At 44.0% G+C, this 72,089-nt stretch overlaps 1 protein-coding gene and 1 pseudogene across 2 annotated transcripts; both read left to right on the top strand.

Annotated features, from left to right (window-relative positions):
• The first annotated feature begins 8,971 nt into the window (after nt 1-8,971).
• On the top strand, nt 8,972-9,861 carry LOC311182942 (small ribosomal subunit protein uS2-like; annotated as a pseudogene). The gene has a single exon. The product of its transcript is annotated as a small ribosomal subunit protein uS2-like (transcript).
• Nucleotides 9,862-17,551: 7,690 nt separating this feature from the next.
• IMPA2 (inositol monophosphatase 2) lies at nt 17,552-67,093 on the top strand (the record flags this gene model as incomplete). The annotated part of the gene is made up of 8 exons (XM_084251757.1): nt 17,552-17,647; nt 32,353-32,486; nt 39,623-39,727; nt 41,897-41,942; nt 43,870-43,978; nt 65,057-65,165; nt 65,881-66,032; nt 66,978-67,093. 8 exons carry the CDS (start codon nt 17,552-17,554, stop codon nt 67,091-67,093), a joined length of 867 nt encoding a protein of 288 aa, XP_084107883.1.
• Between the last annotated feature and the right edge of the window lie 4,996 nt (nt 67,094-72,089).

Raw genomic sequence — 72,089 nt, 5'->3', positions numbered from 1 at the left:
ATAGATATTAACTAAATTATTGTGATGATCGTTTTATGATATATCTGAAATTAATTGAAAACATGTTGATGCCCACTTCTGAGACATGACACAAAAATCAAAAAAAAAAAAAAGAAAAGAGTACCAGCCTCATTCTTTGTAATGCATCTGTGCCTCTTGGTTAAAGTACCTTTCAAATTATTATTAAACAGGCATTATTTTAGTCTCCAAAGACTCACCTGGCCAATCATAAACCCAAAGATGTCATCTGAATTCTTCCCCACTCCAGAAAAAGATATGAATGGAACTGCCTTGCTTCAGAAGAGAGCAGCATCCTGCTGTTGGACAGATGTGCTTTCCTGGGAGGAAATTTGAAACTATTTTGCTGTTTCTAACATTTTCCACAAAGAAAAACCATCTTTCCCAGATAAAATGTAAAAAAATTTTCAAATATATAAAAATACCTCCTATCTAGACCACCAGTATTTATCCATGTGTGTTATCATCTTATGCAGAGATGGACAGTAAAGTGTGCTGAGAACTATCCCAATGGATTTTATTACTAAAAGAGTTATGTTAGCTAAGAGTTTTCTATAGACTAGAACAATAACAAAAAGTTAAGCCCAGTCTGCTTCCCTTCCTCTAAACTCTCAATTTGTATTTTAATGTTTTATATGATTTCTTACAATTAGATTATCAGTGCCATAATTGGGCAAACACTTAAGACATATTGTCCTACTATGTGCCACCTGTAGTACTGGCTTTGGAGATACAATAATGCAAACATCCTTTTCCATCAAGCAGCTTAAGAATTTTAGTAGGGCAAAAGACAAGTCAACCAATAAATAAGAGGCGCTCTTGGTGTTTCCTAGTTACCTGGTTACCTGGGCAGGGAAAGTGGGGTATGGGGGAGCGGGGGGCAGAGCGCATCCATCAGTTCTACTTGAAAGGAGAAGGATTCACAGGGTGGGAAGATGGAAAGAGGGGACAATCTGGGTCATATTGTGAGAAACTGTGGCCACCCCACACACCCCATAAACAGTCTGGACTCCCCTGCTGCGGGTGAGACTAGACTGGTTATTAAGCTATTATCTCCCATCTAAGTGCCACTCTCTCCTGCTCTTTAGTTTGACACCTAGGCTAAGGCTGCACGAATGTGTTTCCACTTGACCATTGGCTCCCTGTTAAGATCTATCAGTGGGAGTGCTAGGAGGAGGACACTGGGAAGCTGGCGGTGAGACAGGTACCTGCTTGCCTACTGTTCTTATCAGCATCACTCTGGCAAACTTCCAGCTCTACTATCTGGTCTCAAAGGATCAAGTGGCCATTTTACTTGACTGACATGGCAGCAGTGACCATTGCCAGGATGGTGGAGCTGGGGTAGGGTTGGATGGGGAGTATTGCTCCTTCTCACCACACTGCAGTGCTTACAGAAAAAAATACAACAGCAATGCTTCTAGATGTTTTTGAACAAAGAATCAGGATCTAGGAGCATGGCTAGAGAAACAGGAAATTAGGAGTAATTGATTAGGGGGATATTGCAAATTAAAGTCTATGGCTTCCTATTGGTTTGAATATGCTGAGAAAGGCCACTCTGAAATATTAAATACGTTTTAATATGTATTTTTCTTAATATATTGCAACATAGTTAATGTTAATAAACAAACATGTGCCTGGACATGGGTTACCTGCTAAATGTACAGCTGAAGAACAATCTCTTAGTGCCCTGTAACTTTGTTCCCTGCATCACCTCTGTAGGCGATCACCCACCTCTACTTACAGCTTCCAACAACATACTTGTAGAAATTCTGCAGCCCATTCCAATTTTTAATAACACTGGCTGGGAGAGTTTCAAGATCTGGAACAATGTTCTCCTCACTGAGATCTTATACTGTTAGTCCTAGTTTTGTCCCAAAGATTTATGTAGATTAATTCTAGTTCAAGGGTAGATCCAGAGTTAGCAGAGGTAAACATTCAAGGCAGGGTGCTTGCTTTCAAGAAACAATAACAGTTATGAACATGAAATTAAATGAAGGCTTGGAAGAGGCCTAGAAGGTTCCATTCCATTAGAGCCATAGCAAATCCATCTCTGTTCTAGGCTCTCTTTCTGAGAATTCATTACATCACTTCATTTTCTACCACATTGAGAAGTCTTTCGTTTCCAAGATAAGTATTCTTAATTCACCCAGTTGTTTCTTTGGACATAGTCCCATGTATCAGTGACCCTGCTAACAAATTGTATGTGAACAGCACAATTGCCTCAGGGGAGGGAAAATGGGAGACAGGTGGCCAAGGAGAAAAGCAATTCAGTCAGTACATGCCCTTATAAAGTTTTTTATGCACTGTGTGAGTGGTTGCACATTGAAATTCCTTTAATTACATATTTAAGTCAATAACTTTTTAGAGCATGCCAAGGACTGAACAAGATACTCCATGGTAACCCGCCCAGCCAGACTACAACTGCCTTATAACCTACTTGGCACTAACTATCTGGGAATCATAAAGCCAGTGTGTTGATCCTACAACTTCTAGTAACTACTTCACATGGACAGTCACTATTTTACACCTTAATAGAGAAATTTATATACCCTCATTAAACTTTTCATTAGCAAACAATCTCCAAAAGTCCTTGAAGCTTTAGTCTATGATCTGCTGTGAATTACTTCTCTTGGGTTTTTCTTCTAGAAGCTAAAACATTCACTCTTTCATTCATTCAATTCTAAAATCTGTAAGTACCTACTAGATTTAAAAACAAAGAAAACCTAATAATTACATAATGTAACTAGAGCTGGAGTTGGCAAGAGTTGAGCTCCAGGAGTGGAAATTTACAGAATACTGAGTCATAGTGGAGAAAAGTATCTGCAAGGAGACCAGAAAAGGTGGTCTTGGCAGTGGCCCAGAAAGGCCTCTCCTGAGGCACCTCCCTCACTAAAGGAGCCCTGGGAGTGGAGCTGGGTAGACCAAGCCTGTGGAGCTGCCTAAGAGAATGACTGGGATGGTTTCTGAGTCTGACTGTAATTCCCTCCAGAAAACTACAGTGCACTGGTTTTATACCAAGTCTAACTTGAAGAGGGAGACCCTATCCACCATGAGGCCTGCCAGGTAAGCTTTGCAATTGCCTATGGGTAAGTATGAGGAATCACATGTAGAATTTTGGTCTGAAGCTAGACTCCTCAGACTAAAGTGAAAATATAATGTGATATCTCAGCCTCAGCATTATTAACATTTTGGGCCGATTATTCTTTGTTGGGGGGAGGGGTCCTGTGCATTGTGGGGGTGTTTAGCAATATCCCTGGTTTACTAGAGGTTAGTAGCACTCCCCACATTGTGACAAGGCAAAAATATTGTCAGACATCATGAATCTCCCTGGGGGGCAGAATCACCTTGGTTGAGAATATTGCAATAGAGGAAACTGATCCCTTGGCAACTTGAGTTGTTCAGAATTTTATTTGTACAATTGACTCTACTTCTGCCTCCTTTCCTGGCATTGTTTTAGGTATGTTTTCTCTGCCTGAGAAAACAGTTCTCTCCTTTTCTATTTTTTGCATGCTTACCTCCCCCTCACCTCCACTGTGAAGCTCTCCCAGACAATGCTCCACAGTTCCTAATAGTTGGCCCTATATTGGCCATACTTCAAGCATCCATTCACATGCTTATTGATGTCAGTGGATAGTAAGGTAGACAAAGGAGTCAGATAAGTGCAAAAATTATAGCACCTGAGACTGAAGTCCTAGAAACAAACAAAAGAGAATTCCAAGGAGAAGCAACTCTCAGAGAGAAATGCTACTGAGAACTCATGTAGAAAAAATATTTAAGTATCTCTGTGTGCAGCCTTCAGAAGGGCCCTGGTAACATTTGTGAACGTGGCTTAAGCAGCATGTTGGAAGGAAGCCACGTTGCAGGAGGCTGAAGATGACCAGGTGGATAGTAAAAATAGGATACTCTTTCAAGGAGATTCAGACAAAATGTGAAAGGTGTTGAACTAGAAGAGGTGTAAGATCAACAAGAGATGCTTAAGAAAAGGGAGACAACAGTATGTTTATTGGTGGAGCAAGAAGGAGGGAATAGTCAGAGGAGCTAGGCTAAGAAGGAAATATATTAGAGAAAGGAGATAATTTTGAAGTGAGGTCCAGAGATAGAACACGGGGGACATCAGGAGCACAAAAAGGAAAAAATCATTTTAGAGTTGAGGTCAGTCTCTTCCTTCAAAACAGGAGAAAAATAATTACAGTTTTGCATATAACGATAGTAGAGGCGGGGCAAGTCATCTTCTAGTGAAATAAAAGACCAATGTGGGAGCAGGGAATTTGAACCGTGCACATAGAAGGTTTGGAAAGGTCAGTGAAGGGGGGAGGAGGGATAAGACTGAACAGCACTCAAGTCAAGGAAATGGAAAGAAGTAGCCAACATTTAATGAGTCCCTACTATGTGCCAGGTCTTTAATGCATTATTTTATTTACTGCTTAAAACCACCCTATGAATTTGGAGAGAGGTCCACTTCACAGATGAGCAAATAAAGAGTAAATTAGGTAAAGGAACTCACCTGAGGTCCTACCAGTACTATCCCTGGAATTAGAACCCAGGTTGGTTTGACCATGTTCTTCCAATTCTCCACTACTGAAGGTTTTCAGGAGAGTTAAAGTAGCAGGAATAGGAATACAGAAAGAACAGGCTGTTCACACAGGGAGTGGAACAGTGGAGATGAATTGCAGAGGTGATCAAAAGACTGGCCATTGAAGGTAGGCTTGGGGAGGGACTAGAAGGGGGGATGGGCAGCAAAACACAAGGTTGTCAGGTGGTCAAGAACTGTAATCTAGCCCACCTGTGAATATGCAGGTGCTTCTTTTCACCAACACTATCTCTCTCTCTCTCTGTAGGGCAGCAGCTTCCTGCCTGCCGATGACCGGTCCCATGCCGGGACTTCTCTCCACTGACTTCCCTCAGCCGAGGCCGCTCTCCTCAGGGCTGCCTGCCTGCAACCATGCGGGCCTTTCTTAGCAAACTTGTCCCTTTTGGGACACCTCTTCCTGCCCGCTTGTGTCTATGCAAGTGTCTTTTACTGTCCTATCCCTTTTTTAATCAACCTGCTCTTTAAATATAAAAAACAACAGCTGTAATCTAGGCATGTGGTCTGCCATTCTTTTTAAAAATGTGCAAAATCTAGAAATACAGGAAAGGTTGAGGTGAAGTGAAATATTTCAAATCGGAAGACTGACTTTTTGAGAAATACAAATGACTTTGAGGTTAACACCATGAGGATAGTAAAGCGGCTGTCAGGGGCCTCTCAGGAGTTGGTATCCTGATACGATGACAGAAAAGCAAAGTGCAAGTGTGAAGGGATAAAAGTGAAACAGAGTCCCGGGGCACTATAACAGGGCTCTAGCAGGAGTTTGGGTGTCCAAGAACACAATTGCAACACCACTCATGTTGAGGGAACCACCACAATAGGGTTTATTTGACAAGCAGGGGAAACAAAGTTCTAAGGCCACAGGTGGCGGGCTGTCTCACCCCAAATACTGCCCATAGTGTCCAGAGGTTCTAAACATTCAATTCAAGAAGGTGCTGTTCTGTCTATGAGGACCTGGAGCTTGAGGCATGCTGGCAAGCAGTGGGCCACTCACCCCAGCTGGAGTTGTGCACAGGCAGGGTCACTAAATGATGCCATAGCAGCCACAGCAACAGTATGCAGGTTGGGATGGACACCCCTGGAAACTGGACCAGACAGCAACAGACACAGCAGCACCGGGAGGCAGTGCTGGAATATCAGGTACACCATGTCAACAATTCTCAAAAGTGACTTGGACACAAAGTGCCAGTTATCCATCAACAGGGCTGGGTAGCACTAGCTAGTAGGGCTGAGTACCACCAGTCACTAGGAGGTGAAGTTAGAAACAACATTGTAAAGGCAGGACAGGACACAGTGCAGGTTTTCTGATCCCATGCAGACTGGGTAAAGGAGGAGTCAGAGTCCTCAGTAGTTTTGCAGGTTTTTTTATTGGGGTTCACCAGGCATATGGCAGGCAGGGGTGCTGGGTAGGGGGCTGGGAGGCTGGCAGGCCTCCCAGCCCCCAGCAAGTCTTCACTTTATCTGAGCTCTCTGGAGTTCATTCTGCTGCTTCTCAGCTTCTCTTTCGGCTTCTGCTTCGGCTTCTATGCTGCTGCTGGCGTCCCCGTGACGCCGCCCTTAAAAGCACAGTCTTAGCCCAGGTGAATCCCATCTACCTATGCCCACACCCTATTCCAGGTGCCCGCCATCAGGCATGCGTTCAGGACAAGGATCCATCATCTATCCTGATGGCGGGAGGGCAGAAAAGCCTGACATTTTCTTTACCCTACAACCATGTTAACAGTTTTTTGTGACTTGTTGACCCACACCAATAACAAACAGCTCTTTGAGACACCAGGCCCAGGGCATTTAGTACTCCATTCAGGCAATGTGGGAGGCAGGGACAGAGGGCAGCAGCCCCAGCCTCTGAAAAGTTCTTTGGCTTCTCTTCTTTGGAGGCCAGAAACAGTCTCTTCTTTTTTCAGAGGCCAGGAACAGCTCCGTGAGAGCACATGTGCCTCCTAAGCTGGCGCCTGCCCTGTCTTATATCCTCTTTCAGGGTCCCCCCACCCACAAGTCTGATTGGACCATTTTCCAATCAGCTATTAGCTCACACCTGATTGGTCCGCTCCATAGTCCAGGCACCAAATCCATGGGTGTCTCTACTGCCTGCAGCTGGAAGTAGCCTGTAGTGTTACGACAGCGCAGAGCAGGATCTCTATGATCCAGGTAGACAGGTAAAGGAGAGTCTTGGAAGCCTCAGTGGCTTTTCAGGCTTTTATTGTGCTTTTTACAAGGCAGGGGAGGCTGGGGGAGTGGGGGGGGGGGAGTCTTCACTCTTGTGGTGTCTGCTTCTTCTTCTCCTTTGCTGCTCTGCTGGTTCTGCTCTTGTTCTGTTGCTCTCTTCTCTCTTCTTTGGTTGCTCTTTCTGCTGGTGTCCCCGTGATGCCACCTTTATAAGCCCAGTCTCAGCCCAGGTGTGCCCACCTATGCATGCCCACAACCTACTCCAAGTGTCCACCATCAGGTATGCATGTAGGACCACAGGGATCCATCATCAATGCTAATGGTGGGAGGCCGGAAAAGCCTGATAATTTTTCACTTACCCTACATAGCCATAGCACTGGAGCTTTCCTGTTAGGCCCAAGTTCCTCCCTGAAGCCCTGAATCAGGGCCTGCGTGCCCTGGGGCAGCATGGTGGGGGAATTCAGGGGAAATGAAGTGCCTCAGCCTCCCCCACCCCCACCCTCTCGCAGGAGCCTCTATGGCTGCCAACTGTGGTCTTGAATTCCTCCCGATGAGGAAGCACCCTTGGTGCCCTAGAGCCCTGGTTTTCTTTTAACCTACTATTCCTCACCACTACCAGTTCTCTTATTACTTCAATAAGTGCAAAGACAAAAGTCTGAAAATCTATCCTTATTACAGTGTATAAAATTTAGAAATGAGGAGACAGTAGGACATACCATAAATGCTCGAGGAAAAAACAAAACACTGAGAGGCGTCTCAATCCAGTAGATCCTCCTAATATGACTGAGTAGTTCAATGTAACAGTTGTAACAATGCTTATGGAAGTAAAAAAAAAAAAAAAAAGAAGAAGACATAAAACAGCGGGTGGCAGGAGAGGTCTGCAAGCCATGTGGGACCCTCCTCCGGTGGCCGGGGAGCAGCCAGGGATCAAACAGGCACTGCAGAGGCTGCGGGCAGCTTCTCAACCCAGCGCTCAACCGCTGCGCCACCGGGGAGGCCCTAGATAATAATCTTTGATATAAATGCCCTGAATTCACCAGTCAAAAGAAGTAGAGTGATCAAATGGATTTCAAAACAAAGTCTAATCTTCTGCTACTTAAAAGAAACTCACCTTACCAATAAAAACAAACATACTTAGAGTTAAAGGCTAAAAGATGGTTATAAAAGCAAATAGCAACAACAAAATCAGAAACAGCTATACTTATATCTGATAAAATAGACTTCCAATTAAGAACGTTAATAAGATAGAGAGATGGGCACTATATTATCAGTAAGGATTTAATACAACAAGAAGAATTAACACTCATGAATATATGTGCGCCAAATGAAGAGTATAGCACTAAAGAGAGGTATTAACAATAACACAGTAGTACCAGAAGACTTTAGTACCCTGCTTATAACAATGTACAAAATAGCAAAACAAATAATAAATAAACAATAGCCCTTAAATGAGGTGTTAGACCAAATACATCTAACAGAGAGCTGCAGAATATTCCACCCCCAAACCATTGAATACACAGATTTTTTTCAAGTGCACATGGAATGCTTTTTTTTAATCATGTTAGGACAAAAGTCAATTGTCAATAAAAATAAAAAGATCAAAATTATACCTGGTATTCTCTCTTCCATAAAGTTATAAACCAACTAAGTAGGAAGAACTATGAATACATGGAGACCAAACAACATGCTGCTTACTAGATATAGGATAAAAGAGAGAAAAATCAAAGCAGAAATTCCCAAAATACCTTGAGATGAACAAAAATGATGACACACATTACCAGTGTCTAAGAAGTACAGCAAAAGTGATCTTTTGAGAGGGAAGATAATTATAGGCCCAATATAGGTCTACATTAAGAAGTAAGGAAAATCCCAAGTAAACAGACTAATATCACACCTAAAGCAACTTTAAAAAGAGGAACGAAGACATGAATTAGTGGAAGATATGAGATAATAAAAATAAGAATGGAAATAAATGAAATAAATCAAAAAGACCAAACAACAACAACAACAAAAAAATGAAACTAAGAGTTGGCTCTTTGAGAAGTTAAGCAAAATAAGCAAAAAGTTATTAGAAATAGTAGATGAATATAGCAAAGTGGCAGGTTAAAAAATCAACATACACTTTCCCCTCTGACCAGAGAGGGGTCCATACGGCATTGTTCTGGGTTCCCGTTGTAACTTAAAGGGGAAATTTTCACAATGTCCGGAGCCCTTGATGTCCTGCAAATGAAGGAGGAGGATGTCCTCAAATTCCTTGCAGCAGGAACCTACTTAGGTGGCACCAACCTTGACTTCCAGATGGAACAGTACATCTACAAAAGGAAAAGTGATGGCATCTATATCATAAATTTGAAGAGAACCTGGCTCGTGCCATTGTTGCCATTGAAAATCCAGCTGATGTCAGTGTCATATCGTCCAGGAACACTGGCCAGCGAGCTGTGCTGAAGTTTGCTGCTGCCACTGGAGCCACTCCTATTGCTGGCCGCTTCACTCCTGGAACCTTCACTAACCAGATCCAGGCAGCTTTCCAGGAGCCAAGACTTTTGGTGTTTACCGATCCCAGGGCTGACCACCAGCCTCTCACAGAGGCATCCTACATTAACCTGCCTACCATTGCTCTGTGTAACACAGACTCCCCTCTGCGCTATGTAGAAATTGCCATCCCCTGCAACAATAAGGGAGCTCACTCAGTGGGTCTCAAGTGGTGGATGCTGGCCTGGGAAGTTCTGCACATGCATGGCACCATCTCCCGTGAACACCCTTGGAAAGTCATGCCTGATCTCTACTTCTACAGAGATCCTGAAGAGATTGAAAAGGAAGATGAGGCTGCTACTGAAAAGGCTGTGACCAAGGAGGAATTTCAGGGCAAATGGACGGCTCCAGCTCCTGAGTTTACTGGTACTCAGGCTAAGGTGGCAGACTGGTCTGAAGGCGTGCAGGTGCCCTCTGTACCTATCCATCAGTTCCCTACTGAAGACTGGAGCACCCAGCCTGCCACTGAAGACTGGTCTGCAGCAACCACTGCTCAAGCCACTGAGTGGGTGGGAACAACCTCTGAGTGGTCTTAAGCTGTTCTTCCAGAGACTTGAACAGAAAGTGGAAATAAGGTTAATGGAAAATAAACAGTTTGTAAAAGTTGAAAACAAAAATCAACATACAAATGTCTATAACATGTTTATATACAAACAATGAACAAGAAACAAACGAAAAAAAAATTAAATACCTTGTGATCTATACAAGGAGCACTACAAGATGTTATAAAAGGACTTAGATAGCAACATAAGGAAATGAAAGGATATCCCATGCTCATGGATGGACATAATTAATATAATCTAAATGGCAGCCCTGCCTAAAATGATATATAAATTTAACACAATTCCCATCAAAATCCAAGCAATATTTTTCAATGAAATTGCACAAAAATATTGAAGTTTATATAGAACAACAAAAGGCCTCAAATTGCAAAAGCAACCTGACGAAAAAAGGAGAGAAATGGAGGTTTCAGGTTACCAATTTCAAACTTGACTGTAAAGCAACATTACTAAAAACAATATGGTATTGATAGAAATATAGATGCATTAATCAGTGGACTAGAATTAAAACTCCAGAAATAAATCTATGTACAAACCAGTACATAATCTGATAAAGTAGCTATGGTGCTGGGAAAATTGGAAAGCCATACATAAAGAATGAAGATGGATATCTTGCTAACCCCATATACAAAAGTAAACTCCAAATGGACTAAAGACTTAGATATCAGACTTGCAACAATAAAATATATTCATAATACATCCATGATATCAATGATAAAGATATTTTTGATGACTTGGCCCCTATGGCAAGAGAACAAAAGGTAAAGATAAACAAATTGGGATAACCTCAAGTTTAAAATCTTTTATACAGTAGAAGAAAATATATGCTTAAAAAGACAGCCTATCTTCGAGTGGAGAAAATTTCATAAAATACATAACTGACAAGGGATTCATATCTACAATATATTTTAAAAACTCATACAATTCAGCAATAGAAATAGAAAACCAGACAACCCAATTAATAAATGGACAGACGATAAGAACCAGATAATTCACCAAAGAGGATCTCCAAGAAGGCCAATAACATATTAAAAAATATTCATTGTCATTTCAAATAAGATATATGCAGGTTAAAACCACAATGAGATTTCATCTTATACTCATGAGAACGGCACATTTTAAAAAGCCTTCCAACAACAAGTGTTAAAGAGAATGCAGAAAAAAAGGAACCCTATTACATGATTGGTGGGAATGTAAACTGGTGAAGCCATATGTTTCCATATAAATGCAAATAAATTTCCATATAAATACAAATAAATTCCATATAAATTCCAAATAAATTCAATCTGCATTTATTTTTAAAAAACCAAAAATGGAAAAGCCATATGACCCATCAATCCCACTCTTGGACATCTGTCCAAAGATTATGACACCATCAATACAAATATCCATATGTTCCAAAACATAGCAGCATTGTATACGATAGCTAGTAAATGGAGGTAGCCTAAATGGTCCTCGATGGACAACTGAATCAAGCAAATGTGGTCTATCCACACTATAGATTACTGTTCATCTATAAGAAAAGATGATATGCAGTCATTTTCAACAAAGGAAGGTAGTTTGAGATAATTATGTGTTGTAAATCAAATGTGAACAATAGAAACAAATACTGGATATTTACATAGCAGACAATTTGATATCATAAAACTCTTAAAAAACAGTGAAATCAATAAACACCATGAAGCACTGAAGTTAAGAGGAAGGGACAAGGGAAAGGGACAGAGTAATAACAAAAAAGAAGAGAGAGGAAGAACTTTCTGCAAAGCATTTGAGTGAGTGTGTGTGTGTGCATACCAGGACTAGGGGGTTTAGAGGTCACATCTAAGAGGGACATGGGTATCAGAGGGCTCAATGACAACGCCTGGAATGGTGTCAGCAATGGGAGAAGGCTGGATGAGAATCAAGGATGTGCTTAGTGCCCAGAAAGAGATTAGCCTTCTTGAATGTTTTCTTCCAAGGTTGACAGATACTATCTAGCTTTGGATAGTAGTAACTATGAAATATCAAGTACAAATTTCCCTCATCCACCCCTCTCATCCTTCTTTCACCATTGATGTCACTAATTGCACTCCGCAGGTATGAACATACCAAAGAGAAGTAACCCAGGTCCAGCCAAATACACTGAAATTTTAGGAAAATTTATTACATTCATGACACATCTTGTACATCTGGCCAGAATCACTCTGAGAAAGGACAATGCTATTTCCCTGATAAATAATGTCTCTTAAAAGAGTCCTATCCCCTTCCCCGCTCCCAGGGTTCACAAGGTAATCATTCTTAAATATATTTGATTTTTATGTTATTAGAAGGTAATGAAACTGTGAATCATCTCTGCTGGTGCTGTGTTTTGAGTGGTGAGCAAAACTCTCTGCCTCAATCATTTCCATAAAGGACATGGGGCAACTGACAGGAAAAAAAAGTCCCCTGTACTGTGGGACTCAATAATGCCTGGGGAGGAGGGCTCTTGGCATCACAATATAATCAGTCAAAGGGTCTCATCCATAAAGAGACTGCAGCTCCCAATTAGAGTGCCTAGAAGGATTGGTGAGTCTTTGCCAACACCACCCTCCCTCTGTCCATCACCTGTTTCTCTCCTCTCTCAACATTAAGCACACCTGTCAAAACTATGGAAATTCCTCAAAAAATGAGTACTCAAACTATCATGTGACCAGAATTCCACATCTGAGTATTTATCTGAATAAAATGAAAACACTAATTCAAAAAGATATCCCCACTCCCATGTTCCTCTGTGCCATTATTTATAATAGCCAAGACATGAAAATTACCTAAGTGTCCATCCACAGATAATTGGATAAGGAAAATGTGGTATATATGCACAATGAAATGCTGCTTGTCATAAAAATGAAGGAAATCTTTCCATTTGTAACATGGATGGACCTTGAGTGTATTATGTTAAGTGAAACAAATCAGAGAAAGCAAACTTTGTATGATTTCATTTATATTTGGGAAGTAAAAAAACTCAGAAAGGAGGGGATAGAAAAAGGCAAAATGAATGATGAAGGTCAAGAGGCACAAACTTTCAGTCATAAAATAAATAAGTTGTAGAGGTGTAATGTATATCATGGGAACTAAAGTCAATAATATTGTATTTCAAGTTTGAATGCTAAGAAAAATAGACACGATTTTTAGGAAATAATGAAATTTTAGGAGAATTTATTACATTCATGACAAATCTTTCACAATGTATACAAATGCCACTGCGTTGCATACCTGAAACTAATGTAATGCTGTATGTCAATGATACTTCAGTGAAAAATACGAAAGAAGAAAGGAAGAAGGAAATAAAAAGAAGTGCTAGAAAAGCTTTGCAAACCTGAAATCCAGCACACCTTCTGAGTTCTCAGGAGTAGTGAAACAGAGCTTGCAAGGATGCCTAGATTTGTCTGCTGCAGGACACAGTGTTGGGTAATATTTAAATACAGAGCATTTGCTGAGAATCACCTGTCTGACTTAGTGAGAAGTTGTGGTGCTACCTGGCTTCAATGATTCTATAAGTGACCCTGGGCAGCCTGACCCGAGTTGGGCAAAAGGCTCACTCTTGTGTTCTGTCCTGGAGAGCCTGTTCCCCACTGGACTTTACAAGGCCTCCTGGCTGAGAGGAACTCCTTAGAAGACTAAGTGTGAGGTGAAAGGTGAGGCCAACAAACCTCTGTGGTGCCCAACTGTATTAGAGTGCTAGAGTTGCCAAGACGAAGTACCACAGACTTGGAGGCTTAGACTACAGGAAACTATTTTCTCACAGTTCTGGAGGCTTGAAGTACAAGATCAAGGTGTCTATAAGTCTGGTTTCTCCTGAGTCTTCCTCCTTGGTTTACAAATTCCTTCTTCTTATAAGGACATCAGTTATATTGGATTACAGCCCCCCTAATCACCCCATTTTAACTTAATCATCTTTTTTTTAAGATATATTCATTTATGCATACAAGAACTGGGGTACAGGCCAGAGGTGTTGGGGGTGGTGGTGAGAGGATTCACCAGAGACAAAGCAGGGAACAAAACAGGCAGACTGACTGAAAGACACTGCAGAGTGGAACAGTGGGGCGAGACAGGAGAGGTCTGCTGTGCCATGTGGGTAGCTCCCTGGCTGGGAATCAAACTCGTGCTTCAGAGGCTGTGGATAGCTTCATAGTGCTGTGCTTAACCCCTTGTGCCACCAGAGAGGCCCTAACTTAGTCGTTCTCTTTAGAGGCCCTAGATCCAAACATAGTCACATTTTGAGGGTTTGAAATGCAATATATGTATATTGGGGGAAATACAGTTCAACTCATAGCTTCAGCTTTTCACACCTGATGCTAAAAATGGTCAGACATTATCCTGAGTCCACTTTTAGGGAGTTAGATGAGATGGCACAAATACAAACGCCCATCAGATATCCAAACTGGCTCTGGAGAAAAGAGCAGATTTCAAAATAACCTAAGGAAGTGGGTAGAAGGAAAAAAAAAAAAAAAAACTTGGTTTGACATTTTGTTTATTTACACTTTGCTTTGTTCCAGAAGGATATGAGGGGAGGGACTCCCAGATTAAGGTATAAACATCTATCCTGCCTGCCTTTTCGCTCCCTCACTGCCACCACCACCTCATCCTTGCCTCCTCGTGATGAGAGTGCACACAGAAGCTGCACCCTGAGGTGGGGATAGGGAAGGCACTTAGCAAACAGTTTGTCAAGGCAGAGGATGGTGCTCTAGGGGCTTACAAAAGGAAATGTCACTTCCCAGGGTCTCTGAAAGAGGAAACGTGGAGACTGGCAAACAAAGCATGGTGTGAAGAACTAGTTTATGTTTCCTCAAAGAATTATCATTAAACTATGATAAATTCGGAGACCCCATTAGAAAATATTAATCTCAGTATTCAAGGATTAACAGATATGTATTACCCACCTATTAGGTGCCAAGCAATACCCTCATCATTTGAGGCTACACTGGTGAGCAAGTCTTCAATATTAGTAGCAAACACACAAATTGTCAAGTACTTGTATCTTAAACCATGTATGCTTACAAAATACACACTTTACAGCAGAAGTGGAGCAAAAGAGATTATTTGTATGTGACTCAAATCCACACAAGGAAGAAATGAGGCAAATATTGGTTTTTATCCTCCTTTATTTTGTTTTTTAATTAACTTTTTAATTTTCTTACATCATTGTTCATTTTTGTACAGTATTTGATTTCTTCCCTCAGGTGCAGTCCCTGTAACTCTCCCACCACCACACCACCTGTGAACCGTCATCATGGTTCCTTGTGCTTTTCCCTCCCCATCTCTATCCCTCTCCCTCCTTTTCCCCCTCCCCTATTGTAAGCTCAGATCTACAGTTTGAGGCAAATATTTGAACTTAGGAAAATCTTGGTGGCTCTAAACTTCACATATTTCTGCCATAGATATTTGGAAGTTAGGCAAGGATGTTATGGAGTCTTTTTCTCCAGATGTTTAGATAGGCTGAGGTCCATAAATTTTCTCTAAATATATAACTGAGTTCTCAGACTGATCTAGGTCAGGGAGTAGGGGGAACAAGGGGTTCAGCAAGGGGAGCTCAGACGGGGTCCAAGATAAATTTCATCACTTCGTAATTTTACTTGGTGTTGGCAGTGATCTTTGTGAAAACCTGGACAGATCAAAAAGTGAATGCATTTAATTTTAAAATGAAGCAGAATTAAGTCAGAACAGTCTTAAGTATGTCAGAACTTCAGCTCCTCATTTTGAAAATGATAAATAATATGAACTGGGCCTCCCTGGTGGCTCAGGCGGTTGAGGGCTGTGAAGCTGTCCAGTCTTGGCAGTGCCAGTTTGATCCCCACTGGCCACAGAGATACCCACATGGCGGGACAGACCTCTCTTGTCTTACCCTGCTGTTCCCCTCAGCAGTTGCACTGATGATGGAACCGTGTGGTCCTGAATGCATGCCTGATGGCAGACACCTGGAGTAGGGTGGGGGCATGCCTAAGTGGGTACACCTGGGCTAAGGCTGGGCTTTTAAGGGAGGCATCACGGGGACGCCAGTAAAGCAGAGAAGCATAGAAAAAGAGAGCAAAATGAGCAGAAAAGAAATGGCCAGGAGAGAACACTGAAGAGCCACACCTGCCTGCCATGTACCTGGTAAATCCCAAATAGAGTCTGAAAAGCCACCTTTATTCCGTCTGCTCGGATCATCGATAACCTGCTCAGTGTCCTGTCCTGCCATTACACCGGGTCAGGCTAGAGTCCATACAAAGCCCCAGGGACTTCCTAATTCCTTGTTTATTGTTATTTGTCTCTTACACCATACACGTGAAGTTCTTCTACGAGGTGTTTCAAATCAAAGTGCTCACAGGCAAAAGCTTAAAACAGTTAATTCCGTCTTTAGCTATCAAGGTCGTTGTACAAACTCCCACTGTTTTCCTGGGCTCTGCGGAGTGGCGCTGCATAATAATTTTAGTGGATCAGCATAAAGGCACAGGCCTTGCAGTTTGGAAACTTAAACTCCTGGAAACCACCGAGTCACCCCGTCCGGAAATGCCTTGCATTTGTTTGGCGGTGTCCATGTTCAGTGGCGTTAAAGAATGTGAGGTCGAAAAGGTCATTCCTCATTCCTGAGAGGCCGTCCCTGTGCGGGCTTCACGTCGGTTTTGCGAGCAGTGTCTAAAGCCTGGGGCTGCCGTCGTGGCGTCTCGCGTTCGGCCTAAGTGAGAGCCGCTTCTCTGCATCCAAACACGAGGGAGCAAGGACTCTGGGGTCCCCGCGGCCAGGACCAGCGCGCAGTCGACCCAGCCGGCTGGCCCCCCCGGGCGGCCAGCGTCCCTTCCAGGCAACCCCTGGAAGGCCTGACCGTCCCTCCGCTCGCAAGCGCGGGCCGCGAGACGGGGCGAGCGGGTCTCCAGCACCTGTGCTAGCTCGAAAATCGCCCACGCCCACTCCAGCCGGGCTCCACAGCAGCCCCCGGCCGCTCTCCCGGCGACGGGGCGGGGCGCGGGGCGGGGCGCGGGGCGGGGCGCGGGGCGCGGGGCGGGGCGCGGGGCGGGGCGCGGGGCGAGGCGCGGGGCGGGGCGCGGGGCGGGGCGGGGCCGCGAGCCGGCGGGGCGGGGCTCGGCCCTCCGCGTGGCCCGGGGGGCGGGCAGGGTCCGCAGGACGGGCCGGGGGAGGAATCGGGGCGGGGGTTGAGGATCGGGCTGGGCCGGGTCGAGGGTGAAGCGCGGAGCCGCACTCTGCACGGGGCGGGCGGGGCTCGGGGACGGGCCAGGGGGAGGAGCGAAGCGTGGAGAGGGCCTCGCCTACGGGAGGACCTGATTGGACCTTGAGCGGGACGGGGGCGGGGCGGAGCGCAGACGCCCGGCGGAAAGGGGCGGGGCCTGGGTAGGGGGATGTGCGGCAGGAGCGGAGGCTCCACTCCTCGCGGGTAGGGGCGGGGCTATGTGGGGGGCGTGTCTAGAGACGGGGCGGGGTGGGACTGGAGGCGGGGCCGGGGCGGGGCCGGGGCGGGGCGGGGCGGGGCGGGGCGGGGCGCGGGACGCGCGGCGCGGTAACCCCGCTGTCGGCCGGGTCCTCGCGCTTCCCGCGGACACAGCTGAGGGGCGGGCGGGGGCCGAGGCGGAGGGCGGCGCGTGGAAGAGCAGGGCGTGCAGAGCCTATTCGGGGCTGCGAGCGCCGGTGGGGCCCGGCGAGGAGGCTGGACGTGGCGGGGACCGGAGAGGCCGCGATGAAGCCGAGCGGCGAGGCCGGGGCGGCGCCCTCCGCAGGCCCCTGGGAGGAGAGCTTCGAGGCTGCGGTGCAGCTGGCGCTGCGCGCGGGACAGGTGAGCGCCGCGTCCTGCTCCCTGGCGGGCAGGCTCCCGGGCGCCCCGGCCGTCGCCCCGGCCACATCACGCCCACTCGGGACCTGTGGAAGTCACCGCGGGAGTCGGGTCGAACGGAGGGAGCCCGGCGGGGCTCGGGGAGCGGGTCCGGGGGGCATGAGACTGGGGGGCGGGCCGGGCCCGGGGGTGCGGGGTTTGGGGAGGGTCAGTCTTTCGGAGGCGGGCCTGGGCCGGGCCGGCGGGGAGCAGTCAGTGGGCGTCGGAGTTTTGCGGGCCGGGCCGGGGTGCTGGGGCATGGGACGGTGAAAGGAGTCTTTGTGCTCGTTTCCTGCACAGACTTTCACTTTACCTTCCCCACCCCGGGAGCCGGAGGTGAGCACCTACCTCCTCCCGCGTAGTCCTCTGCGTGGCCGCCGCCCACGAAGCGTGTCTGGCACAGCCCCCTCCTCCGGCAGGTGAACGGCCGGCTGTGGGTGACCTGACCTTTGTCCGGACGGGGTTGGCCATGCAGGGAAGGCCAGGGCTTTACAGCACTTCTTGGTCTTGAATACCTCATTGTCTTAAATGACCTTTTTAATTGATCCAGTGGCAGAACCTGCGTGGGTTGCCCCCAGGTGTACACCCTAGTCCGAGGTGACCTGGCAGGCGGGCTGTTTTGGTTGTCTTTCCTCGAGCGTCTTGAAGCTACCCTTGCCCTGACCCGCAGCAGCTCCCCTCAGTAATTGGAGGAATTTGTCACACTGGCCAGAGCATGAACATCAAGCCGCAGAGCTAAAGAAAACCACTTACTAGTTTCAAAAAGGAGTGCAGCCCCCCTCTTTTCTCACTTTGGTTTATGTGTGTTCGGTCCTCCTCTTCCTCAGTACCTTCAGCCGTGCTTGACACACAGTAGGTACCATCCATATGGGTGGGTGAATGAGTGGGCGTCCGGGCAGAGATCCATTGAGTGGGGAGGTAATTTACACTCGCTTTGCTTGTTAAGGTACCTGATTGTGTGCTGGTGATTGGGAGACTGAAGATGGACAGGAGAAGGAGCTGTGTGGGCAGATTGACTTTTTATATCCAAACAGCATTTTCTTTTTCAGGTCTAGCTGTCTGAAAATGCTCCAGAAGTTTTCCCTAGGTGTTAAAATCAGGCTGCTGCCAATTTTAAATCTGAAGAGAGTCGCCTGGTGTACAGTGGATGGTGCTTTACCTGGGTGTGAATGGGTCCTCTAATCCCCTGTAAACCTTAATCTTCAGCACCAAGTAGACACATTGCTTGTTGGAAGGCCCTCCCTCTGTGGTTTTAGCGGTCCAAGTGCATGTCTTAAAATGTTGTGAAACTTATCCTATGACTTCATCACCCTCCCCTTCTGTAGGAAAAGGAGGATCCCAAGCCTTACCTGTTCGTGTGATGAAGGTTACAGGCAGTTGTCTTCCTGGAAAGCAGAACTGTGCAGGAACTGCTCTCCCTCCCCCAGGCCCCTTACTTCCTTTCCAGAGTGAACATCATCAGGATATTTAGTAACCTTTAGGTTTCACTCTAAAGTATTTCTGCCTTGAGGAGGAAGAGGTTTAGAATTCAGACAGTCCTATGTAAACCCTGCTGAGCTGTTGTGGATTTATGTGGCTTTTCAAATTTAGATCCTTGAAGAAACAGAAGGGTTTTTAAAATTAATTTATTTTAACACCTGCTGGTATAAAACTTGTGATGTGGTAGGCACATTTCTAAGGGTCTTATGAATTTTAACTTACTTTAGTCTTATGTTATTGCAACTTTCCAAAACAACAACAAAAAAGCTTTTTAAATGAGCCGGGCAGGGGTGAAATAAAGATTCTGCCATTAGGAGTCTGGTCAGGGAGCCCAGGACTCTGGGCTCCCTCTTGGGCATTATGCTGATGCTTCCTGCCTGCTGGGCAGTGAGGGAAAGAGAGTGGCTGGAATGGTCTGTGGCTGGAACAAACAAACCGCACAAGGTCATTGTAACCTGTGTAAAGAGGGACAGATTGTCTTAATGTTTTTACAGTAATGGGGTGCTGATTGGAGAACCCAGCCTTTAGCCGGATAGCCCAGTGAGGCATGAAATGAGGCATGGTAGTGGCTATCCTTTTCTGAGTCCTCCTTAGCTAAGAGTGTTTGGCACTGTTACTGTGGCTTTGCAGCCCAACTTGCCCACTCTCTAACCAGTGGCTAATTTTCTAAGTTTGCTACTTTCAACTGTTCCTCATACTGAGTTCTGTATGCTGACTTCCTATATGCTGCAAGGTGGAGGGAGTGAAAGGAGGAGCCTCCCAAAAGATAAAAAGTCTTTGCCCTTGATCTTTCATACATTGGCTGGGATAAGGGCAGCCCTAGGTAACCCTTTGCCCTGTCCTGGGAGGTCTCCAGCCCCAGTGCCAGCCTCCATGAGTGTCTTCCCATTGTCTTTGCCTCTGGACTACACATTTGTGCAGTGCCTCCTGGCATTATCCCTTTCCATGTAGTCCCAGCCACCCACACCACTACAGGAATTCCTCCCTGGCTGTTAGGCTTTGGGTGGGAGGGGGAGTTACCAACACATACACACACCCCACCACCACCACCACCACAAATACAAATTCGTCAGTATTCGTCAGTATTCGTCAGAATGGATGCTTATCATCCTTAATATGGAACAAAAGTATCTTGGAAAACTATGCTTGTTTAATTGTCCTGCTGGGATAGATCCAGATTTTGTTGGTTCTGAAGCACAGGCAATTTAGGAACCCTTGTTAAGGAAAAAAAATACAGAATTACAAATTCAATATTAGGTACAAAAATTATTAGAATAAAAATTATAGCATTATATGAGTTTTAAGATGTTAACAAATATAACAAACCACAAAAATAATTCTTAAACTGCCTCTCAATTTCTATACTTTTTTTACTTATTTCACACTGTTTGTACCTTCCAGTAACAGTGATTTTGTAGCATTTTCTGTGAACAGAATAGAAAGATGAATTCAGCCTGTCCTCTAGCATGACTGAGTAAAATTGACTACTATTAGTTTAGAAGAGTTTATTTTAGGCTTCAAGCTTGTTAATGAATTTTTAGGTGCTGTCAAATTTGAGAATCCTGTCAGTTTTCATTTATATATGAGTTGTAAGATGTGGAAGAATTTTCCATAGACTAGCTACTGGCTCCATACAGTTGAAGTTTGGCATCTTTCCTTGATTCCATGGGCCAGCTGCTGCTCTGGTCCTGCCATTTATGTCACCAGGCCAGATCAATTGGTGTGACGGTAGAAGTATTTCTGGAAGCCATTCTTACACAGGATAGCTAACAACTTATACACAGATATTACCGCCAACCCCACAGAAAATCCCATCAAACCCCTAGTAAATGCATTTCCACTTAACTTCCCTTCAGCCAAAAATGCCCATACCAGGGCTCCCTGGTGGCACAAGGGGTTAAGATTCAATGTATGAAGCTATCCGCAGCCACTGTAGCACGAGTTTGATCCCCAGCCAGGCAGCTACCCACATGGTGCAGCAGACCTCTCCTGCCTCGCCCGCTGCAACCCTCAGCAGTGTTTTCAGCCAGTCTGCCTGTTCTGCTTCCTACTCTGTCTCTGGTGAATCCTCTTACCCTCCACACCTCTGGCCTGTACCCTAGTTCTTGTATGCATAAATAAATAAATCTTTAAAAAAAATGCCCATACCAGTTCCTGTGCCACCTGACATGAAATATGACAGAGGGTACATCAGAGTGGGAAAAGTCAGTAGTTATACCTATAGTTAGAATAACTCACTTTTGCAAATTTGAAAAAGGAGTTCATGTGTGACCATGTGAACACTTTGCTAGGGTCCCTGGCAGAGCTTTAAGTGAACTTTAGCTTCATTTGCTTCACAGTAAATCCATGTCTGATTATTGATAACAGAATCTCAGTATTCCACCTTCAGTACTCCAGACCTCTGGCCTTTCTAGTTGGCCTTATACTCTGCAGGTTGCAGGTTAGAGGTGGGGCCTGTTGTCCCAACAGCCCCTGAGTGGACCAGTCCTTTGTCTAACCAGATTGAACTACTCTACTCTGTTTTCAAAACATATATTGCATTTTCTACCCTTCTTCTGGCTGTGCTTGTTGAAAATTATACTTTTCCTTCAAGACCCAGCTCCTGGTTGCCTACTTCAGGGACCTGTCCCTGCCTTCTTCATCTTTCCTGTGCCTCTTCCCCTCTCTGTCAAGGGGTTTGCAGCTAAGTTTATGCCAGGTCTGGTTGGTGTGCTTTCCTCACTGTGAGCACTGATGACCTTTGGCTCCAGGAGCAGGGAGCAATATGGAGGGCTTGCATTGCCAATATGGGTGGTGGTTTTTATTGTGATTTTAGTTTGTATCAGTTATTCACACAGAAAATTTAGTTAAGTGCAACACTATGAAAAATGTGGTGCCCTGTCCCCATTTTCCTCACTCTTTTTCTCAGAGATCACTTTCAATTTTCTGATAGTTACACCCATTTTTCTAAATAATAGTTTTAGACATATTCATAGCATGTGATTACATTAGCTAGTAATGGTTTTGATGTTCACATTCTGATGTCCACAAAACTATATAATGCCAAGAAGCCTAGTTGTATTACAATTCTTTTCTTTCTTATACAACTTGTATTTTCCTTGAAGGTTAAAAAAAAAAAATTTTTTTTCCACATGCTTAACTTTCTTTGTATGTATTGATAATAACCTTCTAACTTCTCCACAGGAGTTTTAACACTCTTCATGTTCGTTGCTGGAGAAATATGGTCTTCATAGCAATGCTTACATCAGAAGCCTCTGGAAGGCTTATTAAAGCAAGCAGAGTTCTATTAGGGTTTCTGGTCTGCTAGGTCTGGAGTTAGGCTCAGATTTAGTCTTTCTACCAAGTTCCCATCTGATACTAATGCCACTGGTCTGGAGACCACTCTTTGAGAACCACTGCTGTATAGTGGGTATTTGACTTTTTTCATTCACCTCTTAAGGAAACTTTGGATATTGTCCAATATGGGATTATTCTGAATGATGTTGCTATGAACACTCTTGCATGTGTCTTATGGTATGCAGTTCTGCTGGGGTTATATTAATAACAGGAGCGGAATTATTGTTATTGGGTATGAATTTCTGCCAGGTAGTTCTCTAAAGTGGATATACCAATTTACACTCCTTCCAAAAGGAAGTGAGACTTCTTCCATATCTTCGCCAATACTTGGTATTGTCTGTATTTTCCATTTTCACCATTTTGATGAGTTTGAGGTGGTATTTTATTGTGACTTTAAATTTGTCTGTCCCATATGACTAATGAATTTAAGTACCTTCTCATGTGTATTGCTTCCTGGATATCTTGTTTTCAAATTTAAATCTGAAACTGAAATGCTGATTAGAAATTTAGTCATTCACTCAACACGTATTTATTGAGCAACTCTGGAAAGAACTTTAGCCTCTACCCTGAGTCTGACATAATAAGGTTTGGGGCAGAGTCCTGGGTGGGGACCTACAGAATGTTAGGACACCAACCTGGCTGCTGTGTGGGGTGCTACAGCACCATTGGGGACTAGAATCAGATATCTGACTGGAAGCTATTAAAATAGTCTCAGTGGGGATGAGAGTAGATTTGACCAGGATGTAGTGAAGAAGGTAGTAAAACAGATGTATTTTGATCATTGAAGTGCTAGATTTGTTGGATTGGAGGTGGGGTGTGAGCAAGAGGAGCCATGGATGCCTTCGAGCAAGAGGAGACCAGGATGCCTGAAAAACTGGTTGAATGGATTTACCATTTCCGGAGATAGTGAAACTGCAGGAGGAACAGGTTTGAAGGTGGAAGTCAAGTGTCAGCAACAGTAAGCTTGAGTTACCATTGGATTATAAATGGAGGTGTTGAGTTTGGATCCAGGGTTCAAGAGAAGTAGAGGGTGGAGTTGTCAGTTTTTCAGCCATTGACCTGGCGATGGGATTTAAGGTAAGGCCCTTGGGCAGGTAGAGAGCAGGCTTGTCCACGGGGCTCTGCCATTAGGGTGATTGCAAGTCAGGCTCCTGAGGTTTTTGGTGGGAGAATCCTAAATGTCAGTATGTGGAGATCTTGGGTAACTTATTTCACTAGCAAAGCCTCCCAACCCTCTTACCTCTGCTGAGTACAGCTGGCTGCTGGAGGAGGTTGGTGGTGGGTGGTAGTTTCGCCTTTTCTCATCGTCCCACTCTGCTCTCTGTGACCCAAGTGCAGCCCTCCAGTTTCTTACTACAACCTCTAATTTGGGCCAACATTTAAAGCCTCAGCATAGCCAGAACCTCATGAGACAGTGGGCAGAGCAGGAGCTGCCTCTTTGGGGGGCACATTTGCTCAATCTGCAAGGGCTGAACCTCCTGTGAAGGCTGAACCTCCTTGTGAAGTCAACTGTCATTTTCCTTATATATAGTGAATAAAGTGACTTATTGCTTATGCCTATATTGCATAATTTCTCTGTATTGAAGAGACATGGGAAGGAGGCTGTTTTCTAGAGGAATTTGCACCCACAGCCCTTCAGACAAGCCCTTGGCTAGAGTGCCAGTGAAATCCGCCCTGCATCTCACTTAGGGAAAGTAGAGGCTGGTGTTGCCCCCACCTGAAAGTGAATCAGCCTTTGTGACCCTGAGATATTTACTTACAAAACCAAATGAAGGGATAATTAGTGGAGATTACTAAATGGGGAGGGGGTGATTACTAAGTGGAGAGGGGGTGGACAGAGGAAAGTAGACTGAAATCTTACCATGTAACCATAGGATAGAAAGTTATTAGGGAGTTCCCTGCCCCCACCTTAGGAATGGAAACTGGGTGGAGGAAATCAGGTCCTGGGAACCCAAGACTTAGAGAGGAAAAGGGGAGTTTTGAGCTGAGCCCTGACTTCTCCCGTTCTTCCAGCCTCACTGGGCCTGACCTGAGTTGCATTTTGTTTCTCTCTTGGGAGATAATGGAAGAATTCAGCCACAGGGCTGCAGCATGTCCATGTAGCAAAGCCAGTCTCAGAAGCCATGTGTTTTCTGTTCCAGGTCCTAAGCCCAAGGACCAGGGCCATGTCTGCACCACCTTGATGGTAAATTTAGTATGTCACCCCCCACGGGCTACCCTGGGAAAGAGGTCTAAATCTGCATGGCTGGTGGAGGCGATCCCAGCCATGGAAGATTGAGGACAGCTTCCTGGAAGAAATCATGCCTACAATATGTGTTTAAAAGGAAAATCAGGAGCTATCTAGAGAAGCTGGGTGATAAGCTTGAGAAGGGTAAAGGGCAAGGGATGGGTCAAAGAGACATGAACCCATAGGAGGAGGGGAAATTGAAGGTATCACCCAGGAAACTACAAGAATGCACCTTGGCTGAAGTTAAGATGGGCAAGAAGAGGTTCAGGCTGGTTCTGGGAAGAAGGCCCTTAATGGAAAGAACAGTTGCAACAGAGCCCTACTGAAGACTGACTAAGGTGGTCATGATTGATGATAGAGTAGTTATACTTTGGGTGTACTCAGTGATCAGTTGTAAGTAGAAGGAGATGTAGGAGCAAACTTCAGGGTATCTGGCTTGGGAAACTGAATGGTTGCTGTAGGCAGAATTCTGGAACATATAGGAATTTAGAAATCCTCAGTCAAAAGGACTCCTGCCGTAGAGGATGTCAGCTCCATTTAGTCATGGAAGATTTGGAGCACTTGCGTTGGAATCCGTTTTCCTGCACTTTGCAGCTGTGTGGCCTTTAGTAATAATAATAACTTAAACTAATTTCTTTGTGCCCCAGTTTCCTTATCTTTAAAATGAGGATAAAATTACTTCAGTGATACCATGAGGATCAAATATGCTGGGACAGACTGCCTAGGATGGGACAGAGTAAGCCTGCACTCAGCAGGTATGAGTGTTAGCAGGTTGGTGATACAGCCTTGGTGATGAGTAGATGGGGTGTGTGGGAGCACAGCCACTGAGAGGGTTCCCAGCCTGTGTTCTTGGACACAACCCTTGTAAGAAATGGTCTGCAGGAGAAATCCCAGAGAGGACATGGTCACAGAGGCCCAACTGGACAGGGGCAGATGCCACAGAATGCAATTGAGTTGTGGGTGAATTATCTTCTGGATTTGGCAGAGAAAGTGGCTTGGTGCCTAGGAGGGCTGGTTCAGTGAAGTTCTAGAGGTACAAGGGAAGACAGTGGTCTAAGAGGTGCTAAGAATGTAAAGATGGTGTTTTTGAGGAAACTTAGCCATTAAGCTAAAGAGGGAGGTGATTAGTTGGACTTGCTGGCATGTCCAAGAGATCTGGTGTCCTTGATTCACTTCTGCCTTGACCAGTGCCGCCTCTTCTTTCTTCTTGTTTGGCTCTGCAATCATTTTAAAACCAAGTGAAGTTGAGAGGTACCCAGGAACCCCAAACTGTTGAAAGGGAAAACCCATTTTGTCTGTTCTAAAAGGGTCCAGCCATTCATGTGCTCAAAGGCAAAGAAAGCAGACTCTTAGTGTGCTCAAAGATCTTTAATTGGCGAACATAGAGAAAAAGAAAGGATTTCAAATAATGGACTCCCAACCAAACCCCAGATCCTCTTGTGGACAAATGCCCAAGCAGACTTGGACTAAAGCTGGACAGCTGAGGTTCCAAAGGCTTGCCATGAATCTAAGGCATCTCCCAGTGGAGAACCACAAGAAAGGGGTTAGGCAGGCTCTAGAAAGCCAGAATAGAAGAGACCCAAAATTCAAAATGCACCACAAGGTCAGGGTAATGACTGCCATTGTCTCTGCCAAACACTGAATCTGCCAAGACCAAAGACCAGGAACATTCTCGCCACATTTCTCTTCCCTTTTCCTGTGTCTCCCCTCCATTGCCACTCTACCTCCCTATATGTCCATTTCACATGCTCCTCTTTCCCAGCTGCCCCCCATTCCGTATGTCTGGTTCATGGCTTATTGGGAGTTGTAGTCCAAGGCCTCTGAGAAGTCAGTGACATGAAAGTGAGGGTGGGGGAGGTGGTGCGGGTTCCCAGGGCCCCTGCACTGCAACATTCCTCTCCCTGGCACAGCTATGCATTTTGTAACAATTTGTGATGTATTGAGAGATGTGAACTGCTGACTCCTTGTGAACTTTACATTATTACCTGATGAATTTTGTAGATTTAATTAGTTGTCCCATATATTAGGGTTTTCCAGACAACTGGAAACAATCATGACTGGCAAGTCCAGGTTGCAGGATGGGCAGGTTGGCAGGAGACCTAGGGAGGGCCACTGTCACGGACAAAAACTGTCAGGCAGGAGAATATTGTCCAATATTGTCCAATATTGTAGATGAAATTCAAAGGCAGTCTGCTGGAGAATTCTCTGAGAAAGGGGTCTTTCTCCTATTCAGGCCTTTACTGATTGGATGAAGCCCACTTATGAAGGGCAATCTGTTTTTTCTACCATTTAGAATGTCTCATCCAAACATATCCTTGCAGAACCACCAAGAATAATGTTTGATGAAATATCTTTCTACCCCGTGACCCACTCAGTTGATATATAAAACTAGCCATCACATTATGCTCATTTGTGTTTAGATAAGCCTAGAATCTAAAATGTGTCAGTATCATCAGCACCACACTTTAAGTAGCCACATTTTCCCGATTGACATATGAAAGACTTGTTGCCTACTAGAAACCCCACTTCTGGTGCAGATCTTTGGACATATTGTTCCATGAGTTTTGGGACATAAGTTAGTGATGGGTATCAATTGTATGGCAGATTCATACAATAACACAGAGCCAAGCTGATGTACAGACAAGAAAGAGGCACTCAGGCATGTCTGTGAGTGATGAGTCCGCTGCTAGAGCTAATGGTGTCCTTTCTTTTAGATTTGAAATTCAAACTTCAGCGACTAAAGGCCCATTTTTATATATTTAACATTAACAGAATATTATTTGGACCAAGAGGCCAGATCAGGAGATCTGTGCAACGCATGCTTAGTGAGTAGCAAAAACATTAATTAGAAAACAGCATATACTAACTTACTGCTGACAGAATGAGATTGCCCCCACAAGCAGGTCTCCTATGGTTATGACTGACTAAATGGTAGGGCTTTGTAAATCTAATATGCGTTTATGTTTTCAAATATAACACCATCACTGCCTTTCATCTCAGTGTACAAAAATGTATGAATTAAAATTTTCTTAACCTAGCATTTTAACATACTGTTTGGAATTCGTGCATCATGTATATGGTAGTTTTTGTTGTAAATCATTAAATTTTGTGAGATTTTTTTCTCACAAATCACCGTTTATAGTAGTAGAGCTCTGTGTGTATAGATGAATCGCTTTGTGAACCAAGATCATTACCTACATACAATTCCTCATCTAATTCTTAACAGCAATTCAGTATCTTAGCTACTACTGCTTTTAAAGACAAGGAAACAGGTTTTAGGACGCTCTGTGATTCTCCCAAAGTCTCCTAAAAGTGAAGCTTGACTTCACATTTCCCTGATTCTTGTAAGAGTCAACTCAAATAGCTAGTAATAGAATTACTAAGACATAAAAAAAAAATACTGGCATAAAAATATATTCATCATCACTTATCAGGGAAATGTAAATCAAAATCACATTAAGTTATCCCCTTCTCCGCTTTCCTGTGAGAGTGTCCTATGTCAGAAAGACCAGAAACAAAAAGAATTGGCAAGAGTATGAAGAAAAAGGAACCCTGCACATTGTTGGTAGGAATGTAGACCAGTCCAGCCCCTATAGAAAACAGTATGGTGGTTTCTCAAAATATCAAAAATATATCTGCCATATGGATCCAGTAATTCTATGCCTAGGTATCTATCCAAAGAATACAAAAATATTAGTTCAAAGACGTTTGTGCTCCTGTGTTCATTGCAGCACATTTTTCAATAGCCAAATTAAGGAAGCGGCCTGGGTGTCTGATGACAGATGGGCGGACAAAGATGACATGGTATATATACTCAATGGAATATTACTCAGCTGTAAAAACAGATGAAATCTTGCCACTTGCAACAACGTGATGAAACTGGTGGTGGTGGGGGGGATTATGCTAAGTGAAGTAAGTCAGAGGAGAAAGACAAAAGCCAGATAATTTCATTCACATGTGGAATTTAAAGACAAAACTAATCCAAAATAAACCCTAGAAATCTGACTGCAGAATTGATACCAGAAGGAAAGAGTGGGCATGAGGCGCAAAGGTGGGAGGGGGCCCAATGGAATATGGTAGAGGATTACGGATGCATTGGTTGTGGGTGTGGTAGGTAACATACAACTGAGACGATATGAATCTTTACCCCTAAATCATGTATAGTACTATAAACCAGCGTTACCTTAATATAAAACTGATACAATTAAAAAAAAAAAACTGGGCTGATCTTTTAAATACTATAACCTTTTTTCAGAGCAAAAGAAAGTACTGTAGTCTTCAAATAATAATTATTCCTTAAATTATAATAAAAAAAACATAGAGAATTATGTTTAAAGAATTTGTTAACAACTAGAAAAAGAAAAATTTTACAACACATCTGTTTGTCCTTATTAACTATTATATGTAATGTTTGAGGGCAGCTGCTTACCAAGAGTTGGCTTGAATGCTTGTCTTTGTTTTGAAATTACATTTAGCTATTTGATCTGATCATCTGCTTTCTGCATATAAAAATAAATGAATAAATGTAAAAATGAAAAAAAAAACAGATTTATCTGATGCTGAATTGTAGGTTTATTGATGTTAGGAAATGAGTGAATGTAAGAAGTACATTCTGAACAGCGGTATTTTTCATACGCATTTTCTTCATGAAGAACTATAGAGTTCTTGAGAAAGTTTTTTTAGCATAACTTACTGACATTACCTTGCTGGTGAGTTAAAGGAAGCTAATTTAAATAGCTGCCAGTTAGGTTGGGTCAAGTTCCTTTACCATGCCTGGTACTATAATGGGCCTGAGTCCCAAAGGGAAGGTTGGAGCCTGCTTAGCATTGTGGGGAGGGTGGGTCGAGAGCTACTGAGATGAAAGACAGATCTCCTGCCCTCCAGAAGCTAAAAGTCTAGCAAAGAGACAGGTGTGCCTGGCAGTGATAGAATACCATGGTGTGATCCACTGACCCAAGAGAAAGGGCCTCTCGCCCACGGTGGGCGAGATCCCTGAAGAAAGATCCCTGGAGATGACCCAAGCATAGTGCTCAAGGACGGATGAACAGGAGGTATTCAGGTGTTCATTGCATGCAGAAAGGACATCATGTGGAAGACTTCAAAGGAGGGTAGGAAGGAGGAAAGAACACCCAGAGGGAGGGAGCATTTGTGTGGGGGTATGCCAAGCACTACTCAAGTTGGGTGTAGGAGAGCCTCATGTAGCACATGGCCCAGCAGCCCACAGGGAGTGCCAGGAGCTAGATCTTTCTGAAAGATCTGGCCATTCCATCCAGAGTGGATAGCACTTCAGTGGGGCAGATAGATGTTTGGAGGCTGTTTTACCAACACAGGTGAGTGATGGCAGTGTGAGAAGGGCAGTGTAGTTTGGAAAACAGTTCCAAAATGGAATAAAAATATTTGGGTGTGTACCTGGATGAGAGGAAGGAATCAAAAATGATGTGCAGGATCTTCACAGGTTCTAAGCAGATAGCAAACCAAACCTGAGGGATTGGCAGCAGGGGAGAGGATAAGTCATTGAGCTGCACCGCAAGTTGCCAGTAGAGGCAGACATGGGGAGACCCTTCCTCATCGGGTTTGCAAACCTGCTCCAGGTGGCTCTCAGCTTTGGTGTCACCACAGAATCTTCCGCGGTCAGAAATGCAAATCTTGTTATGAAGTTAATGTACTGGATATACATGTTGATTTCATTAATAAACACCTAAAACTTGTGTAATATTATAATGCAATTTCAAATCTCAAACTTACACCTATTTAGCCATAATCTTGATGTCAACAAGACCCTGAGTAACTAATGCACCTTCGAGTTTGAGAAGTGCTGGCTGCATGTCCTCTAGCTAAGGTGGCTTTCTTCTCTCTATGCTTACCCACCACACACACATACCCCATCACCCATATGGTAAGCCACACATGTCACACATGAAGTGTACACACACCACAGACACACACCACATGGACACACACCACAGCATACTGAATTGTCATACCAGCTCACTATCAAGTGGCCTTATGGACAAAAGGTCTGGATTAGCTCAAAATTTAAGGATTCCTGGAGGACAGGGCAGGTGCTACATGAGATAGACCTCTAAGGAGTTGAAGATATAACCAGGGAACCTGCAGGTATCTGTCTGGTGGGAACTTATTGTGTACAAATTGGTATTTTAAGGAGATTAACCTGATAGTGATGAGCAGGATGTTGCAAGTAGAGCAGGAAAGGCCCCAGGTGGCAGACAGTCGAGGCTATCTTTAGTTAATGGACATGCAAGACTACTTTAGGCTTTGTCTCATGTATTATTTGCAAAATATATTATGTTCCAAATTTCCTATAACATGCATCTGTAATTTTTGCAACGCATAAAAAAAAAAAAAAACACAAACAAAACAAGCAAAACCTGCTCCTGTTGTTTGAACCAGCACTGAGGTAGGGGGCTACAACGAAAAACAAGGGAGGAGTGCTTGATGGGTGCTCGTTCTGCTTATTCCGTACAGTTCCCTGTTAGCAGTGCCTTCTCCCTGCAGACTTCCAGATGAATCTCTTCCTGCGTCTCTCCTTCTCCATGTCATTAGTACAGTGCAGGCCAGACATGGAAAAGGCACCAGCAGATGCTAATCTAAGGCTGAGAAAGTATCCAATGGGCAAGGGGTGTCAAGTCTGGGGAGTTGGGTGAGTGATCGTGCTTTGCAAAAAGATGCAGTAATTTGGGGATGGTAGCTAGTTTGAGAGGATAGGTCTGAAGTCATTTTAGGTGACCTGACTTGTTTATCAAGGTCACAGACCCATCAGATTGTTGCAGCGGGCAGAAATGAGAAGGGCTGAACTGGAATAGAAATGTTTTTGATTTCACAGAAGAAACTGATCCTTCCAGTGGCATCCTGTGACTGGTTAACCACTCCACGTGTCTTCCTGTTTGGGTATCCTTAGGATTCCTGGAATCATATTAGGCCAGGCTGGGGATCCTGGCAAGCTGGTACCCTCCATCCTACACCACTACATTCAGTGGGAGTGGGTTTGTACTGGGTGTGCTGTGCTGGCAGCTCCATATCTACAAAGCTTGCCTGTTAGCTGCGCCCTGAGGACTCAGTGAGGCCAGTCCCATTGATGGTGATGATGCCCTGACTGAAATCAGCAAGGAGAACATGTCCTCGGCTTCTGGAAGTAGCTTTAGCTACCCTTAGGTTTCTTTAGGTGTCTCAGTCTGAACATTTGTAATGTGCATTCAAGAGAATATTTCATGTGATTTGTAAAGTAAAATAAGGAAAAGAGGTTTTAACACTAAAATCTCATAAATTCATATTCATGGATCTTAGGGGGTAAAGGTGTGTTACATCATTTTTCAACCATGTTTTTATTTTTCCTCCAAGAAAAATTATTGCACAGATAAGACAAAATAACTTCGTCAAGTGAATCTGTCTGTCTTGTGAAAAGGCTAGTGGGTAATTAAGACTCACTAGCAATCCATAGTCTTGGGTATAATGTTAAGCCCTGAAGGCCTGTGTGACAGGAGAAGTAAGTGGTCCACAGATCCACAAGCCTGAGTTCAGAGTTGACCTCACAGGAGGATGTGTGCTCATTTGTCCAGGGGAGGAGGCTGCTCATCAGTTTATCCTGCTTCCTATACTTTTATTTCAGATCATCAGAAAAGCTCTTTCTGAAGAAAAACATGTCTCAACAAAAACAACAGCTGCAGATCTTGTGACAGAAACGGACCACCTGGTCGAAGATTTAATTATTTCTGAGCTACAGAAGAAGTTTCCTTCCCATAGGTAGGTGTATTTCTGGGGGAAGCTGGTTCAGGGGCCAGCAAATTAGGAAGCCTCAGGGTCCTTCCCCAGTGTTACCATTGCTTGACAAACTGACCCTTGTTTTCATTCTTTTTACCATGGTCTTGGCAAACCTCATGTCAAACCACCTTACAACTAGTGAACAGTCTCCATTTTCCACAACATATGTTCATAGAAAGTGCCTGCTTCCCTCTGCTAAGTGCTTAGCATATTTCTGGAGGTACCCAAGCAGTACTGTTCGTGGCAGCCTGTGTCTCCTCAGCAGTCCCAGGTTGACTTTCCAAGAAGGATGTGACCCCAAATGGTGCCGTCAGCAATGCAGTGCATGCACCCCTGCTGATGTAGAGTGGCGCATTCTCCCAAGCAAGGCACCAGGGAAGGCTGCTCTCCCTGAGGAGGCCTTTACAGGCACTCCACCCTCTTCTCTAGAACAGAAATTCTTAACCTTTTGGGGTTCATTATGTGGACCCCATAATGCAATCTGTTAATCTTACCTCAGAAAGATTCAAATATTTACACAGTATTTCACACCTAGTTCCAAAGGAGCCATAGACCCCAGAGGAGAACTGTCCTTTAGCTCGTGGGCATGTGGGGGAGGACTCCGCAGATCCCTCCCTCATCTCCAAGTTCTGCCAAACTGATTTTGAAAACTACCACGTTGGACACTAAGTTATTTTTCCTTTCTTATAAGAAAGTGCTGAAACTGGAATAGCAGTTACTTGGTTTCTGGGTATAGATTATTGTAACTGTCCGGGTCCATGTCCGTATGTACTTACTTGGTAGAAGCATATAAGGAGTCTTCCTTGGCATCCATTGGATGCAGGCTGGGTACCAGAGACTTTTTTCCTGAGAGTGATTTAATGAAGGAAAGGACAGGCCAGCATTCAAACACTTATTAGGCTTCCTTTTTTTTTTTTTTTTTTCCTTTCGTTTCCTTCTAACAGGTTAGGTTATCTCAGGATCACCAACTCTTCTTCTGAAATTCTCTCCACCACTGGGTCATATTTGTTTGGTCAACAATCTTTGTGTTAGAGTGTCCATTATTCCTGATTTAGTGTAAAGTCAGGATTCTTGGCATCTTTTTTTTTAAAAAAAAAAAGGTTTATTTATTTATACAAGCACTGGGTACAGTCAGAAGCGCGGGAGGGTGAGAGAATTCACCAGAGCCAGAGCAGGGAACAGAACAGGCAGAGTGACGAAATATACTGCTAAGGGGAGCAGCAGGTGCAGCAGGAGAGGTCTGCGCGCCATGTGGGACCCTCACCCGGTGGCTGGGGATCGAACCAGCGCTGCAGAGGCTGCGGGCAGCTTCACAGCCCAGCGGTCAACCGCTGCACCACCAGGGGAGGCCCAGGATTCTTGGCATCTTTTTTTTTTTTTTTTTTATAGAGGCATGTTTTATTTATTTATTTATTTGTTTGTTTGTTTTGTTTATACATGCACTAGGTACAGTCAGAAGTGCGGGAGGGTGAGAGAATTCACCAGAGCCAGAGCAGGGAGCAGAGCAGGCAGAAGGACCGAAGTACACTGCTGAGGGGAGCAGCGGGCGGCAGGAGAGGTCTGCGCGCCATGTGGGACTCTCCTTCCGTGGCCGGGAAGCAGCCAGATATCGAACCGGCGCAGCAGAGGCTGCGGGCAGCTTCGCAACCCAGCGTTCAACCGCTGCGCCACCGGGGAGGCCCATTCTTGGCATCTTTTATATAAGCTCTAAAATGTTTGACTTTTTAAAATTTAAAATATCAATTATGTCAAAAGAATGATAGAGATTGATTTTATTCTTTGAGGATACAGAACTACACTAACCAAGCAGCTGTTTCTAAGTAGACATTTTGGACTTGAGTTTCCAGTGGTATTGGTCCAGGTGATTGGGAGTGGAATGAAAGCTGACTTGGCCTGACTATGCATTATGTCATTATCAGGGCTTCTGGCATTTTCCAATCAGATTACAAGGCAAACAATTCTGAAATGTACTCTTTATCGTTGGTGTTGGCAGTAGTCCTAGCGGTTTGGATTTTCTGTTGTATCAGTGTAGGGCATGGATTCTATTTGTGCAAGATAAATTTAAATATTCACTGCTGCCTGTTATAGGATAAAAGTCAATGTATTGTGCGGGTGAAAGCAGCTTCCCTTCCCACCATTTCTACAGCCTCAGGGTCACCACGGGGTCACCAGACTTAAAACTGTTTCGGAAAATTATGCATGCAGAGCAGTGGGCCTTACCTAAAATGTATGTCAGGCAAACCAGGCACTTATCCAAGATGCTAGTCTCTAGAAGAGTCCATGGAAGATGCAGATGTATACACTTGGGGAAGATTCAGTGATTTAGAGGTTCCCAAATTGCAGTCCACAAGCTGCTGTCTGCTATGGTCATGAGGTTTGAATTTCTATTGATGGCTAAGATTTAAAAGAAAAGTGTCAGTATTTGGGCCATTAACATGTGTTTTAGTTTAAAGGCAAATTGATAAATATGTAATGAGGAAAAACTATTCATATTAGAGTAGGGATGTTGTAATTTTTCTACATTCACAGTGTTTAAATATGTTCCTTAAACAAGTTTACAATGTAAGGTTGCCTCAGAAGGATGAGCTTATGTCCTTCCTCATTTTTAGTCCTTCATGAAAGTTGAGGATTTTGAGTTAGATCCAAGTTTACTGTCCTTAAAAATATTCAGGAGCATCCCTGAGCCATTGTTTATATTTCCATCCTCACCCCTGCAGTCTGGGCTGGCACAGGCAAAGGGAGGAGGGCAGCAGCTCAAGCTGTTCAGTGTACACAGCTGCCTCCTCTGCCTGGCCTGGACCCCTGGGCAGCCCCTGTAGCCTTATCCATTGTGGCAATCCCTATACCTTGCAGTGTGCTTGGGGGCTCAGTGCTGTCTCCCTGCCTGCTGGCCTGTTCCCCTGGTTCAGCATTAAAGGCCTGTAAAATGATACCAAGGGCTCCAAAATCTTTTCATCTTGGAGAATTGACAATGAACCTGGGATAGTTGCTTATGTCCCGACCTGGGATTGTTGCACAACACAGATTTAATGTAGCTGTTACAGTGTTTTTATTAAGGTCTCTATATTTCAATTTCATCTGTCCAAGCTGATGTCCCTATTCCCTCTACAGACAGCTGAAGAATGTTCTTCCCATTCCATAGGGTTTAGCTTCCCATATGAAGAAAATCAGGTTAAGTAAATAAAAACTTTCCATCCTCCCCACATAACCAGGGGTGTATTTTTTTAAAAATTTATTTATGCACACGAGAGCTGGGGTACAGGCCAGAGGCAGGGCGGGGGTGGGGGATGAAAGGATTCCCCAGAGACAGAGTAGGAAACAGAACAGACAGATTAACTGAAGTACACTGCTGAAGAGAGAAGCGGGCAAGTCAGGAAAGATCTGCTGTGCCATGTGGGTTGCTTCCTGGCCGGCCGGGATCAAATTCATGCTACAGAGTTCTGCGGACAACTTCATAGGTTGCGTCTTAACCCCTTGTGCCACCAGGGAGGCCAGGGAGGTATTTTTGATGCCTCAAGAGTGGCGTGCCCACCTGACCCAAATTGCTACCATAGGCAGAAGTGAGTAGGGAGATGAGGGATGCTTCTCCCAGCCCCCTTTATTTGGGAAGCTGGGTAGAGATGAGGAGAACTTTCAGGCATGAATAAGCAGCTGCTGAAAAGTCCAGGACTCCTGATGAGTACTTTGAGTTATTCCTGTCAGAAATGCTGTGCAGCAACTTGCTCCCTTTATATGTATTTTTGGGGTGTTATGCAGCAATCCCAAACCAGGCAGGTTTATTGCTGATTCAGGCAGATGAAGATAATTTTATTGGCTTCAGTGTTTCTTAATATGCCTTAATGCTGAGTCAGGGGACTGTCCCCAGGAGCACCTTAAGTGCTGCTACAAAGCAGCCTGCTGGGTGAACCCACAGGCCGGTTCCCACCTGTGCTGATGAACTGACAACTCAGAGCCCTGAGTGTCCTGAGGAGCCTCTGTTCACGTGCTAGACTGCCGTGGGGCTTCGGGGCTGTGCTCTGACACCTGCGTTAGATGTCAGTCCTGCAGAGGGGTTTGCCTTTCTGCTTTCCCTGGAGACCCAGCTTTTCTCCCTCCTACTCCAGTAGGTATCTGCTTCCTGCTTCAAGCTTAAAAAAGGGAGAAAATTCTGTATTCCACTTTTGTCTCCTAAGAACTTACCTTTGTATATGTGGGTCGTTTCAACTCATATTGACCTAAGTGTTCATTCTCACTGCTGTATCTATCTCATGCCCAATTTAAGTTTGGCACCCACTCCCTTTATATGTGTTTTGGGAGTATTATGCAGCCATCCCAGACCAGGCAGGTTCATTGTTGACTTGAGCAGACTAAGAGAATTTTGGGACCTTCAGTGTCTCTCAGTATGCTTTTAATGCTGAGTCAGGGGACTGGCGTCAGAGGCAGACCAGCGGGCTGGGAGACAGGCAGGCAGTAACTGAACTCCTAGCCCCTGTGATCTCCCTGTTCTTTCCCTGGCTTCTCTCTTGCTTCTCTTCTCAATCTCTCCTCCCAGGCATTCATAATTAGCGGTGCACGGGCCCCATGCCCTCTGGCTTCTCACCCAGGCACCTGTAATCACAGGTGCACATACCCTGAGCTCAGGCTTCTTGGCCCCAGGTGTCCATGCATATCTCATGCTCACACTCCCAAGCTCTTTTTGCACTGACATGATCCATGTGTGGACAATGAAAGCAAAGCCACAGGTGGTAATTTTTCACTTACCTTATAGAGGTTGGCAGAGGGAGGTGAAAAAGAGCCCAAGTAACCCATGATCCTTACAGGTGTAGACCATTTTCTTTAAAAATACACTATCACGGGCCTCCCCGGTGGCGCAGCGGTTGAGTGCTGGGTTGCAAAGCTGCCCGCAGCCTCTGCGGCGCCGGTTCGATCCCCGGCTGCTCCCCGGCCACCGGAGGAGGGTCCCACATGGCGCGCAGACCTCTCCTGCCGCCCGCTGCTCCCCTCAGCAGTGTACCTTGGTCCTTCTGCCTGCTCTGCTCCCCGCTCTGGCTCTGGTGAATTCTCTCAGCCTCCCGCGCTTCTGACTGTACCCAGTGCTTGTATAAATAAATAAATCTTTAAAAAAAAAAAATACACTATCACAAGTCATCTCAGGGAAGGAAAATCACGGAGCTATTGAAGACATTGAAAGGTGAACCCAGTGCAGAAAGCTCGCCACATGGTAGGCAGCTTAGCCTGCAGCCAGGAGGAATCAGTTGAAGTTCAGTGGAGAGGGAGGCGTCCACATCCACCTGTGGACAGTTGACCTTTTTTCCTGATAGTTTGTCCTTAAGAGAAGTCATTGTTCAGCTAGCCAAGTAGTTGCCAGTAGGAACCCTGTAGTGCCAGCATGGCACAAAGTAGGTTCTCCATGATCCTGGTAGACGGGTAAAGGAGAGTCCTGGAGCCTTCAGTGGCTTTTCAGGCTTTTACTGAGCTTTTTACACCATTTCTAGTGCAGCACCCAGGTACACGGCCTGGGCCCCCAGCAAATCTTCACTCTTTCTGGGCTCTCAGGCATTCTCTTGGAGTCTCTGTTTGTTCTGCTCTCGTTCTGCTGTTGCTCTTTCTCGTTCTTCTTGTTCTGCTTGCGTCCCCATGACGCTGCCCTTATAAGCACAGTCTCAGCCCAGGTATGCCCATCTATGCATGCCCACACCCTACTCCAGGTATCCGCCATCAGGCACACATGTAGGACCACAGGGATCCATCATTAATGCTAATGGCAGGAGGGCAGAAATGCCTCATAATTTTTCACTTACCTTACAAACCCCAAAGGGGAGAATGTGGCGAAACCCTCCTGAACTCCCCAAGGTACTTCCCTAGGTGAAGGACTAGGAGGTGAAGGTAAAGAAAATTGTAACAATAAATGACAGTATTATCAGGCAAGGCAGTGAAATACCTTCCCTACTTGTCCAGGAAGAGAACTGGCCTGGCCTGAAGAGGGAGGTATTTCTTTGGAGAATACACTCAGTTCCAGAAGAGCAGGCTGGGCACCTGCAGGTCTTAGGAGGGGCCTCTTCAAAGATCACCTTTTCAAGATGTCCTTATGGAGGCGGGGCCAAAGCTTCTTGCTAGCCCAGACCTTGTCACCCCAGAATCTGTACCTACTCACTGGTGCATTGAGGGTTTCACTATAACTGGGAGACACCAACAAATATTCTGTGGAGCCCCCAAAATCATACAAATATGAGAAGCCTCTCAAAATTGTTAGGCATTTCTCTCAGTTAAAAGCCCATCTGAGACAGTTCTGAGACATTTATTTGTGCAGAGTGTGACAGAAGCATCTTCCAGGCATCACAGGCTACAGTTGCATCAGAGCATTCATGAGGGAACAAATTGTTCCACATACAGCACAAGTGAACAGTTCTTCTACCATAAAACCAGAGCCCGGAGGAGAAGGAAGGAATGGAAGCCTTCACTGTAGGAATGGAAGCCTTCACAGAGGGGTGGGGAGACACTCAAAGCCAAGGAGTGGGCAAGCACCCTAACCTGACTCTCTGCGGCTATCTCTCCCGAGTGGGGCCCCAGACTCCTGAACCATGATCCGGGTGGAGAGGGCCTCTTCAGGGGAATCAGCTCCCATCAAGTGGCCACCCACTGATGGACGCAGTCTTACCTTATCTGCGCTAAGGAGAAGTCAGACTGGGTACAGGCCTGGGAGATGTCAGCTTGGACCCGGTGAAGCAGCCTCCCAAGCCACAGCATTGTTAGTGGGAGAGACACCACTGGAGTCCTGGGCACTGCTCCCCACTGGCATTCCTGATGTTCTTGAGTTTCTCTTCAGCTTGCTGTCCTCCAGACCAAAATTAAATTAGAATTTAGCTTTGCTTTATCAGGTTTATCATGCTTATATTCTTCCACCTGGTCCACAGCTTGATGCTTTTCTAAAACCCCAACCTTAAGGTGTCACTGTCTTTTCTAATTCCTGCTGAGTATGTGGACTAGTGGATGGATTGAAATATACAGACTCTGCCTCAGGAGAAACCATAATGTAATCTCTGTTGCATTTGCATTGTCTTTAATGGCCAGAAGCCATTTGCAGCACTTTGCCTTGAGTTCTTGATGTGTCTCTCAGGCTGAGCTACCACCCTTCACAGGTTCATTGCGGAAGAGGCTGCAGCAGCTGGGGCCAAGTGTGTGCTCACTCCCAGCCCCACCTGGATCGTCGACCCCATCGATGGAACCTGCAACTTTGTGCATAGGTGAGCATAAGCACTGGCCAGCCGACACTGGGGCCTAACGCATCCTGTTCTTGCAGTCTGTGTCTTTTCCAAAGCAGCTTTTTTGGGGTCAGGAGTATATAAGCAAACTGTGGTAGGTATATAGTCTCATTAAAAAGGGTGAGAAGTCTTCCCTTGTTTAATAATAAGGTATTTGTGAGAGACGCAGAGCATGTCGGAGATCTTCACTTGCTTAAAAACCATGGGGTTGTTATGTTTAAAATGTGGACTAGAATTGAAAAGGAGCCCCTTCAGGATGCTCTGGAGAAACAAGCAGAGTTAAAAAATACACTTGTGCAGCCCTGAGGTGTAGACAGTGGCACTTAAGGGCAAAATTCTAGAGTCAACTTTGGAGCTGGGCGCAAACCTTCTGTCACAAACTAATGGGAATGATGTATTAGAATTTCACCAATGAAAGGAAGCCACTAGATGCTTCCCCAAGCTAATCTGACTAGGCAAAAATAGCAGTGAGTTTTCATGAGGTCAGAGCAGCTGTTTGTGGGAGAGAAGTGAGCTGCAGAGTTCAGGGAGGTGATGGGGACATGGCCTCAGAACCTCAGATAAGTGGGGCAGGTGTTAGTTGTACCACTTGTCTGAGGACCCAAGGGCACCAGAAGTGATGTGGTTTCCACAGAGGGAAAAGTAACCCTGCACAGACTCCCTTGGACAGGGGGTTGGCACACTCCTGGCCCTCCCCCAGATCCCCATCTAGTGGGTTGGGGCAGCTGGAGTTCACTTTTAGAGCCTGCCACAGATGACTAGGAAGCACAGCCAGATTGGGGGGGAGGTCCTTGCTCTTGGTGCTTTCCTCTATACTTTCTCTCAAATGGTATCTATCTATGTAAGTATCTAAAAAAAAATCTAATATATCATGTTAGTCATCATCCTTTTCTAAAGATGGGTTATTTTGAGAATTCTGTGATGCATATACAGGTGGCCCTTTTGAGGCAGTGGAATAGTGCCATCTGGTGACAGCATTCATCAGACTAAAGCGCAACACCCCTGGGGAGTTCAGTGCAATCACAGGTCTCCCCTAAGGTATGTCTTGCTGAGTAAAGTATATGCTGCTGCTTTTCCATGTCATGGGGTCAGAGTGGGCTGAGCCTGTTTCATGGTGGAGGCCGCATCTCTCCTTGATGGAGAGTCCTGGTGGTCCCACGGCCACAGGTACTGTAGGGCCAGAGAGACAATCTGGAGAAGAGCGTTGTTTGGAAAACAATCTGTGGAGCAGCTCTTACAGACCCAGAGCACAACCTTAGTGATTCTTGTGGCCTGTAGATACTCGGAAGCCTGTGACCTTGCAGCCCAGGTAGGACCTGTGCATTCTGTGCTTAGCAGCATCAGGACTCAATCAAGAGAGCTCTTCCAAGAACTGAACTAAAGTGGATCCTGGCCTGCGGCATCCATGCCCTTGAGCACCCGTGACAGCAGGGCTGCCACTGCCCCTCGCCAGTGAGGCCGGATCTGGCATGACTGGCTTCATGTTTTTCCTGTAAGCTAGCAAGACCCAGCCTTTCCTTATTCCTACTTGTTTTTAAGCTCTGATGATTCTCACATAAAGGAGAGATTTTGAAGATGTAGTATAGCAGCAACAAAGTCACAAAATAAAACCACGGGCACACTGACGTCACCATGTACCTCAGACCCCTGAGACCCAGCCTGCTGTGGTGGCTTGGAAGCTCACATAGGAGACTGGTGAGGAAGGGCACGTTGTCCCTTAAGCCTGGCCTCCGGTGGGTCCACGGCACACACCTGCCATGTTGCCTCTGGGGACCCTGTCTCAACCCACCTGGGACAGGGAGGTCTCTGCTGTCCCTTTAGGTCTGTGGGAACCAGAAAATGGAGGATGAAAATCCCTCACAATTGGGTCTCACGTGATTATTTCTTATGTGACTTTGAGAATACTGCTTTCTTTCAGGGTTAACTGTCCTACAGCATGGTCCACTGAGCCTGTTTGTCTTGGAAGCAGTTAGTAAAATTGTGGGAAGTGGTTTTGAAAAAAAAAAAAAACAAACACAAACATGCCGTAGAAAGGCCCTTCTGTGCCTTGGGTGACACTGCTGCACAGCCACACAGAGGCTTCTAAGAGTCTGCATTTTGGTGGACTCCATTTATGTTTTAGAGTATAAGCCCTTCTGTTTTTCTTTGCAGATTTCCAACCGTGGCAGTAAGCATTGGGTTTGCTGTGAACCAAGAGGTACATGGTGGGTTCCCTGGGGCTCCAGCTGGGGTTTCTTTTAGTCATTTTCCTTTTTGGTTTTAACCTCAGCACTCCAGTTTTCCTCTCTTGACATCTGCCTCAATCATGAGTAGTAAATCCAAGCACATGTTTTTCAAATCTGACAAAGTAAACAAGTGCCAAACTGGCTGGGAATGGGTCAGGTTGGGGCTCCTGCTGCCACTGTTTCCCCTGTGTCTTCTGTGACACTGCATGGAAGGGAAGTTCTGAGCAAAGGGTCCAAGTTTGTGTCCATCTGACCCCTGGAGCGTGTGATCAAGTACACACAAAAGGAGCTCCTATTTTTAGAGGACAGTCTTAATCCCAATATTCAATTCATCTTTCTTCATCTTTCTTTAGCTATTAGTATGAGAGTGTGACCATTTCAGGGTTCCCATAGGCCCTCAGAACTAAGCAGTCACGTGGTATCTGCATAAAAGGCAAGAAGTGAGGCTTACACTTTATTAATCAACTTAGGCAATAACACTCAGAAAAGCCTCAGTTTCCCTTTTTGTTTTATTTAAGTAGGACTGAGTGCTCAGTGTTTTGCAAGAGCAGCTCTCCTTTAGAACACCTTTCATCTTAATCTTCAGTATTAGCATAGATTCCCTAGCACAGAAACTGAGAGATGTTTATGCCCACGAAAGCATACTTAGTTGAACATAAGCAGAAATTTTAATATTGAAATGTGGGTAAGGAGTTACTGTTTTCTTCATTAAATGTTGTGGTTGAGACTGAGCAGGAAGCTGATCAGTGAACTTAGGGGTGACACTCTCAACACCATGTTGAGTGGGACAGACACTAATTGAGGATGGGACAGACACCCTGCAGCCGGCAAGGTCCTGGCTGTGGTGGATCTGGTATGTGTGATATACTTGGGTGGCCTAGGCTTGTGGTGGAGCCCCTCATGAAGGGCATCACCCCACACTCCTCAGCCTTTCCTCCTGCCAGTGCAGGCCTCTAAGCTGCCTGCCCCAGGGGTACATGGACTCCATGCAGGTTCTGTGAGGTCAGCAAGTTCTACGGCTCCTCTGAGTGGACAGCCAGGGCAGTGGGAAGGGGCAGCACAGCAAGTACTGCTGGAAGGCTGTAGGTGTTCAGTAAGTGCTGACCACACCATCCTCCCCAGAAATAAACCCTTTTTTGGCAGTCTTGGGAACCATTCTAGTATGATCAATTCCATTTTATGGCCGAGACTTTAGCCCGGTGTTCATTTCTTGAAAGTAAAGAGAGATCCAGGCCACATGCCCTTGACTGGGCTCACCCCCAGACCAAGCATACTTGCTGCTGTTAACCATGAGCAGTGAAGTTTGTACAGGAAAGGCAACGCAAATGTGTGGGTGTTGGCAGATTTTTCCTTGTTCACCACTTCTTTTGCTGTTCCTTACTATGCTGTGTCATCACAGGCCTTTGTCACCTGGATGAGCCCCCTTTTGTGAACTGCATCTCCCTTCCTGGGACTGGCGTTGGGTTCTGTTATTCTGTTGGCTTTTCAGATGCATTCTTAACTCTTCACATCAGCGAAGTTGAGGTTTTCTTGTGTTTAATGAGTCACAAATAGCCTTTTCTTTTTCCCAGGAAAAAAAGAGACCTTTCTACAGCATTCAACATTTTTATTAACTTTTATGTACTAATGCTTAATTTTGGTGTTAATTTTTAATATAGTTACATTGGTTTTAATTTATTTCTAAATATAATTATCTTTAAAAAGAAAGTCTGCTTTCTTGTCCAGGTCTAGTTTTGAATCTAGACACTGGTTCTTTTCAGTTCCTATTTGAAAGGTAATTTCTATCCCTTCATCATTTCATGAGTCCTAAATCCTAGAACACCTTCACCTCAATTACTGTGTTATTTTTGTGTCAAATAGTGAACCACATTTGTTTTCTGTCCTGCCCTGACCCTGCAGCTTGAGTTTGGAGTCATTTACCACTGCACTGAGGAGCGGCTGTACACAGGCCGGCGGGGTCAGGGCGCCTTCTGCAATGGCCAGCGGCTCCGGGCCTCCAGGGAGACAGGTGGGGCCTCATGCATCTCATCATCGTGCATTACAAATTGAGAAATGGGAATGGAAAATGCCAGAAATCAACATTCCAGGAGACTGGTGGAAATCTCCAGCTGGAGGTCTAGGTTCTTTTTGGGGACACTGTGTCCCTGATGAACTGGAAATCCAGCCAGTTCTGTATCTTAATGTTTTTGTGATTGTAGCCAGAAGCTTTAAATAGGCCAATTCTATTTTGCACTGACATCACATCTGGATCTTCAGTGTTCCAAGTCCTCTGACAGGTACGATCTGGTCTCTAGCAGGGTGGGGTAAGCAGTACAAGGGCCCAAGAGCTGAGTCGTGAATGTGCTGTGGCCCAGCCTTCAGGTAAACAGACGTCACCCTGCCAGGAGATGCTGCACAAGTGCACTCGCCCAGGTGCAGCCTCGTCCGTAGGTGTGGACCAACCGCAGTTGGCTTCAGTTTCTGTGAGAGCAGAGTTTGTCCTGTGACAGCCACACAGTGAGTCACGTAAATAGCAGTGTTTTTGCACCAGAGATGTGAGTCCTCAAGCAGAACCTCACAGGGTGCTGTTACACTCTCTCTATCTTGTTATCAGCATGCTGGGGTTTTCACTAGGGTACCTAGAGTTTTCACTGACTTTCCCTCACTCACTTTGATTAAACTAGTGATATTTTATCATTGTGGGATAGGTATTACAGGGAACTGAAAAATACAAGGCATAAGTAAAGAAAGAACTCCAGACTAAAGGCAGCTGGATTAGGAGAGGAATAGAAAAACCTCCCAGATGTTAGGTCTGAAAAGATAGAAAGCATAGTGCCTGCCCGCTTCTCACCTGCACATTTCTATGGCTAGACATCCTGAGGTGCCCTCCCCATCAGTTGTGGTTTCAAGATGAGGTGTCAGCACCTCCCTTCAGAGTGCCTATGCCTTTTTTACTACATCTTCTCTACCATTTCCAGCCTCTCTCTAATTAAAATTCCTTTCCTAGCTCCCTTCATTGTCTGTTATTTCTGCTTTTTTTCTTCCTCCCTGTGTGACACCTATGTGTCTGATGGCCTCAGGGGCAATGAGAGAAATTAGGCATGGCCCTGTGCTCCAACTGTCACCTAAGACTCCATAGGTGCAGTACTATCCAGGGTAGGGGCAGCAGGGAGCCTCCTACTTGGAAGACTTTCATTCCTGCATCTGGTAGCACTAGGCCCAGGAACTAGGCCTAACACTAAGTCCATTAGGGAGGTGATCTGTCACCTTGGGAAGGGTGGGACAGGGCAGGACCACAAGGAGACATAAGAATATTCCAGGTAAAGACTAGAGAGGATGTCACAGAGGCACCAGACAACAGTGCGACCCACTAACCAGCTACTGTTCTGAGTCCTGCAGAGATTCCAGAAGGTTTTTAGCCCTGCCCTGTTTTTTGTCTCCCAGAAATGTTTTATTTGGCTGTGTAAATGTATTATTAATTATAACTACACATGCCAAGTAGTAACCACTCAAGCTGAATTGTGTAACTCAGTAGTGAAGAAGTATGTTATTAAAAGTGCTTAGATGAACTTTGCCCTATATTCTTTTCATTATCATACTCAGCTCCACTCTCCCCGGTAGCTGTCTGCATAACTGAGTCATGTATTTCATCCTCAGCGGGGCTCCCAGACCCTTTGTCCAGATTGGGCCTTTTCTGTCCACAGCCAGGGGATTCAGGTCATCCCTGGATCTGGCTTCTCACAGCCCTCCCCTCCTTCGCTGAATACTGCTCAGTCTTAAGCCCCTCTGCAACAGGACTGTGGCTTATACTGCTTTCAAAATTGTTGATGTCCCAAATGTGGTATTCCTAGTATAGCATTTCTCAAACTTTTTTGATCTTAAGAACAGCCTATTTATATTCCCCCCCAAAATTGCTTAAATCCCCCAAGAGCTATTTTTTGTTTATGTAAGTTATAGATATTGATGTTTATGTATTAGAAATTTAAATGAAATATTTTTAAATACCTATTTATTTTTTTAAATAAAAAACTGATTACATGATAACCTGAATTAGATTTTTATGGAAAAATTATATTTTTAAACTAAAAAGTTTTTACTGAGAAGAGTGATAGTGCAAATCTCTTTAATATCTGGCCTAATAGAAAGAAGACAATAAGATTCTCTTGTTTCTTTATTTAATCTTTCATATATTGTTTAATTGTGTATTCTGACCATACACATAAAAGTAGTTGGAAAAGGGACAATGATGAAAGTTTACTTTTCAGATAATTGAGAATGATTTGTTTGAGACTATACCAAAACTCAAGAAGTGGTGATTTCTTAAAGGTTGGTAGCAATTTAAAACCTAATGAGATATCAATGAATTTTTTTGTATGGTTGGTTACCTTAAAATTCACTGGACTGTCTCTACATTGAATGGACCTGTGGCTCATGGATGATTTTGTAACATCATACATTGGTCACTTGAAATCATGAGTTCACTATTTCCAGTTCTTCCAAATGTTAATATATTTTATTTTAAAGTACTGAAAAAAAAGTCGTACTTGTTTCTTTTCATGAGAAATCTTTTAGTGATGGGAATGTACCGCCCTTACACTGGTGGCCATCATTCTCCCCAAATTCTAATTTCCACTTTGTAAGCTTGACTTTTTTTTTTTTTTTTTTTAGAGGCATGTTTTCTTTCTTTCTTTATTTGTTTGTTTGTTTGTTTTGTTTATACATGCACTGGGTACAGTCAGAAGCGCGGGAGGGTGAGAGAATTCACCAGAGCCAGAGCAGGGAGCAGAATAGGCAGACTGACGAAGTACACTGCTGAGGGGAGCAGCGGGCGGCAGGAGAGGTCTGCGCGCCATGCGGGACCCTCCTCCGGTGGCTGGGAAGCAGCCGGGGATCGAACCGGCGCCGCAGAGGCCGCGGGCAGCTTCGCAACCCAGCGCTCAACCGCTGCGCCACCAGGGAGGCCCGTAAGCTTGACTTTTAACTTTGGTAACCCTGGCAATTGAAGTGCTGGGCCTACTTTTTGCATTTTCAAGAAAATATCTTTCAGATACTGGAGTCTGAGTAACTATAGTTTATGTAAGTATAATTCAATGTATAATTCCCATCTCATCCAGAATACTTAGGTTAAAAGATTAAATATTGTTAATAATTTTTACATTTTCCCCCAGTGTGTGAGTGTGTTTGCTTCTGAGCCTAGGAGCCCTGCCTTGCTTTGTCCACTCATTGTGCAAATGGTAAGAGTGAAAAGGGCAAATTGGGGCTCCCTGGTGGCTCAAGGGGTTAAAATGCAACCTGTGAAGCTGTCTGTAGCCTCTGCAGCACAAGGTGATCTCTAGCTAGCCAGGGAGCTGCCCACATGGCACAGCAGACTTCTCCTGACTTGCCCGCTGCTCCCCTCAGCAGTGTATTTCAGTCAGTCTGCCTGTTCTGTTCCCCACTCTTGTCTCTGGTGACTCCTCTCACCCCCCCCCCACACACCTCTGGCCTGTACTCCAGCTCTTGTGTACATTAAATAAATCTTTAAAAAAAAAGAAAAAAGAAAAGGGCAAATTGTGGCTTAGTATTATGAAAATTGTGTTAGCTTCACAGATTCTTGGAGGAGGCTCAGGAGAACTTTGAGAATTTCTACTGAAGTCAATTTCTCAAGTCAGACTTACAAAAACAGTATGCCCTGAGTTCTTACAAATTCACAATAGTGAGTCACTTGCCTTTAGACTTTACTGGAAATTAAAACCCTGTGGCTCACATTTTCTTGTGTAAAATACCTTAAATTGTCAATGTCATCTTCTAAGATGCCAATTTTGTTGATGTCTGAAGACAGTTTGACTTTCTTTCCCTTATAGGGGACTGTAGTATCTTGCTGGAATGCCCAAATGATTTCTCTTTCTTTAGAATGCTGTCATTTTAATAGTCTATCTCAGTGTTATTGCTTCTGAGCCAGTTTTCCTAGGTAAATGGTATATCCTTTCAATATGTAATTTCAACTTTTTTTTTTAATTTCAGAAGTTTTCTTGAATTAAACTTTTTAGTATTTATTCCTTTCCAAATGCTGTTTTTCACTCTTTGTCTTCAGAGTCTCCTATCATGTGTATTTTGGGTCTTCTCTGCTTACCTTGCTGACCTTAACCTGCCTATATGTTAGTTTTTCTTAAATCCTTTTTACTTTTTCCACCAGTTTTTTTCATTAAAAAATTCCTTTCACCCTTCATTTCTTGTAAGGTATAAATCTGTTGTATTTATTTATTCTGTATTCCTTTACATCAGTCTTCTTTCCTGAAGTGTTTTCTAATTCTTTCCTAATTTCTGTCATCTCTGCATCTGAGTTATGCTGTCCTTTATTTGTTATTTCTTTCACATAAAGCTACTCTGGTTTGTTGATAAATTTCTCTAATATTCTTTGACTGTAAAAATATTATTCTGCTCCTGATTCTTCTTTTTCTTATGATAATTATGCATTGGATTAAACCATGGCTCTTTTTAATTCCTAATTTTTACTTGAAGTCTGCATTCTGCACTTTGGAGGCAGGGTGTCTGACCCATTGGGGGAATGAATATTCAGGACAGTTTTGTAGTTTCATCTCTAGTGCTCCCTCTTCTGTTGTTTTTGTGAAGTGTTCAAAAAGTTGACCGGAAGATTTTTTTTTTTTTTTTTTTTGGCCTTGTTCCCCTCTTTCACTGTTGTCCAATCTTCTCTTCACTGTGTCCCTGTTATTCCTGTCTGTTCTGCATTTGGAATTCACTCCTGTAAATTCCCACCATAAGAAGTTCTGGTCAGTCAGTCATACGCTGGTTGGGTTACCACATACCTCGTGCCCATGTGAATGTGCATGTGCTCCCAGTCCTGGTCCGAGCTGACCTCCTGTACATGTTGGCTGGTGACTTGGAGGTTCTGTTTTCAGATCCTCTGGATACCCCATGCCCCCATGCCTCCTCCCAGTGCTGCGTGGTCTTGTGGCCCATGGAAATTTTTGCCACACCCAATTGTGTTTAGGGTTTGGAGAAACAGGGATGTGGGCTATTTTGTACATGTCATCTACAATTTATGTTTTGTTTTTGTGTCTTGCTCCTAGTTTCTCTGTCGGTTTTTTATCAGAGGGGATTTGGAGAGGTTAAAAACAAATCAGCTGTTCTATTGTTTTCCAATTCAGTATTTCACAGAATTCTCAACATTGCTTTTCCCCCTAGATTTTTTTTAAATAATTTATTGATGTGAAAGTCAAATAACGTAAGTTAGCCATTTATTTATTAGGTTTTTTTTATTTATGAGGATTTCAAACTGTTAGAAATCACAGGTCAGGTTTTTTTCACCCTAAAATCTGTTCATTGAAAGAGTATGTGGTATACTTTGTTTTATTATCATTGCTTTGTTGGGCATTGTAGAGACTGTTTTTCACAAGGCCCTCCACCAGCAAAAATATTACAACTTGCTGAAGACTCAGCTGATGGTTAGCATTTTTAGCAATAACGTATTTTTATTTTTTGATTGTTTGTTTTTAATAATAAATTTTATTTTTATATTCCCCCATACAATTGCAAATGCCCCATTCTGACCCCAATCCCTCCCCTTCCGGCCCCCACCCCCCAAAAAGTGTCTCTGGTTCATAGTTTTTTGTTGATTTTGATTTTCACTTTCTTATAGTTATTCATTTTCCTGGTCCCTTATTTAAGTTTTCTAGATTCCTGCTATGAGTGAGACCATCCGGTATTTTTCATTTTCTTTTTGGCTTATTTCGCTGAGCATGATCCCTTCCAGCGCCATCCATGTTGCTGCAAATTGCATGTGTTTATCTTTTTTGAATGCTGAGTAATATTCCATGGTGTATATGGACCACATCTTCTTGATCCAGTCATCTATTTTGGGGGCATTTGGGTTGTTTCCAAAGCTTAGCTATTGTAAACAGTGCTGCTATAAACTTAGGGGTGCAGGTTCTCTTTGGAATTAATGTTTCTGTGTCCTTTGGGTAAATACCTAGGAGTGGAATTTCTGGATCATATGGAAGCTCTATGTTTAGTAGGTCCAGAAATCTCCACACAGCTCTCCATAGTGGTTGGACCAGTTTGCACTCCCACCAACAGTGTAAAAGAGTTCCTTTTTCTCCACAACCTCGCCAACATTTGTTGTTGCTAGTTTTTTTAATATGTGCCATTCTCACTGGTGTAAGATGGTATCTCATGGTAGTTTTGATTTGCATTTCCCTGATTACAAGTGATGTTGAACATTTTTTCATATGTCTGGTGGCCATTTGCATTTCCTCTTCAGAGAAGTTTCTTTTTAGCTCTTCTGCCCATTTTTTGACTGGGTTATTTTGTTTGTTGTTGCTGAGTCTCATCAGCTCTTTGCAGATTTTTGTGATCAGTCCTTTATCATTAGTGTTGGGTGCAAAAATGCTCTCCCAGTTGGTGGGGTTTCTCTTTGTTTTTGTTATTGTCTCTTTTGCTGTGCAGAAGCTCTTTAATTTGATGTAGTCCCAGCTGTTTATCTTTGCCTTCACTATCACTGCTTTGGGTGATGTGTCTGTAAAGATGTCTTTGATATGCAAATCACGTAGTGTTTCGCCTATATTTCCTTCTATGTATTTTATGGTTTCAGGTCTTATGTCTAGTTCTTTAATCCATTTTGAGTTGATTTTTGTGTATGGTGTGAGGTAGTGGTCAAGCTTCATTCTTTTGCATGTAGCAACCCAGTTTTCCCAGCACCATTTATTGAACAAACTTTCTTTGCTCCAATGCATAGTCTTTGCTCTTTTGTCAAAGACTAGTTGACCATAAATCTGTGGGTTTATTTCTGGATTTTCTATTAGATTCCATTGGTCTGTATGTCTGTTCTTGTTCCAATAGCATGCAGTTTTGATGATTATGGCTTTGTAGTATCGTTTGAAGTCTGGGAGTGTGATGCCTCCATTTCCTTCTTTTTTTTTTTCAGTAGAACTTTGGCTATTCGGGGTTTTTGGTGATTCCATATGAATTTCATCAATAATTGTTCTATTTCTTTGAAGAATGACATTGAAATTTTGATTGGAATAGCATTGAATCTGTATATTGCTTTTGGTAGGATGGCCATTTTAATAATGTTTATTCTTCCGATCCATGAGCAGGGGATGTCTTTCCATTTCTTGGTGTCTTCTTCTATTTCTTTTAACAGTGTTTTATAGTTTTCCTTGTGTAGGTCCTTTACCTCTTTTGTTAGATTTATTCCCAAATATTTGATTTTTTTTGTTTCGATAATAAAAGGGATGGTTTTTTTGATTTCTTCTTCTTCAGATATATTGTTTGTGATTAGGAAGGCTACTGACTTTTGCGTGTTGATTTTGTATCCTGCCACCTTACTGAATTGATTGATGAGTTGAATTAGTTTTTCTGTGGAGTTTTTGGGGTTCTCTATATTATCATATCATCTGCAAATAGTGATAGTTTGACTTCTTCTTTTCCTATTTGGATTCCTTGTATGTCTTTCTCTTGTCTTATTGCTCTGGCTAGGACTTCCAGTATTATATTGAAAAGCAGTGGTGAGAGTGGACATCTTTGTCTTGTTCCAGATCTTAATGGAATTGCTTTCAGCTTTTCACCATTGAGGATGATACTGGCTGTTGGCTTGTCATAGATGGCCTTTTTTTTTTTTTTTTTAAATTTTTTATTTTTTTATTTTTTTATAAATTTTATTGTTATATTCCCCATACAATTGCAGCCCCCCCATTCTGACCCCAATCCCTCCCCTCCCACCCCCGCCCCCCCAAAAGTGTCTCTGGTTCATAGTTTTTTGTTGATTCTGATTTTCACTTTCTTATAGTTATTCATTTTCCTGGTCCCTTATTTAAGCTTTCTAAACTCCTGCTATGAGTGAGACCATCCGGTATTTTTCTTTTTCTTTTTGGCTTATTTCGCTGAGCATGATCCCTTCCAGCGCCATCCATGTTGCTGCAAATTGCATGTGTTTATCTTTTTTGAATGCTGAGTAATATTCCATGGTATATATGGACCACATCTTCTTGATCCAGTCATCTATTTTTGGGCATTTGGGTTGTTTCCAAAGCTTAGCTATTGTAAACAGTGCTGCTATAAACATAGGGGTGCAGGTGTTCTTTGGAATTGATGTTTCTGTGTCCTTTGGGTAAATACCTAGGAGTGGAATTGCTGGATCATATGGAAGCTCTATGTTTAGTAGGTCCAGAAATCTCCATACAGCTTTCCACAGTGGTTGGACCAGTTTGCACTCCCACCAACAGTGCAGAAGAGTTCCTTTTTCTCCATACCCTCGCCAGCATTTGTTGTTGCTAGTTTTTTTAATATGTGCCATTCTCACTGGTGTAAGATGGTATCTCATGGTAGTTTTGATTTGCATTTCCCTGATGACAAGTGATGTTGAACATTTTTTCATATGCCTGTTGGCCATTTGTATTTCCTCTTCAGAGAAGTTTCTTTTAAGCTCTTCTGCCCATTTTTTGACTGGATTATTTTCTTTGTTGTTGTTGAGTCTCATCAGCTCTTTGCAGATTTTTGTGATCAGTCCTTTATCATTAGTGTTGGGTGCAAAAATGTTCTCCCAGTTGGTGGGGTTTCTCTTTGTTTTTGTTATTGTCTCTTTTGCTGTGCAAAAGCTCTTTAATTTGATGTAGTCCCAGCTGTTTATCTTTGCCTTCACTATCACTGCTTTGGGTGATGTGTCTGTAAAGATGTCTTTGATGTGCAAATCACGTAGTGTTTCGCCTATATTTCCTTCTATATATTTTATGGTTTCAGGTCTTATGTCTAGTTCTTTAATCCATTTTGAGTTGATTTTTGTGTATGGTGTGAGGTGGTGGTCAAGCTTCATTCTTTTGCATGTAGCGACCCAGTTTTCCCAGCACCATTTATTGAACAAACTTTCTTTGCTCCAATGCATATTCTTTGCTCCTTTGTCAAAGATTAGTTGACCATAAATCTGTGGGCTTATTTCTGGATTTTCTATTCGATTCCATTGGTCTGTATGTCTGTTCTTGTTCCAATACCATGCAGTTTTGATGATTATGGCTCTGTAGTATAGTTTGAAGACTGGGAGTGTGATGCCTCCATTCCCTTCTTTTTTTTTCAGGAGAGCTTTGGCTATTCGGGGTTTTTTGTGATTCCATATGAATTTCATCAGTAATTGTTCTATTTCTTTGAAGAATGACATTGAAATTTTGATTGGAATAGCATTGAATCTGTATATTGCTTTTGGAAGGATGGCCATTTTAATAATGTTTATTCTTCCAATCCATGAGCAGGGGATGTCTCTCCATTTCTTTGTGTCTTCTTCTATTTCTTTTAACAGTGTTTTATAGTTTTCTTTGTATAGGTCCTTTACCTCTTTTGTTAGATTTATTCCCAAATATTTGATTTTTTTTGTTTCAATAACAAAAGGGATGGTCTTTTTGATTTCTTCTTCTTCAGATTTATTGTTTGTGTATAGGAAGGCTACTGACTTTTGCGTGTTGATTTTGTATCCTGCCACTTTACTGAACTGATTGATGAGTTGAATTAGCTTTTCTGTGGAGTTTTTGGGGTTCTCTATGTATAATATCATATCGTCTGCAAATAGTGATAGTTTGACTTCTTCTTTTCCTATTTGGATTCCTTGGATGTCTTTCTCTTGTCTTATTGCCCTGGCTAGGACTTCCAGTATTATATTGAAAAGCAATGGTGAGAGTGGACATCCTTGTCTTGTTCCAGATCTTAATGGAATTGCTTTCAGCTTTTCACCATTGAGAATGATACTGGCTGTTGGCTTGTAATAGATGGCCTTTATGATGTTGAGGTATGTTCCTTGTATCCCAAGAATTTCAAGGGCTTTTATCATGAATGGGTGTTGCACTTTGTCGAAAGCTTTCTCAGCATCTATTGATATTATCATATGGTTTTTATATTTCTTTTTGTTGATGTGTTGGATAACGTTGATTGATTTTCGGATGTTAAACCATCCTTGTGCCCCTGGAATGAATCCAACTTGGTCGTGGTGAATTATCTTATGGATACATTGTTGGATTCTGATAGCTAAAATTTTATTGAGGATTTTTGCATCAGTGTTCATTAGGGAGATTGGCCTGTAGTTTTCCTTTTTTGTGTTGTCCTTGTTCGGTTTTGGTATTAGTGTAATGTTGGCTTCATAAAACGTGTTTGGTATTGTCCCTTCCTTCTCAATTTTTTGGAAGAGTTTGTGAAGGATAGGCACTAATTCGTCTCTGAATGTTTGGTAGAATTCATTTGTAAATCCATCAGGTCCTGGGCTTTTGTTTTTGGGGAGGTTTTTGATTACCATTTCAATTTCGCTAATTGTAATTGGTCTGTTTAGGTGTTCTATTTCTTCTTTATCTAGCTTTGGGTGATTGTAGAGTTGTAGGAATTTGTCCATCTCCTCTAGATTGTTAAACTTGTTTCCATATAACTGTTCATAGTAGTTACTGATTATTCTTTTGATTTCTGCTGTGTCCGTTGTGATTTCTCCTCTTTCATTGATGATCCTGTTTATTTGTGCTTTCTCCCTTTTTTCCTTTGTGAGCCTGGCTAGGGGTTTGTCTATTTTATTGATTTTTTCAAAGAACCAGCTCTTGGTTTCATTGATCTTTTGGATTGTTTTTTTAGTTTCAATTTCATTTATTTCTGCTTTGGTTTTTATTATTTCTTTTCTTCTACTGGTTTTGGGGTTTTTTTGTTGTTCTTTTTCTAGATCTTTGAGCTTCGAGATTAGGTTGTTTCTTTGCGTTCTTTCTTGTTTCTTGATGTGAGCTTCTATTGCTATATATTTTCCTCTTATTACTGCTTTTGCTGCATCCCATACATTTAGGATATTGGTGTCCTCCTTGTCGTTCAATTCAAAAATTTTTTTAATTTCTTCTTTGATCTCCTCATTAGTCCAATGGTCTTCCAGTAGTGTGGTTTTTAATCTCCATGAGGTAGGAAAGTTCCTTGCCTTCTTTTTATGGTTTATTTCTAGTTTGATGCCTTCATGGTCAGAAAAGATGGTTGATATGATTTCAATCTTGTGTATCTGTTGATGTTTGTCTTGTGCCCCAGTATGTGATCGATCCTGGAGAATGATCCGTGTGCGCTTGAGAAAAATGTGTACTCCGTTTTTTGGGGGTTTAGTGTTCTATAGATGTCTGTTAAGCCTAATTGCTCTAGGTCCTTATTTAGAGCTTTGGTTTCTTTACTTATTTTTTGTCTTGTTGATCTATCCATTGTTGATAGTGGTGTGTTGAAGTCTCCCACTACGTATGTGTTTTCTCTGATGTCTGTTTTCAGAGAGGACAACAGTTGTCTGATATATTTTGGTGCTCCTTCGTTTGGTGAGTATATGTTAATGAGTGTTATTTCTTCTTGAAGTATTGTCCCCTTGATCATAATGTAGTGACCATTGGGGTCTCTTTTTATCTTTTTGAGTTTGAAATCTGTTTTATCTGATATAAGTATAGCTGTTCCTGCTTTCTTTTTTGGTCCATTTGCTTGTAGGATTGTTTTCCATCCTTTAACTTTGAGCCTATTTTTATCTTTTGTAGCTAAATGTGTTTCCTGGAGACAGCAAAAGGTTGGGTTTTGTTTCTTAATCCAGGCTGCAACTCTGTGTCTTTTTATTGAAGAGTTTAGTCCATTTACATTTAGAGTTAATATTGATATGTTAACATCTGTATTTGCCATTGTGTTTGTCTTTCCTTTGATTTTATTTATTTATTCTTTTAATAACTTTTTTTTTTTTTGGCCTTCTTTCATTGTTATTCGTCCCTCTGAGGTTCTGGCTTTAGGACTCCTTGTAGTATTTTTTGGAGTGGGGGTTTAGTTGCAATGAAATTCCGGAGTTTCTGTTTGTCTGGGAAGGTCCATATTCTTTCTTCAAAGAGGAAGGAGAGCTTTGCGGGATAGAGTATTCTTGGTTGGCATCTGTTTTCTTGGAGTCTGTTGACTATGTCCCTCCACTCTCTCCTTGCCCGTAGTGTTTCTTCGGAGAAGTCTGATGTCAGCCTGATTGGCTTACCTTTGAATGTTATCTGTTTCTTCCCTCTTGCCAGCTTCATTATTTTTTCCTTGTCCTGGATTCTTGGGAGCTTTACTATTATGTGTCTTGCTGTATTTTTCCTTTCGTCGTGGAAGTTTGGAGTTCTTCTTGCTTCTTGTATATCAATTTTCAGCTCCTTCTTCACATTTGGGAAGTTCTCTTCAATTATCTCTTTGAATATTTTCTCTGTTCCTACATCTCTCTCCTCTCCTTCTGGTATTCCTATAACTCTTATATTTCCTTTCCTCATGGAGTCAGATAGTTCCCGAAGTCTTTCTTCGTTCTTTTTCCTTCGTACTTCTCTTTCCTTTTCTGTTTTGGTTCTTTTTATTTCTGTGTCTTCAAGATTACTTATTCGTTCTTCCATTTCATCTATTCTGCTTTCATTACTTTTCCCAGAATTCTTTAGTTCTTCCATTAATTCTTTGATCTCCTGCATTTCTTTTACTTCCCTCTTTAGGGACTCAATTTCTTTCTTCTGACCATTGTTTTCCCTCTCTAGGGACTCAATTGCATTCTTCTGATCGTTGATTATTTTTCCCTTATCATTGTTTTCCTTTATGACTTCTGTCAGTTTTTTAATCACGGCAATTTTAAATTCTCTTTCTGGAAGGCTCAGAAATTCTTCCAAGTTATTGTCTTTGCAATCTGGGGGCTGGCTTTCTTTTTGTGGTGTGCTTTTTCTCTGGAGAGTTGCTAGGTTGCGTGTGGTTCTTCTCCTCCCTACTGTCTGTTTTCTAATTTGCCGTATGCGTTGGGACACTGTGTTGTTGGGACTGGCCGGCATCTTGGGTGGGCTTCTCTGTTCCCCTCTGGTTCTTCCAGGAGTCATCTGTCAGTTTCAAGCAGCCTTTACTGGAGAAGGGTCCCTGTTCTAAAATGCCGATGTGGGGACACACTCCCCTGTGCGCCTGGTCTGCCCCGGCGGTGGGTTCCTGCTCCCCTCTGGGCTTGGACTGCAGGCCAGAGGGGGTCTGGCGTGGGCGAACTTCCCCCGCTCACCTCTGGCTCCTGAGGAAGCCTTCTGCAGGTAGTCTTTACTGAAGAAATGTCCCTGTTCTAAAATGGTGATGTGGGACACACTCCCTGCGCGTCTGGTCTCAGGCACACTCTTTTGCGCGCCTGGTCTGCCCCGGCTGTGGGTGCTCGCTCTCCCTGTGGGCTCAGACTACTTGTTCGGAAGGGGCCCGGTGTGGGCTAACTCCCCAGCTGGCCACTAGCACCTTCAGTAGCCTGTGCTGGGGTCAAGTCGCTAGGTGGCGCCAGAGATCTCTCCTAGAGCCCTTGGGGAGCTGATTTTCCACCCCGTGGGACAGGGAGCAGAGCGGGGATGGTAGGGTACACCTCAGCGGCTTTGGGGTGCTGTGTCTGCCTTGTGCCCCACCGTCGTGGGGAACCCACGCCCCTAATTTCGTGCCCCGGGTCTCAGTTCCAAAGCCCTCAGTTCCAGGACGCGGGCTGTAGCCCAGATCAGTGGCGCGGGAATGGCGCCTTTTGAATCCCGCTCCCCTGCCTGGGCGCCTTGTTCCTGCTCGCTTAGGGAGGGCCTCTGCGCGTCTCCCCGCAAGCCTAGGTCGCAGGCGCGGGGACCTGGGCAGCTGCGATCCGGTCCGGATCCGCGCCACTTTCCGCGCAAGCTTACCGGGCGGCCGGGGCTGTGTGCTGGTGCTGGTCTCCTCCTGGGGGGCGGGGCTCTCTTTAATGGCGCCTGGAGCTCACCTCCGCGGTGGATCCTACAGGGTTTGCCTCAGCTCCCGTTCACGGGGTGTGGTGGCTGAAATAGTTCCTTTCCACTCACAGTCCCACTTGCTGTGTCCGTTTTTCTTCTTGGCCGTTTTGGTTTGTTGTTTCCCTCCTCTCTGCCGGTCGGAGAGTGCCGCCTCTGTGGGCGGGGGAGGGGAGCAGGGTTCTGCGCTTCCCTCCCTTCTGGTCCTCTTTTATGGCCACTTTCTTCTTCGGGCAGTTTGCTGGAGTCGTCCGTTTATCTTCCGTGTCCCAGTTCTCACTGGGACCTGCCGCTTTTCCTCCCTATTAACTTTTTTTAATGGGAGATCTTACTCGCAGCGTCTCCTCGCCGCCATGTTGCTCCGCCCCACCCATAGATGGCCTTTATGATGTTGAGGTATGTTCCTTGTATCCCAAGAATTTCAAGGGCTTTTATTTTGAATGGGTATTGCACTTTGTCGAAAGCTTTCTCAGCATCCATTGATATTATCATATGGTTTTTATATTTCTTTTTGTTGATGTGTTGGATAACGTTGATTGATTTTCGGATGGTAAACCATCCTTGTGTCCCTGGCATGAATCCTGCTTGGTCGTGGTGAATTATCTTATGGATACATTGTTGGATTCTGATAGCTAAAATTTTATTGAGGATTTTTGCATCAGTGTTCATTAGGGAGATTGGCCTGTAGTTTTCCTTTTTTGTGTTGTCCTTATTCGGTTTTGGTATTAGTGTAATGTTGGCTTCATAGAACGTGTTTGGTATTGTCCCTTCCTTCTCAATTTTTTGGAAGAGTTTGTGAAGGATAGGCACTAATTCGTCTCTGAATGTTTGGTAGAATTCATTTGTAAATCCATCAGGTCCTGGGCTTTTGTTTTTGGGAAGGTTTTTGATTACCATTTCAATTTCGCTGCTTGTAATTGGTCTGTTTAGGTGTTCTATTTCTTCTTTATCTAGCTTTGGGTGATTGTAGAGTTGTAGGAATTTGTCCATCTCCTCTAGATTGTTGAACTTGTTTCCATATAACTGTTCATAGTAGTTACTGATTATTCTTTTGATTTCTGCTGTGTCCGTTGTGATTTCTCCTCTTTCATTTATGATCCTGTTTATTTGTGCTTTCTCCCTTTTTTCCTTTGTGAGCCTGGCTAGGGGTTTGTCTATTTTATTGATTTTTTTCAAAGAACCAGCTCTTGGTTTCATTGATCTTTTGGATTGTTTTTTTAGTTTCAATTTCATTTATTTCTGCTTTGGTTTTTTTTATTTCTTTTCTTCTACTGGTTTTGGGGTTTTTTTGTTGTTCTTTTTCTAGATCTCTGAGCTTCGAGATTAGGTTGTTTCTTTGAGTTCTTTCTTGTTTTTTGATGTGAGCTTCTATGGCTATATATTTTCCTCTTATTACTGCTTTTGCTGCATCCCATACATTTAGGATATTGGTGTCCTCCTTGTCATTCAATTCAAAGAATTTTTTAATTTCTTCTTTGATCTCCTCATTAGTCCAGTGGTCTTCCAGTAGTGTGGTTTTTAATCTCCATGAGGTAGGATAGTTCCTTGCCTTCTTTTTATGGTTTATTTCTAGTTTGATGCCTTCATGGTCAGTAAAGATGGTTGGTATGATTTCAATCTTGGTGTATCTTCGGGAACTGTCTGACTCCGTGAGGAAAGGCAATATAAGAGTTATAGGAATTCCAGAACGAGAGGAGAGAGATGTAGGAACAGAGAAAATATTCCAGGAGATAATTGGAGAGAACTTCCCAAATGCGAAGAAGGAGCTGAAAGTTGATATACAAGAAGCAAGAAGAACACCAAACTTCCATGACGAAAGGAAAAAATACAGCAAGACACATAATAGTAAAGCTCCCAAGAATCCAGGACAAGGAAAAAATAATGAAGCTGACAAGAGGGAAGAAACAGATAACATTCAAAGGAAAACCATTCAGGCTGACATCAGACTTCTCTGAAGAAACACTACGGGCAAGGAGAGAGTGGAGGGACAGACATCTATAGAACACTAAACCCAAAAAAACGGAGTACACATTTTTCTCAAGCGCACATGGGTCATTCTCCAGGATTGATCACATACTGGGGCACAAGACAAACATCAACAGATACACCAAGATTGAAATCATACCAACCATCTTTTTCCTTCGTACTTCTCTTTCCTTTTCTGTTTTGGTTCTTTTTATTTCTGTGTCTTCAAGAGTACTTATTCGTTCTTCCATTTCATCTGCTTTCATTGCTTTTCCCAGAGTTCTTTATTTCCTCCATTAATTCTTTGATCTCTTGCATTTCTTTTACTTCCCTTTTTAGGGACTCAATTTCATTCTTCTGACCATTGTTTTCCCTCTTTAGGGACTCAATTTCCTTCTTCTGATCATTGTTTTCCTTTATGACTTCTGTCACTTTTTTAATCATGGCAATTTTAAATTCTCTTTCTGGAAGGCTCAGAAGTTCTTCTAAGTTACTGTCGTTGCAATCTGGAGGGTGGTTTTCTTTTTGTGGTGTGCTTCTTCCCTGAGGAGTTGTTAGGTTGCGTGTGGTTCTTCTACTCCCTACTGTCTGTTTTCTAATTTGTCGTATGCATTGGGACACTGTGTTGCTCGGACTGGCCAGCATCTTGGGTGAACTTCTCCGCTCCCCTCTGGCTCCTCCAGGAGCCATCTCTGGCTTCTGGGGGAGCTTTCTGCTGGTTTTAGGCAGTCTTTACTAAAGAAATGTCCCTGTTCTAAAATGGCAAAGCGGGACGCAGTCCCTGCGCATCCGGTCTCAGGCACACTCTTCTGCGTGCCTGGTCTGCCCCGGACGTGGGTGCCTGTTCCCTCTGTGGGCTCAGACTGCTGGTTGGAAGGGGCCTGGCGTGGGCTAACTTCCCAGCTGGCCACTGGGTCCTCCAGAAGCCTTCTGCCCTTTTCAAGAAGTCTTAAGAAATTTCCGTTCTATGGGGTGTTAATGACTTTTTTTCTGGTCGCTAGGTGGCACCAGAGATCTCTCCTATTGTCCTTGGGGGGCTGTTTTTCAACCCCCCCACCCCCGTGGGACAGGGGACAGAGCGAGAATGGTAGGGTAAACCTCAACGGCTTTGGGGTGCTGTGTCTGCCTTGTGCCCCACCGTCGTGGAGAACCCACGCCCCGAATTTCGTGCCCCGGGTCTCAGTTCCAAAGCCCTCAGGTCCAGGACGCGGTCTGTAGCCCAGTTCAGTGGCGCGGGAATGGCGCCTTTTGTACCCACTCCTGTGCCTGGGCGCCTGGTTCCTGCTTACTCAGTGAGGGACTTTCACCCCAGTGAGGGCCTCTGCGCGTCTCCCCGCAAGCCTAGGTCGCAGGCGCGGGGACCTGGGCAGCCTCGATCCCGATCCGCGTTTGCTTTTCAAGGGCGCCAAGCACGCCGCTTTTCCGCGCAAGCTTACCGGCCGGCCCGGAGCTGAGTGCAGGTCTCCTCCAGAGTCTCTTTGTTCTCCAATGGCGCTGGGAGCCTTTCGCTCACTGCAGCGGCGAATCCTGCAGGGTTCTCCACAGCTCCCGTTCACGGGGTGTGGTGGCTGCAATAGTTCCTTTCCACTCACAGTCCCGCTTGCTGCCTCGTTTGTTCTTGTTGGCCGTTTTGGTTTGTTGTTTCCCTCCTCTCTGCCGGTCGGAGAGTGCCGACTCTGTGGGCGGGGAAGGGGAGCAGGGTTCTGCGCTTTCCTCCCTTCTAGTCCTCTTTTATGGCCACTTTCTTCTTCAGGTAGTTTGCTGGCGTCACCCGTTTATCTTCCGTGTCCCAGTTCTCACTGGGACCTGCCGCTTTTCCTCCCGATTAACTTTTTTTTAATGGGAGATCTTACTCGCAGCGTCTCCTCGCCGCCATGTTGCTCCGCCCCTAATAACGTATTTTTAATTAAGGTATGTGTGTTGTTTTTCTAGTAGTTTAGTGCTGTTGTACACTTAATAAACTATGTTATATTGTAAACACAACTTTTATATGATCTGGGAAAGCAAGAAATTTATGTGGCTTAATTTATTACATTATTAGCTTTATTGCAGTGGTCTGGAATTTCACCTGCAATATCCTGATGTGTGCATGTAATGTATATAGAGATGCCCTACTTCAAAATGTATCAGAATTTTTTTATTTTGGTGAAAAGAATTATATAACATAAAATTTACCATTTCAGCCATGTTTAAGTGTACAAGTCAGTGACATTAATTATTAACTACATTCACGGTGTTGTGAATCCATCACCACCATCTGTTTTCCAAGGTTTTATCACTCTAAACAGAAACTACTTATTAAACAATAACTGCCTGCTCTCTCCACACATAACCATGAAGTCACAAGATATTTTCATTAAAAGAAACTGAATTTTATTAAGAACTGTAAGCTATAATAAAAGGTAATAAAATGAAAAATCATAAGACATTAATAGAGGACATTTTATAGTTTTGACCTTTTTTATCTGAGAGAAACCGGAAAAAAATAGGAATTTTGCCTGTAGATGGCAGTGCTGAAACATCATTTTTACTCTTTCTTTTGGGGAAAACTGCATTAGGGACAATGAGAAAGAGTGGATACTTTTCAGCTAAAAGAAGGTCCAGGATACCAATGTAAAAACTATGGCAAGAAATCCGCTTTCAAATAATTACCAGAAGAGCTTAAGTCTGAGCCTCAGCACTTAAGGTCTGCATGACCTTGATAGGTCTCTAAACTCAACTGAGTTTGGTTTCTCAATCTGGGGAACAAGGACAGTGGTTGTGAATGTAATAGAGGAAAGTCTGACAGAAGAATACAGGGAAAGCACTTCGCTTGTCTGGAGACACTAAGGGATTGGTAAATGTGAGTAGTTGTGATACCTACCCTTACTCTCACTTTGTGAAACAGCCCTATAGCACATGGTTTGAAATCCATGCTCTTCCTGAACAAGTGCTGCACTTAGGGCTATCTGCCCTCCAGGCGGGCACTACAGGGACTTTGCCCTGCACTCATCCTGCAGTCAGCCCCACCTCCAACAGAACCTACTGGACTCAGCACAAGCCTGAGAGTGAGTACATCTTATGAACCTGATTAAAAACAGGCGTCTACCTCCTTATAGAAATTGATGTACTCACTTTCCACTCACCGGGGGAGAAGACTTATTTGTTGTCCTTAATATCTTCCCAGGGTGACTGGGAGCCTGGATCCAAAAAATGCTCTGTATGTAAGGTTTATTCTCTTCCATCTTAGTTGTCAGAGAAAATCACTTTTGCAATATCTATCCTGGAGTAAGGGATTCCTGTTAGCACTTGGAAATAGTACAGGACAATACACTAGTAGGCTTTGTGTGTGTGTGTGTGTGTGTGTGTAAAATACAGCTATTTTGGAGGGCAATTTGGGAAAAAATTTCAAAGTCTATGTGCACTGATTCAGAAACCCCTCTTTGATTAGTCTACCCTGAAAATAGTATCAACATTATACTATTTTAATATCAACATGATACTATACTATTTACAAACCTACATAGAAAAAAAAATAATGTTGTTTATTATAACAAGAATTGGAAATGTTTGCCTATGGGGAGTGAGTAAGCCGACTGAAGTGCAGTGGAACTGCGTGCAGCCATTACAGATGCAGAGTAGTGGCGTACAGCATGTATTGTTACAGCAAAAAAGCAAGCAAAAAAAATTAACATACAGAATAATTCAAATACAATATTTGTTGTGCACATGGGTGTTAGATAAGGAAATTAGAAGTAGGGTGGGGCTAGGCAAGATGCCCTGCTACTTCACTTCCCTTTTCCGCCTTGGCCTTCTCTGGGACAGCTCATCCTTCTTCCTCGTTTTCCCTGAGTAAAGCTGCATGTACAACATCCAATTTGTTTTTTAAATTTTAATGTAATAGCACTCCCCATATCATAATGTTATCAGTCAAAAGAACATTTTCGTAAAATATTTGATTTTTAAAATATCTGTAATTCTCAATTTATTCCTACCCCCAAAATAGTGTTGTACAACAACAGTAACTAGCCAACAAAACTCTGATTAAGCCCAACATTCCTTCCACAAATCTTAAAGTACTACTAATTTAATAAACAAGAACATTCTTATCAGTGTCTCCTTAAATGCTGGTATTTGAGGGAAAATGTTGATTCATTCAGTAACTATTTCTGCAGTGCCTACTTTCCCTGCCCTGTAGATGCCTAGAAGTCTTCCCCCTGCCCCGGGAAAATACCTTCTCAGTGTGTGACCCATTGAGGGTTGGGTAAGTGGGTGGCTATGGCAGACTGACTGATCCTGTCTGCAAGACCCTGGAAACACCACCGGCCTATGCACCCTCTGGTAGAACCTGAGCCCCCACGCCACATGGGACTCATGCTACTCTAACTTTGGTGTTGGGTTGCCTGGCAAGGAATGACTCAGGCTTCAAAATCAGGGAGCGTTGGTTGGCGAGCCAGGTAGTTTTCAGAAAGTGTTTATAAAATGACAGCCTCTGACATAAGGAGAATGTGGGTGTAGGTCCTGAGGAAGGACAATCATTGGGTCCTTTGGTGAGAGATGAGATGGTGTCAGGTCCGTTGAGTAACATGATAGTGTGTTTTCCCTCTTCGTGGGGTAGCTTCTTTCTGTGGCCTGAACACACCCTGTGAGGCACCTTGTGCCTGAGCAGCTGACAAACGTGTGTGACCCTGTGTGCGTGGTTGTGTTTGTGTGTGTGACAAAAGAGACCTTTATGACCCCCACCACTGAGTCAGCACAGAAAGGAGCCCAGCCATGTCCCCCACACCACAGCCCACCCCTTGCTTGGTAGCCCACCTCTCCTAGTAGAACTGTATGCTTGGCTAGGGCAGCCCATCCCCCGAGCAGAGGCGGCCATGCAATCAGTTACCATGCCCTGTTGCCTTCTTTATGCTGTGAGGCCTTCTTTTCCAAAGACAGTGTTATTTAAAAGTTGCTCTCTCCAGAACGTAGGTATTTCCATCTTTGTGATCACGGAGGGAGAGGTTCTAAAGTCAGATTTATTGGGCGAGGCAGCCCCCACCCCAACCCCCAAACACATGTTTCTAGTTTGGCATCATTTTATTTATTTGTGATTGAATGATGGTGATTTTCATAAGTCACCAAATTCTTCCATGTTCTTCCTGCTACCTGTATAATATGTATCCCTGGAAAGAAAGAATAAAAATTGATGTCAGCTGCTGTCTGAAGCAGCTGGCTTTAAAGGAATAATGATGAAATAGAGTGAGGGTATGCATTTTTTTCTCTTCACCATCACCTGACTTTTTCAGCATAGCTATCAGGAAAACTTCCTAGTGTAAACTACTTGAAAGGTCATAAGAGGCTGATATTTGAAGTTTGTTTCAGAGAAGATCCCAGCTATTCGGCTAGAACCAAGACTTGGGTTTTCTGATTTGGGGGAATTCTTTCTCTTGCAGATCTCTCAAAGGCCTTGGTTCTAACAGAAATTGGCCCCAAACGTGACCCTGCTACTCTGAAATTGTTCCTGAGCAACATGGAGAGGTTACTTCACGCCAAAGCTCATGGGTATGAACTTTTAGTTCCTGGAAAACCCTGGGGCAAAGGGGGAAAGTACCAAGTGCCAACTTGCTAGCCTCTCTCAGGGACTGAAAGGGAAAAAGATCCTCATGTGATAGGGCCAGAGGGCACATGCAATCCCCACTGAGGCCTGAGAGGCCTCATGCACTGTCATTGCTCAGGACAGCTCCTGCAACCAGCATTAGAACATGGGAAGGGGACCTTTGTTCCTTTCTGATCAACATGTAAGAAGCCAAGTAACTGATCTCAAGCCATCGTCAAGTCCTGTGTGTGCACAGAGCCTTCATAAATGACATTCTTCTGATAAGCATTTAGGAACAGTTCATCCAAGTCCAAGTAAATTTTCTTTGCCATCCCCCATCTAGGCCTGTGCTATTAAACTGCTAGTCCATGGGGCACTTTAAATTTAACATAGTTGTACTCCATGGAGTTCTGAGGCTTACTGGCTAGTTTCAAGTGCGCATTGGTCACAGATGGCCAGTGGCTGCCACTGTATAGACATTTTCCCCATTGTGAGAGGGTCATTGCTCCAGACCCTACATATTGCATCTGGGGCTTATTGTTAGAGCCCTGTGGCTCACTTTTAATTACTGGGAATGCCCAGAAAATAGGTGATCTTTGCTGATGTCAGTGTATCTACCATTTAAAAAATCCAACCCGTGTTCAGTCTGCTCATCTATGTGATTCTCTTTTTTTGCCCCAGGGTCCGAGTGATTGGCAGCTCCACCCTGGCACTCTGCCACCTGGCCTCAGGGGCCGCAGATGCCTATTACCAATTTGGCCTGCACTGCTGGGACCTGGCTGCAGCCACGGTCATCATCAGAGAAGCAGGTGGCATTGTTATAGACACTTCAGGTGAGACCCTCGGCCTGCCCTCCATCCCCAGGGGCACAACGGCAAAAACTAGACAGTGATACTACCAGACCCCACCCCAACCTGCTGAGTCAGGGGCTCTATCCCATGAGTCCTGGGCACCACACTTGCACCTGAGAACTGTCCTATCTTCTGGTGGTGGGGAAGAAAAATTTTCCCTCTGCCTTTCATCGTTCTTTTGGTTCTTGTAATAATTAAATTGACAAAAGTCAGGTTATCAGGAGAAAAATTTATTTTTCCCTTATGGGAACCCCACAAAGACATGAGACTCCTCCACAGTCAACCCTTGGGGTTTACATGTCATCGTGAGCTAAGGAGAAGGAGAGTAAGTATCTGGAACTTCAAAGGGGGAAAGATAATTTATAGGAAGAGGAGTAAAACAAATGTTTTCTGTGTCATGCAAAGACAAAGGGACACAGAAGAACTTTGAACACAGCCCTTGCACATATTTTCCAGACATATTCTAGCTCAGATTCTTGATAGTTATCACTCGTGACAGATGCTCCCTTTCTGGAACAAGCCCTCTGTCTAAATTCTTTTAGGTAGTTAAAGAAGAGGTAAAGAAAAACTCCTTGAGTCTACTATTTCTTAAAAACAATCAGCCCCAAATAATCTTTATGTGAAAGAGGTGGCAAATTTTGATCCCCCGTGCTGATCTCACTGATCATTTGGATCTTAGTTCTGAGTGTTAAAGCATACACTCTGTTCCCCCAGTGAGGCCTCTGTGGTGTTGCTGCTCTCTGGCCCTGGCTGCATGCATACAGGGCAGAGGTTGCTGACATGCCTCCACCCTTTCTGACCAGCCCTGTGTCTAGACCACAGTCTGGGCTGGTCTGGAGCAGGGCCCAGAGCTATTTCCCTCGGAATGTGCATGTGCTGGGTGGTTGTTCCAAATTATTCAGCTCTTTTCTCCCTCTTTGTCCCCAGGTGGACCCTTCGACCTCATGTCCTGCAGAGTGGTTGCTGCAGGCACCCGGGAAATGGCCACACTCATAGCTCAAGCCTTACAAACTATTAACTATGGGCGAGATGATGAGAAGTGACTGGGAGCAGACAATGAAGAGAACAGACTCAAGGACTGGGCTTCCCAGGCATGCTAAAGCTGGCAGCTCCTGGGCAGGAAGTGCCTTGAGTAGCCTGCACTCTGTCACACATGCGTTCCTCTCCACCCCAAAGGAAGGTGTTTTGCTAACGTATGTGACTCTCTGGTTAATTGCACATCTTTCACCGGGATTTGGTGTTTAGCTGGTTTCTCTCTGTAATCACACACAGCCTTTTTCAGGTTAGTACAATTCTTCTATCAGGGCCAAAACCCAAATCTCAGATGACATATGTATTGACAATGCAATCTTGATTACCCCACACACCCCACTCCCCACTCCACCCCCGAATGCAAATCTCAGGTATTAAGGCTTTAGAACTGCTGATAAAGCGGATTTGTTCTCAGGCCCTCCCCGTGGTACTTCACAATGCAATAAATCAAAGTAATGGCACTCTGCTCAACTGTTTCCCTCCGTAAGTGTGTCGCCTGCTACCCCAAACAAGCCACAGAATCCACAGCTGTAGATCTCAGCTCTTTAGGAAGGTTTGCATATTAAAGCCCTAAGTCAACAGAATTTGCTATCTGAATTCAGCCTTTCACAAACACTCTGAAAACTTCAGTGTTTCAAATCCAATACGTGGGTCACATTGACTAGCAATTCATCTGAAATGCTATTGTTTTTGTCATCAGCTTAATGAAAAAGTATAGTATTTTCTGGGCCTTATTTTTTCCTCTTAAGAAGGCAGAAGTATATATATGAATAATTCTAGTGAGGATAGTCAGTGACTAGACAGGTATCTTTTCTGAAGTTTAAGAATTGAGAAAGTTTTAGGGCACAGAATTCCAACCCACTCTTAACTTTTTCTCTTCTGTATTCATAATTTGCTATCAATAGCAACAAATATAGAGCAGTTAGCCTATATGGTAACCCAGGTTACTCTCACCAAGCTACTACACTGGAATGTCCTCAGCAAGCCCCAGCTGAACCCCAATACCTCTCCTCTCCCACATTGGTAGCCTCAGAATCCCTTCATGGTTAACTTCTACACCCTCCACCTCTAACAGCTGTGTATAGTGCCCACTCCCAGCTAATGACTGACAATAGAAAGGGATTCTACAGAGAATTATTCCTCTTGGGAGGAAAGTGCTGAGATGCCCTGCCTCCACTTCCCCTTGGTTTAGTTACTGATGGATTTGCCATCTAAAGGAAGCTGTTTCCTTTTCTGATCTGAATGGGGTGGCTAGGCAAACCCCTGGGAGGCACATAGTCCAGGAACCTGGCTTTGGGAGGTCTGGCCTCCTTTGGTTGTAAGGATCTAATGTCCACTGTGTATGTAGCCCCCAACCCTGCCCCCTTTTGACTCCTGCAGGAAGACAGCATATCATGTGCAGAGCCACAATACTTGAGGGACAGTCTGTGGGGCTTAGCGGACAACTGATACTTCTGCCACCCTCAAAGCCTTGGGTTTCCCACACTCCCAGACCAGTGTCCTGCCCCTCATCCACCCACAGTAAAGGTACACTGTTCCTCCAGAGACCACCTGCCCACACCCAGAGCTTTCAGATCATTAGTTGTTCTACCTCTGTTGAGCCAGAACTTCCATCTCTGCTCTGATTTTTACCTGTAGGTCATGAATCACTAAATGAGGCTTCCATGTGATGGTGTTTGAACATGAATAAATACTCATCCTTTCCCTCCTCTCCAGGTAAAGTTGCTCTTGGTCCCCTCCTTGACACCTAACATTGGCTCCTTCTCCTCACATCTTCCTGGCTTCAGGTTTGATCTGCCCCTGCCCTGCTCTTGTCAACCAGTCTGAATTCTCATTCGGTTTTCAGTCATGCAGATTGCCCTGTGGACAGGCCATGAGTTTCGAGAATGCTGATGTGCACACCTGCTATGCCACCTCCAGGTGCCATCTTGGCACAGCTGGATTGTAAAGTCATGCATTTGTCCACTCCAGCACATCTTCTTTTGCCAGTAGCTGTGGCCTGCCCTTTCAGAATCTTTTGGGATTCTGATTCTCTGTTCTAGAATGGCTGAGTCTCTAGAAGTTTATTTGCTTAGCTGACATTAAGAGCTGTTGACCATGGGGTAGGGGAAAAGAAGATGCTAGTTTGGATCAAAATGCACACAGAATTTTTCAGCACCCCACTCAAGATCCCTTTCCCATTCTCACTAGTCCATTCATCACCACTGATGGCCATCCATCAGTTCCGACTTTATTTAACTACAGTGTCAGCCTGTACTTCTCCCTTGTCCACAGGCTGGCAAAATGTCTTGCCACATGACCTGGTGAATTGTAGATTCAAGGCTGTTGCTGTCTATCATGTGAGCCATTAACCCCATGTGGCTATTTGAAGCTAAATGAATTAAAGTTATGTTAAACTTAAAGCTTATTTCCTCAATTGCACCAAGTACTTATACTTCACGTGGTCAGTGCCCCTCATATTGGACAGTGCAGGTAAAGTGCAGATATTTCCATCAATTTCAAAGTTCTATTGGATAGCACTATATAGAGTGACACTCTGTTCTAAAATCTGGATTAATTTTGTACACAGCACCCTACCCTCTATTTGATGTAATCTATATTCCTCCCTGGGTTTGGGAACTAGACAATACTTACCAGTTTCTCATCTTGCAGGGTTCCATGTAGCAGTCTTGCCTGCAGGTGGCTCCCAGGTCATCACTTTGCAAGGCACATGTGGCTGTAGAACAAGATCAAGAGACTAATCTGAAGCCAGAGTAGGACCAGAGCAAGATGGATTAAGAGCCTTGAGAGCAGATAGATAAATCCTAGCATTGCAGGTAATCCTAGGAATCTATGACAAGAGCAGCCTTAAAGGGAAACATAAAGGGAAAAGACATGAAGATAGTTGTTCCTTGGTTAGAGCAGGGCCAAGAGGACAGCAGTTATGAGTTTGATCTTTTGTAGAACTGTCTGGAAGAGCTGACTTCTGCCATGGCTGCTGCTTTGTATTGTTCCCTCTGTACCCTCCCCCAACACCCCCTGGAGGCCTGTAGACTGCAGCAGCAGAAAGTGCTGGATTGAGGTCAGCAAACCCTGTCCTGACTGAGGACAGGTTCCTCCTCCCAAGCCTCAGATGCTACCCTGACAATTGCACATGCCCCCTCCCTCCCTGGTTGTTGAGGGTCAGCCTGACCCTGACTTCCATTGACACTCTGCATGTGTCACCAGAATCCAGGACAAGGGTTTCCCCTTGATGACTTTGAGAGCCTGGATCACTCATGTTGCACCTACAAGTCCTGGCTACAAATTAAATGCATGTTCAGCACACTCTGAAATGGGTCGAGTCGGTCCGAGGGTTTGTGGGTATTGTTAAAGTGTTAAGCTGAAATAGGTCATCAACAAATGCTCAATGAATACAACAAATTTGACCAGAGATCAGCAAATAATTTTTCTCTGAATTCTGTTTATGTGAAAATAATATGACAACTAAAGGAATGTTTTAGCATATTTTGTTGCTTTAAGTTTCTCTTTTTTTCCCCTTCCAATTCATGTATCAAGGCAGGCTTCCTTGTTCTTCACTTTAATGCCTCCCTGTGATCTCAGGACTAGCACCTACTCTCTCCCAGTCTTTATCCTGCACATCTTTCACATAGAAGAGTGCGCCAGCTGCCAGTACTGCATCTGAAAGACCTTTGAGTCAGTGCACATTCTGCCTGGTGGAGAGTGATGTGCCAGGGGACCGTTGGTGCCTTAGACTTTGCAAGGACCTAAGGAGACTGTCCCAGTGCCCGCTGTACCCAGGGAGCACCTTCTTGTGTTACTACTCAGGAGCACTTCTCTGCACTCAGGAGTTTGGGAGTTTTGTCTAGAGTGGGAAAATCATCTAATATTTGTCTTCTTAACTGTTCCAACTGTGTGTTGTGTGTGTGTCTGGAACACATTGTACATTATAAGCCATATTCACAATTTGGAACAACTGAAATAAATAGGCTAAGATTGGTAATATAAATGAAAAAATGTTATTCCAGCTAAGGGAAGTGACCCACAAGCAGGGTCACTCAGGAAGTGACCCTTGAGCAAGCAGGACAGAGCTCAGGGAGATTGCAGGGCCCAGACTGATAGAATAATTAGCCTGATAGAATAACTGACAGAAAAATCACTTCATAAAGCAAATGAGTATCCACAGCCACTGCAGCATAAGGTCAATCCCCAGCCAGGGAGCTACCATCATGGCACAGCGGACCTCTCCTGGCTTGCCCCCTTCTTCCCTCAGTAGTGTGTTTCAGTCTGCCTGCTCTGTTCCCCACTCTGTCTCTGGTGGGTCCTCTCACCCACCACACCTCTGGCCTGTAGCCCAGCTCTTGTATGCATAAATAAATAAATCTTAAAAAATAAATAAAGCAAATGAGATACTTCATAAATAGAATTTTCTAAGTTGTGTCATTCATAACTTAATTTACAAAGTTTCCCATAGGGGAAGATAAATCACTTTATAAAATCACTTTGTGAGTTTCCCCCTAAAAGCTAACCTCACCTGACTGAACCTCCCTCCTGTCTTTTTAGTGACAGGCTTCTGTCTTTAGGAGCTGCACAGAGTTGAGCAATCACTTAATAACTTGGATGTGAAATACGAAAAGAGTGAGAACTTTGAACTGTAAAAATGGAGATGCTTTTCCATGTGAGATGAACGTTTAATACAAAAATTGCAGGGGCTGGGCCTCTCTGGTGGCACAGGGGTTAAGTTGCTGCACTGTGAAGCTATCCGCAGCCACTGCAGCACAGCATGAGTTAGATCCTTAGACCGCCAGGGAGCTAAGCTACATGATGGAACAGACATCTCCTGTCTTGCCCACTGCTCCCCTCAGCAGTGTGTTTCAATAGATCTGCCTGTTCTGCTCCCCACTCTGTCTCAGGTGAATCCTCTCATCCCTAGCACCTCTGGCCTGTACCCCAGTTCTTGTATGCATAAACAAATGAATCTTAAAAAAAAAGAAATGCAGGGGCAAAAACATATTGTTAATATGTTAA

This window comes from Talpa europaea (genome assembly GCF_964194135.1).
Source record: "Talpa europaea genome assembly, chromosome: 13".
Lineage (NCBI taxonomy): Eukaryota > Metazoa > Chordata > Mammalia > Eulipotyphla > Talpidae > Talpa > Talpa europaea.
The sequence above is the reverse complement of the archived record's forward strand: the minus strand, read 5'-3'. Positions and strand labels throughout refer to the sequence as shown.